General features: G+C 40.7%; 1 protein-coding gene across 1 annotated transcript; it reads right to left on the bottom strand.

Moving 5' to 3' along the window:
* Positions 1–36547: 36547 nt before the first annotated feature.
* KCNV1 (potassium voltage-gated channel modifier subfamily V member 1) lies at positions 36548–48927 on the bottom strand. The gene is made up of 3 exons (XM_063419413.1): positions 48409–48927; positions 46137–46663; positions 36548–37888 (listed from the first exon to the last, which is right to left on the bottom strand). The coding sequence occupies exons 1-3, from the start codon at positions 48888–48890 to the stop codon at positions 37377–37379; spliced, it is 1521 nt and encodes a 506-aa protein (XP_063275483.1). The 5' UTR covers positions 48891–48927; the 3' UTR covers positions 36548–37376.
* Between the last annotated feature and the right edge of the window lie 23162 nt (positions 48928–72089).

The following is a 72089-nucleotide window of genomic DNA, read 5'->3' as shown; positions in this document are numbered from 1 at the left end:
GAAGGGAAGGGAAGGGAAGGGAAGGGAAGGGAAGGAAGGGAAGGGAAGGGAAGGGAAGGGAAGGGAAGGGAAGGGAAGGGAAGGGAAGGGAAGGGAAGGGAAGGGAAGGGAAGGGAAGGGAAGGGAAGGAAGGGAAGGGAAGGGAAGGGAAGGAAGGGAAGGGAAGGGAAGGGAAGGGAAGGGAAGGTGCGGGAAGGGAAGGGAAGGGAAGGGAAGGGAAGGGAAGGTGCGGGAAGGGAAGGGAAGGTGCGGGAAGGTGCGGGAAGGTGCGGGAAGGGAAGGGAAGGGAAGGGAAGGGAAGGGAAGGGAAGGGAAGGGAAGGGAAGGGAAGGTGCGGGAAGGGAAGGGAAGGGAAGGGAAGGGAAGGGAAGGGAAGGGAAGGGAAGGGAAGGGAGGAAGGGAAGGGAAGGGAAGGGAAGGGAAGGGAAGGGAAGGGAAGGGAAGGGAAGGGAAGGGAAGGGAAGGGAAGGGAAGGGAAGGGAAGGGAAGGGAAGGGAAGGGAAGGGGAAGGGAAGGGAAGGAAGGGAAGGGAAGGAAGGTGCGGGAAGGGAAGGGAAGGGAAGGGAAGGGAAGGGAAGGTGCGGGAAGGGAAGGGAAGGTGCGGGAAGGTGCGGGAAGGTGCGGGAAGGTGCGGGAAGGTGCGGGAAGGGAAGGGAAGGGAAGGTGCGGGAAGGGAAGGGAAGGGAAGGGAAGGGAAGGGAAGGGAAGGGAAGGGAAGGGAAGGGAAGGGAAGGGAAGGGAAGGGAAGGGAAGGGAAGGGAAGGAAGGGAAGGGAAGGGAAGGGAAGGGAAGGGAAGGGAAGGGAAGGGAAGGGAAGGAAGGGAAGGGAAGGGAAGGGAAGGGAAGGGAAGGGAAGGGAAGGAAGGGAAGGGAAGGGAAGGTGCGGGAAGGGAAGGGAAGGGAAGGTGCGGGAAGGGAAGGTGCGGGAAGGGAAGGTGCGGGAAGGGAAGGGAAGGTGCGGGAAGGTGCGGAAGGTGCGGGAAGGTGCGGGAAGGTGCGGGAAGGTGCGGGAAGGTGCGGGAAGGGAAGGTGCGGGAAGGGAAGGTGCGGGAAGGTGCGGGAAGGTGCGGGAAGGGAAGGGAAGGGAAGGGAAGGGAAGGGAAGGGAAGGGAAGGGAAGGGAAGGGAAGGGAAGGGAAGGGAAGGTGCGGGAAGGGAAGGTGCGGGAAGGGAAGGGAAGGGAAGGGAAGGGAAGGGAAGGGAAGGGAAGGGAAGGGAAGGGAAGGAAGGGAAGGGAAGGGAAGAGGAAGGGAAGGGAAGGGAAGGGAAGGGAAGGGAAGGGAAGGGAAGGGAAGGGAAGGGAAGGGAAGGGAAGGGAAGGGAAGGGAAGGGAAGGGAAGGGAAGGGAGGGGAGGGGAGGGGAGGGGAGGGGAGGGGAGGGGAGGGGAGGGGAGGGGAGGGGAGGGGAGGGGAGGGGAGGGGAGGGGAGGGGAGGGGAGGGGAGGGGAGAGGAGGGGAGAAGAGAAGAGAAGAGAAGAGAAGAGAAGAGAAGAGAAGAGAAGAGAAGAGAAGAGAAGAGAAGAGAAGAGAAGAGAAGAGAAGAGAAGAGAAGAGAAGAGAAGAGAAGAGAAGAGAAGAGAAGAGAAGAGAAGAGAAGAGAAGAGAAGAGAAGAGAAGAGAGAGAGAGAACCTTGATACCCGATTTTCTTCAGTCAAGATTACAAGCAAAATGAAAGGAAGCCAAATATGGTACAGAAAAAAACCCAAAAAACCCTGCAACTTTTCCCTGCTGTCTTAGAGTCTTTACGTCTTTTAATTGCTTTACTATCATCATAAAAAGTCATCATTACTGGGTTACAACTGCCATGACTTGCATCCATCTCTAGTCCAGTTGTTTATTATTTTTGGAGAAAAGACCCCCCAAAAATAGCACAACTAGATCTATGTTTTGTTTTACATGCTCCTCAGGATGAGAGATGCAGATCTGAGTCTGGTTGGAAGGGAATTTTTTCCTTCACATGTACTTATAAATTACAGGGTATCTTTTCATGTAAAGCCAGGACAACGTTTTTCTAGAATTTTCGAGAGAATGGAAACCCCAAACTCTAGACCATCTTTAGAGGAATCAATCTTGCTCCAAACCTAAATCTTCTCTCAGTTTGAAAGACTGGACTTGCCTAATTTGGTAATCTGGCTTGGGAACAGTGATTCAGAAACCAAATTGAGGCACTTTGACTCATTGATTGCAGAGGATTGCAAAACCAAAATGAAGTGCATGGGCCCAGAGTCTGTGAGGGAGAGGACATGGGCATCTCCTGCAGTTCCCATTGCTGTGGATGAAGACAGGAACTCCTGGCACAGGGGTGCTCTCTAGACTGAGGGGTGTGGGGAAAGGGAAAGCAAAGTCATCATTTGGGAATAGGCATGTGACTGTGCCTTGTCTGTGCTGTGTTGCACACTGTCTGTTTAACCTGTAGTGACCTCTGAAGAGGAACAGACATTAGTGAGTGTCTGGAGAATACCTGGGCCCATGGCACAGCCTTCCTTGCTCTGTCTCTGCTCCAGGACATCTCCCTTCCAGCCCCAGGGCTCTTTCTCAGCCTTTCAAAACACAAAACTGGCAAACACTTCCGCAAACCCTAAATCAATTCTGGTTTCCATAGTTAATAACAAAACAAACAAAACAAAACAAAACAAACAAACAAACAAAACAAAAAAAAAGAAAGAAAGAAAAAAGAAAAAATAAAGAAAAAAAAAAGAAACACAAATACTGTTGTGATGTTGTCTATCTTTTCTCACAAAGTAGGTGTGTCCTTACAAAGTTTGGAAGTTGGACTCCTCTTGGCTTCAAAGGGATCTTCCTGTCCAAGGTGACAACTTCATCATCCAGACAAAGAAGAAATTGGAGTATGTGGAGAAGGGTATTGTGAACATTTAACCTTTTGGAAGTTGTTGGGAAGAGTCCTGCTTCTGGAGCTGGTGATATGTATTTTCCCTTTCAAAGAGGAATAGACTTGTCCAGAATTCCACTTTCTGCTATGCTTTTTTTCTTTCATGCTCTGTTTCATGCAATTGCATTAGTAGTCTATGGGGCAAAGCCATGAAAGGTACTCTTCTGACACTGATTTTTAAGAAGAAATTTGTTTTTTCTATCTTAATTCCTTCAAGGTGTCACTACAGAGTCAAGGTTTTTTGGTAACCAATAAAATATCCTCGTACTTGGCTAAAACCCATCTTTCTGTTCTTTGAAAATGTACAAGGAAATCCTAAATGTAATACAGGAAGCAAATCATTGTCTATGTGGATAGCCAATACATGCATCTCTACTTTTTATAATATCCTTGTTCCTATACTGGCTGATGATTTATTAACTATGAGTTATTAAAAATTGAAAGGCTTTGATATTGCTTTTAGCTGGCAGAAATTATACATCAGCTATTTCAGATCCTCAGCCATGTTACAAAATTGGTCACCACAAGGCCCAGAATTAAATTAAAATGAGGTGTAAATAGTAGCCCAGTGAGTGTTGCCAGGTGACCTTCTGGAATATTTAATACAGCTTGACTTAATGTTTATTACTTTAAACCTGAAACTTGTGTAATTTAACCCAGGCAGCACAGTCTGGAGATAAAAACCTGATGACTTAGAAGAAGTAGCTTGATTTTGCACATAAATTTTGAGTGTGTCAGTTGCTTTTCCCACAAGGGGCTGTGTGAAGCTTGTTGATTCCTCTTGGTCTGCCCAAGTTAGGTGCCCTGAGGTTTACTTTTGATCTGAGTGTTTCTAATAACTCTAGTGTAAGGACTGGCTGGAAACACCACATTTCTCCTTTAAATGTATCAGATTTTCCTGAATTTTAAGGACAGATTTCTCTGATACTCCATCTTTGCTTAGTTTTTCTTACTGATTTTTTGTTCCCTGCCTTCCAGTGAACCCAAATCTCTTGCAGCTTCAAGAGATTTATACCTAGAATTATATGCCCTATAATTCTAGGTACTCCTATGGAAGGAGAGCTGTAGTGAAACCATCTCCAGCAACCTTTGACATTCTTTTTATTACAGTAATGTGCATGAAGTTCTTTCATAAACAAGCCCTTATACTGAAAACAAAAATACCATGTAAATGATTTGTACCTTCTTTGCAACACTTTTATGTGGCCAGAGTGGTGTAAAGATTCTATCAGGTAGCTAAAGTTTAGGTATCTATAAAATATGGATATCTATACAAAAGTATAGATACACATACACAAAATTCTCTGGGGTTTCAAGAGATTTTTGTTAGCTCCCACTCTAACAGCTCCTTCCCTTTTCCCATGCTGCTGCCTGATTTCTGTCAGCACAGCTGCCAGGGCTGGCAGAGGGATCTGGCTGAAAAAGAGGAATTTTGCTTCCCTGCTTGGGATCTGACTGCCTGGGGACAGAAGAGCTCTAGAGCAGGCTGTGTGATGAGCAGAGAGCAGCTGGTTGAAATGCTGACTGCGGGGGAACATCTGAAACCAGACGCTGAGCCCTAATAATCGTTTCAGGATGATGCTTCTTTCCTGTGATTTATACCCTGGAAAGACTCTGCTGATCTTAAACAAAGACTGGCATATATTTAGTGATTTTTTGATCACAGTTTTGCAATTGAAATCTATTTTATGTACCTGAATACTTTTTTTTTTTGTTTGGCCCAGTTTAGCTTTAAGAAAACACTGAAAGATGTCAGCACAGAGAAGAACAAACAATCAAGAAAGAATGGCTAAAGGCTTTTAGCTACTAGATATTTTAACAAAAAGTATGACTTCACTAGAAAAAAGGTCATGTTTCCATTTTGGTAAAAAATGCCTGAAAATGAAAGCCAGGTGGTGTGCTGAGAAAGATATTCATACTGAATTTTTACTTCTTTCATTATGATTGGAAACCCAAATATATCTATAGGTAAGCCAAGTATGGAAAATTGTTATTTTAGTTAGCAAGGGAGGTAATTTATATGGGAAGACACATGAATCACCTACTGGATCCATCTGGTGGACTCACTGTCATTCCCTCAAAGTGTTGAATATATATGCCCTCTTGAATTAATATGAATAACCAGTTTGATCCTAATACACAGAAAAAATATATTAATATTCTAATAGATTTGCTAAGAAGATCAGAAACAGGGTTTGGCTGTTGGGCTGAAGCATCTTTCATATGCAACTATAATTTGAAATCAAACACTGATAAAGCTGAAGTTTTCAGCAGTTTTGAAAATGGGGGCCATATTTTCATAAAGATGCCTGATCTCTGATCTCATGTTCGCTGCCATGTTCAACCCATCATAAAAAGGACTAGCTGCTTATAATGATTAATATCAGGATTCACAAAGTTGCCCATTTCCTTGGGACTGATCTGAGTTCTCTCCTCTTTTATATATTCACATTGGTTTGAAGGCAGTTTCAGACAGACTGGAAAACTGCTGAGGTCAATGGACTTCCTTCACTGCCAGAATTACCCCTCTGTCATCAGTAATAATGTTATCTGTGTAAGTTTCCATTAATGTGGAGGGCTCTGTCAAAGCAGCTTTCAGAGCACACAGGTGCAGCTGCAATGCTGGGGCCAGGTCATCCTTGTAGAAGCACAGGAAAGGGCTGCTGCCAGCACAAATCCATCCTTGCAAAGAGCCCCAGGAGCCTGCAGACAGCCCAGCTCTGCCCTGCTGCTGAGACAGTCTTTGTCTAGAGCAGTGCACTTGGCCGCTGCATCCTCTTCCTCCTCAGCTTGCCAAGGCCTGGCATGCCTGGCTCCACTGCTTTGTCCCTGGTGTCCTCTGCATGGGCTCTGAACCTTCTGCCTGCCCGTCTGCCTTGTCCCCACAGACCCCACCAGGCTGTTCTGTGCTCCCTGTTTCTGCTGGCTTTAAACTCATGTTCCTCTCATGCTCTTCTCATGCTCCTGGTGTACAGGACACAGGGTGGTTATCAGTGTCCTAACCATGACATGGAATGTTTCCTATATTCAGTAAAATATATTTTATCCAACACTCTCCGGTGGCTAAGTGAAGCTACAGAAGCTAAGGGCAAGGTAAAGTTTAGGAGAATGGAAAAGGGCCCCAAGTAATCAGAGCAGTCTGTTGCTGGCTCATTACTTGCTCAAACCACCCGAAGACAGATAAGCTGCAGTTACAGCAGAGAGTTCCCACATGCAGAAGTTGGGTGTTCTTTGCCAATCTATAAGGATCTTAATACAAATCTTCATATCTGGCCTCCCTTGGGTCTGTCTTGCAGAGCAAGCACTACTGACTACTTTGTACCCACATGGGAGCATCTCCAACAGATACCAATCTTTTATCTCTTACCTCACTGGAATGTTTTCACATGAATACTGCAGTGTGAAATACCATTCCTCTGTAATTGAGCACTAAGGAGAAACTGCTGTTCATCTGTCCTTTCCTCAAGCCAGCAGGAGAGCAGTGCTCATTTCAGTGGAACTATGCCAGCTGTCCCTGATGAAACCCTGATGAAGATTATTTTATGTGGCCAGAATAAGCTGAACGTGTAACTGTGGTATTAGAAAGATGTGAAGATGCATACTGATACTTTAGAGGTTGGAGAAGATGATCCCTGAGGATCCTTCAAAGATGGTATTCTATGGTATTTTATAATCGTGGTAAATTTATCACTGTTAATATCCCCATATTAACTATAAGGAAATTAATAACTTTTGTGTTTTTCATGTGAAAGGCCTTCTGTGTTAAGGATGATTTATTTTTTTTCTCTTTAATGCTCCTGGGATTCCTGAACAGCTGTCAGCTGTACCTGAGCAGAAGAACATGTCTATTAATGCATTGCCAAGCAGAAACTGCATTATACACTGCTGCATCTGTTAATTGCATTAGTCAGTATTTACAATTCAAATAATATAAGCATTCAAAATGGTGTTGTTAATATGTGGTAAGATTTCATTTCTTCATTTATCATTTCAAAATAGGCATTTGGTCTCAGTTTGGTTCAATGACTGTGATGTTATGGAACTGGAAAGTACCTACAATTCCAATTTAGTTTTATGATTTACTTAAGAAAATAATACCAGTCAAATACAACACTAAGATTACTCTTCAGCAGTTCTTACAGAACATATGGAATATAGTCGTGTATTAGACTACTCTTTGAATAAACAGCTGCTTTGGTCCAGGTTTACCCTTTTGATCTGTCATTTCTGTTTCAGTGAGGCTGGCTATCACAAATGGACTGAAAACTGGTGAAGCTGTAACATATAATAGACAACAACATTTATGCTGTTATTTCATCACTACAGAGGCCTGTATGTCCATGACAGATACAGTAATGCCACATGACTACTTCATATTTTTTCTTCTCAAAAAACACTGTCCTTCAGTTGACAGGTTGGTGCTTGAAACTTGCTTCAAACTTTGGCCAGTTTGAAGAATGCAATCTTGAAAGTGACCATATTTCTAAAAGATCATGGACAATACATTGAGACATCCTGCTTCCATCCTGCAGCCCCACATGTTTCCTCTAGTGACTGAATTCTTTGGATGATCAGAAATTGGAAGTCTGTCTTGTGAAGTGATCAGACTCTTTATGGTTGGTTTTTGTGCTGTGAAACTTAGTTGTTTTATTTTTAATAAAAGAAGTTATGCTATATGAAGAGTAAAGGATTAATTAAATATTTTTAATTAAATTCTTGAGTTAAAAGATTCTATGCTACTATGAAACTAAGTTGAAGCTTCATATAACCTTAGAACAGTCCAGGTTAGAAAAGAAGTTCAAGGATTTGCTACATTTTGTGGGAAACTAAACCTTGATGAGCTTACCCGGCATTGTGTCCAACTGCAATTTGAAATTGCATCTAAACAACATTTTCATCCAGTCAAGTTTTTAAAACCACGGCAAAAGGTTGGTTCTCACTGTTCTGACAACCTTCTATTCATTTAAATGGGATTACCTCCTGAGAATCATCACTCCATCATGGGGTGTTTAGCAAAAATGTAAACAACTTTGGGAGGTGGTGGAGTCACTGTCTCTGGAAGTGTTCAAGAGGCATCTGCATGTAGCACCTGGGACTGGTTAGGGAGTGATTATGGTGTGATTATGGAGTCGATGGTGGGACTAGATGATTTTAAAGCTATCTTCCAACCTTCATGATTTTGTGATTATTTTAGTTCAACTTTACCATTTGAGGTTCTAATTAAGCATGTTTTCATTGAGGAATTGACAGTTTTCTCAATGTCATTGCACACGAATGTCATTGTGATTTCAGAACAGCTCAAACTATAGAAGTGACTTAGGCTTACTCTTTAAAATTCCCTGTGGACAGGAAAACAACAATTTATCACTTTGGTAGTTATCTTTCTGTGCACTTGAATAAGAAATTTGTACTGCCAATTAATCAGTTTAATAATGTTTGTGAAGGTCTACTCATGAGCAATTGTGCTATAAAACCTCTTAATTATGTTTTATAAATTTTCAGTGTGAGAATTGGATGAAAATCCTTTTGTTATAATTCAGACTTGGGAGAGTGTGGGAGCAGGATCACAGCCTGACCTGTGAACATTGCAGATAAAGCTGTTCCACCAAGGAAGTACTCAAAAGGATTATAAGTAATAAAAGACAATACAGGCTTAGCCCAGAGAGTGGTTAAGAAATGAGGCACTCCCTCCTAAAAAAAAAAGCGAAAAAATTTTGGGAAGCCAGACCTTTCTGACTCTGAGCCTCATTAGTGGTTGCAGACATCAAAGATGCTCCACACCAAACTAAATCTGCACAGCTACATGTGATGGGAGTTTTAACCATTGCACCAATGGGAATTAGACCACGTACCGTGTGATGTTTAATTAAACTTGATATTTCATTTTGTTGTGTAAAATGCTATGTCAGATTTCTTCAGGTTTTTTAAAAAGTAACATTGAAAATGTTAAACTGTGTGAAAATGTCTGTAATAATGTATCCAGAGGTGCTGTAGATTAAGGGTGTTTTCCTCACCCATTGTTAACCAGGAGAAATAGCACTTTTACAGGATTCGTCTAGTGGCTGTTGAGAGCCACCATGGAACATCAGAAATTGGTGAGGCAGAGGTGGAAAGATCTTGCTGTTTCTTTCTCCACTGTGTATGAACTGGAGGCAGACACTAAAAACTATTTTAGAAGCTGTAGAGATCTGAAGGAGGATTGACTGGCTTCCTATAATAGTTTTGCTACTTTCTGCTTCCAATCGTTGAAGTCACTAGAGATAAATTAAGAGATTTTAATTTATTGCAGAACTACACAAAGCTTTCTAAGGCTTGGAGATTTATTTGGTTTCAGAAACTGCATCATTTTCAGATTATGCTATCCCTTTACACAGCCTATGAGTGTAATTTGGAAGATTCTAGAAAGAGGAGAAATATAATTTAAAAAGTTATTTGAAAAACTGCTGTTTAAGTTACTAAATTGTATCACCTGTGTGAGTACTGTTGCTTTGGTTCCCCAAATTTGGACTTGACATTTCTTTCCCTCCAAATAAATTTCATGGGAAGACATAATTTTACAGCCTAAATTTTATCCAAGTGCTTTCAGAAAGGCTTAATGAAGGAGAAGCAGTGGTATATGGACATAAATGGAATTTAATCCATTTTAATGTCTCTCAACTTGTACAATGGACAAAATATTTCAGGCAATCCAAAATTTCTATTATAAATTTCCATAACAGTGGCAGAAATGTAGTGATCACAAAACTTTTCTGCAGTAAAGGGAAGGAGTAGTGGATGCTCACTTCCAGGTGGTCCTGAACTGAATACTTGGATCCCTAGAAACAGCTGGCAGAAATTGAACCTTTCCCTTAGAACTTGGGAAATTAAATTCTTTCTAGATGCGCCAGGTAAGGCAAGAGGTTCACTGTGCTGGGAAAAGTCTAATGTAAATATTATACAGACAGTTGAGAAAGCATATTTAAATATTTTCTGAAAGCTACTTCACCTTCAGTATCTATTAGATTTTTTTTTTTTTAATAAAAATATCTAAATGGACATTTGAGAGTGTAAGGCAAATATTATAAATGCTGTTTCTGTGTTCCATTTTCAGGTAGGAAAAGCTGCTCTGTGAGCTGCAGAGTGAATGTTTAGATCTACTGACTACCTCATGTGTGGTTCACTCTTTGTAGTACTTAATCTGTCGGAGACAGTAGAATGACCATTAGGGAAAGCAGTACGTCTTCTAGACGCTTGGGTAGAACCCCACTCTTTCCCTAAAATGACTGGTATCTGTAAAAGAGATGTAGCCTAATCTATAAGTCATAGGAAAGAATAGATCTTTCATCATTATCATCATCAAAGTGCTTCAAAGAGGTAAACACACTCACCTGCTCCTTAGAGTCCTGCTAAAGTGACAGGCCTGGAAGAAGGGCCTTCCACCACCAGGGAGATGAGAGACCCCAGCCCTGTGCAGGCTGTAGCTGGTGCCCAGAAAATCCCTCAGGAAGAACGAAACTCTCAGCAAACCATCTTGTGAGAACACAGACTATCAGAAAAATGCAGTTCATCATTGCTTGCCTCTTCTTGGCAAGGGTTCTCTTCTTGGTGGGTTTTGATCAAAAATTGAGTGAAACTCCGGTTTTGGTACTCCCCACATGTTTTTAAATCTAGTTAATCTATTTTTGTGGCAACTAGAAACAACTCATTTTTAGAGCTATGGGCTATAAAAGTATGTGAGTCATATTTCTACGGAAATTGCACAGTCCTGTGCAGTTGAATAACTATTATCAAGTCTATTATAAACTGTATGATAAACTATTACAAAATCTAGATGGAATAACTGTCTCCTGAGAATGAAATTTAATTAAGTAGTTGGAGACAATTTGAACTGGCGGAGCTTAAAATGAAATTAAAACTAATTATGAAATGCTCACATAGAGTTTTGGACAAATTGAAAAGAGAAAATTTAATTGACAAAAAGTAAATCAAGGGTATGTCCTGGGAACACATATTGTTAAATAAAAACCAAAGACAATTAGATTCTTCCAAAGTAGAAGAGAATTAACATAACATCAACAATGTCATAATCACTGTAAAAACCCTAAGTGCTTGTGAAGTGTTTCAGTAATTGAAATATCTAAGTTATTTTGAAACTGAAGATATGCTGGAATGGCTTCAGCCAGGTTCTTTAAAAGAATATTGACCTAATGTTATTTTTGCACTGCTTTTTTTGAGTTCTGACTTGCAATGCCTTAAAGAAAGAGGTTTTCACAGAATGTTTTAGAGAGCTTTGAACCTGCACCATTTCAAAGTGGTGCACCTCAGAAATGTGCCAGAGTAGTTGTCACTCCTCACAGCATTGATCTTCTATAAGAATTTTGTGTTCATCTGTCTCCTCAATGTGAAAATATTTTAAAAGTTCATTCTGGGAACAAAGGTGCTTCTCTCTTCAGCTATGCCAAAGCAAAGTGAGTCTGGGCTGCAGTCCCAGATAGCTCAGACATTGTACTGTAAAATGTACTGCAGAGCAATGTGTCTCTGAGGGCAAACTCAAGAGGAAGAGCAGGTTTCTTAGGATTTAGATGAAATTTCACACCTAAAGTAGTACGAGCAAGGAAGATCTAGTCAGAAAAATCACACCCAACATTCACACCATCTTGACATAAACACCAAATGTTTGGTTGTCCAAAAGCTCTTTAGATTAAATCATAGTAATAACTTGTGATTTGATTGTCTAAATATGGTGACTCGTCATTAAGGTGTCCCACAGTATCCTAACTTCCTGCAGTATTTGTTGCAAATGTTCTTGAGTCTCATGTAGCTGCTCCTGTCACATCTGCCAGTCCTGTACAGATATCCTAGAGACATCCTGGATTCACAAGAGCATCTCAAATGGCACCAGACCCTTCTTATCAAGCAAATAATTTACTCCTACAAGTCTGCTGACACAGCAACATTTTCAAACCTAACACCAGGTGTGTGATATGTGTGTTTTGGCATCTCAATTTATTGACAAACCCCATACATTGACTGGCTTAGCTCAGCTGGCTACGTGTAGGTGGCCATTGACATCTGGGGACCCACTGGGTACCTGAGATGCTGATGAAAAGCTGCAGATACACGAAACTCTCTGAGAGGCCACCACGTTTCCCAGGTGACAGCTAGCAGAGAATGGTCTCAAGAGTCCAGGTGCACCAATGGGTCTTGTTGGTCTTCACCAGCCTCTCCTGAAACCTCCACCCTCACCCAGGGGCCCAGAAGCATTATTAAGGGCAGGTGTGAAGTGTTGTTCTCTGCTTCAGCTAAACTGAAGGAGTTCTGTTTTCCAGCCCTGCCATAACTTTGCCCTGCCTGACCTTGCAGCTGAGTCGTGCCCTGGAGAGGTTCACTGGGTGCTGTGTCTGCTCTCTGCAATTACAGCAGCTCCTTGTAGCAGTAGGTCTCAAATGGCCTAAAAGGCTTTTTGAGGGGAAGTAAAAATATGAGTCTCAGGAGAATGTTTCTGTGATGGTTGCTGTAAGAGTGCCTTCTCCCCATCCCTTGGAGTTTTGCCTGTCTGTGTTCAAAGGCACCCAGAGTGCAGATCCATTATCAAGATGCAGACTTTCTGATACAGTTCCATAATGAAAAATCTGTGTTGTGAATTGTTCAAAAGAGTAGGCTGTATCTGGCTGTCTCTGGAGCTCTAGGGAATTTAAATGATAGCATTTTATCCAGACCTCATGTTTGAAAATATCCTGTTTTCTGTCTTCTCAGAAGGGAATACTAAGATGTGGTTAATTCAATTCAAAATCTTCTAAAAACAGTTTGTCACATGATACCTGAAATCCTTTTCTGGTATAGCTCAAGGGGACATTGACACCCCAATACAATTCTGCACCACAGAAACATACCATCAGGAATGATATAGGAGACAGCGAATGGTCCTGTTTGTTACAAGGGAGAGACAAGTATGGGCTATCTTACAGCACTTTTTTTTTTCTTTTCTTTAAGTAGTTCTGCAGCAGAGAAAAAGGAGGAGGATTATTTATAAGACAGGCTGGTGCAGCCCACTGACTCAGACCCTGTGCTATTGGCAGCTGAGAAAAGATGTGCAGCCAGCATTGAATCATCTGGTTGCTGTTCTCTCCATTTGTATCCTGTCCAGCATGTTTTTGAAGCATCTCTTTAGTACAGCTGGCAGCATGACTTCCACTGGGTGCCCTTTCACAACCACGGAGGTTGTAGAGGAGCATGCTTTTAGGCTCCAAAACTCAGAAATTTGTAGTAAAATCGTCACTAAATAGCACTGCTTCAGTTCCTCAGAGTAGGCCTGGCCTTGCTGCTGAGTGTTCTTGCCCATTTTCTGGCATTCTGTGGCCCACTCTGTGCTCTTTTAACATTAGGATGTGATTCCTAAGTGCTCCTTTCTGGTGTCTCCTGGAAAAGACTCGAGGGGGCACCTGCACTTTTTAGCCTGTCCATTTGGTTGTGCTTGGCTCTGTTTTTCCATCTCAGCAAGGTGGTGCTTGGGGTATATCCTGCCACATAAAGGAGCACAGGTTTGGGAGCTGGGAACTAGACATGGGTGAAGAGGGACAAGAGTTTTTCAGGTTTTTTACAGAGGTTCATAATCACTGGGTGATTCAGAGTCATTCCTCCCAGTTGGGCCAGTTGCCTGGTGCCATATGAGACCCTTTTAGCCAGGGGCATTGGCTGGCAGTGAGCTGTGCCTGGCTGCCTCACCAATACTGCCAAGGGCTTCTAGTTTGCAGGGGTGCACCTGGACAAATGACAGGTCCTTCCACTCCTGCCTTCTCTGTTCTCTAGAGTACAGAGCATGCTGTCAGTCCTTTTATTAATTTCATTTCCTTTTTATTTCTGCTGTATAAAAACAGGAGAATAAATGACCACAAGGCACCAACTTGTTTTGAGTCAGTATCAGTCAAAATACTTCCCACTGGTGGTGCTGGTGTTTGTTAGACCAAAGGCTAAAGGCTCATCTGTTCCCATGCAGAGGGCCACGGGGGCAGAGGGCAGTGAGGGAGTCCCAGTGTCCCAGTCAGAGGTGTGAGTGCCAGCCCCAGCTCCCCTGTGCTGTTCCAGACCATCACCTCCCCAGGTCAGGTGAGTCCCAGCATTGTCAGTCTGCAGACATGTGGCTCTCTGTGGTCCTGCACAGACTATTTGGGGGATTCCCTGTCCTGGAGGATGGAACTCATGGGATGCTGGGAGGAGCAACCTGAGGTTGTGCAAGAGGATGTAAAGGGCCAGCTGCCTGTGAACAGCTGGTCAGTACACTTGTCTGGCCATGCCCTTAGCCCTGCCAGCATGCTCTGTCCTGTCATCTCATTTAACTCCAATACTCACTCCTCTCCTGGGTGTGTGCTCTCTGTTCTCTGTGCTTGTGTGTTTTTGGGGTGCAGGCACTGGAGTCCAGACCACGGGCCAGAGAGCGTGGGTGTGTGTGTCAGCACACCTTGGCTGACAGCAAATATCAAACTGCTGAGATACACAGTGCAGTTCCTTTTGCCCATAACAAGGCTTGGAGTGTGAAACAGTGATGAACAAACAAATCAGGAGGAAATGCAGTCACTGCATTAGGTTCCTTGAGTTTGGAGGAGTTTCTGAGGTTCACTCACAGCAGGGATTGGGGATAAGTCACTGTCAGGGAAGCTGAGCAGAGTGGTCGGTCAGGCTTTGTAAACAAAGCTTTCTCACTCATAACATTTCTTTGTTGTTCTGATCTAGTTTAAGTCACTGAATCACAATTGAAAAATAAATTTTAAATATAGACAATGTAAGAGTTGACACCGTCAGGGCAATTTCTGAGTAGAGCAGGTGGTGTTTGTACCCCTCCATTTCTTGGGTGTGCTGCCAAGAAAGCTGATTCAGGTCTCCCTTCAAGGAGAGGTTTGCACACGCTGAATCAATGTGCAGCTTGAATGCCTTCAGAACTTCTCCTGAAGCCCTCCCAAAATCCCTTCTAAGTGGAAGCTGGTGATTTGAACCTGCAGATTTTCCTCCTGCAGATGTCAGATCTATCAGGTCTTGCCTTCTTGAATTCCCCACTGAACACTCAGCTGCCTTCTCACCAGGTCCTCAGCCTCCAGGTTCCAGTATGAGGCTCCTCGGGTATTGGTGGGGGGAAGTGGAGGACACCCTGTGCAGAGGTGGGGTTTTGCTCTTCACAAAGGAGGAGCCTTGCCAGAGAGGACTTTCTTTAGCAAGGGACTGTGTCCTGCTCCTGTCCCTGCCCCTGGGCAAGCTTGCAGGCTGACCTCAGGCAGTGCCTGGGGTACCAGGCTGGGACCATCTGCATTCTACATCTGGAGGTGACCTGGATAACCTGGGTGGGGCAAACATAATCTGTGAGTGAATCTTTTCTGATTTTGTTTTGTTTGGATGTTGTTTTCATGGGCATCAACCTGACCCTTCTGTTTAGAGCTCCAGAGAGTTTTGTATCTGTTTTCTGCCTGTATTTCCCAGAAGTTCTGAAGCCTGTGTTCTTGTGCTTGGCTAACACCAGTGCACGCTGTGTTAGGTGTGTGGGACACCTGACACACTGAAATGTATCTGAAGACTGCAGCTGGCACCCTCTGGCTTCAAACTTCCTTCTTGTTTTTTTATGCAATGGGAGTGCCCTAAATGTGAAACCCACTCAGCTCTCAGTAAGGTGAATTAGAGGCTGCAGGTAAAAGGAATTTAAGATTAGCCCTTTAAAATCAGGTTTTAAGCTGAATGCCGATTTTGCAAAAACTAGTACAATTGACAAAGCAGGTAGAGACATTGTCAGGCTAAAGGCTTCAGACCTGCCAGGGTTTTTTCTTGATTTCTGTGTCTTTTACCTTCTTTGCCTGGCAAAATAATGCTAAAATGAACATTAAGGTATAATTTATGAGACAATGGGTTGCATGCACCAAGGAAAGAAGCTCAAAGATGCACCTGTTTATTTATCTCTGACATTAATGCAAACAAATGCACATAATTCATAATAGAAAGATATTTTCATTCTTATGACACACATTTCATTCTTATGTGAACAGTTCAATACCTAATTCTGATTTCCTTAAATGCTTTTGATCTAGTTGGGGATTCTTTTTTGTTTGGATCTTGAATTATTTCACAATAACCTCAAGATCTGGTTAAATTTACTCTTACTTATTTGAATTAAACTTTAAAAAAAAGATAAGTGAAGTAAAAATCTCCTTTTCAAAATATCTTTGAATATTTGCCTAATAGTAATGATTCTGGGTTTTTTGTAAGACACTACAAAGAAATGCATATTGTAAGAACTCAATAGGATCTATTTTAAGAAAAAAAAACAAAACAGCAATGACCCTCAAAACCAAGAGATTAACATACCTAAGTGATACATTCAGATAAAAAGCCATAAATCCTTTTTTCAGAATTTAGGATACAGGAGTTTGTACTGTCTTTTCCATGAACAGAAGTCATTATTTCAGTATATTCACCTTTGGGATTATTGTTTTCTCTCTTAAATGGTTTCATCAGCAAATTTGATTACAGCTCCCATCTGGCATTTCTTACATAATGCTATGCCTTTGCTTTAGTGCATTCATTAAGGTAATAATAAATCAAAGTAATTTCTGAAAATAAACCTGCATGCAACTACTATGTTCCTAAAACTTTATTACTGTTTGTATCTATGGCACTGAAACTGTCAGGTCTAAGGGCTCTTCACTGCTTAACTTTTTTTTCTTGTTTGTTAAAATGCTCTTGCCACTTGTTATTTCAGGCTTGTTGCTCTGATTGTTTAGGAAGGAAAAGTAACAAGGTCTCCTAAATGGATTGAAAGGCACTGAAAATGCCCTACAATCCTTTCAAAAGCAAAAAAGGGTTTTAAAATCAAGTAAGTGACTGCTTTTGAATCCAGCTGTGAGATCTCCTACAGCCACCACCTAGAGAACCCATTACAGACAAGATAGCTATGTGTCAGTAGTGCAGAATTTCTTCAGTGGTTTTATCCAGTCCTATTCCTACAGTTTCACGAGCAGCTTCGCCCTTCATCTCACCCCAGTTTCCAGTTGGTAGTTTACTATCTTAAATCTGAAAAATCTTAAATCACCCATGTTTGTTTTTCCAGTCTACTAGCTGTTGGATAGATGGCAAAGAGAAATCCAGGAAAAAAAAATTTCCTCCTGGAAAAAAGACCAAGTTTTGTCTAATTTTTTCTGATCTGCCTTTCAAAGTGTGTCTTCACAATCTTTTCTATCCAATATTGCCATACTTTCAGATGTGAGACAACATCTTATTCTCTTCACTCTACTTCAGTTGACTTGTCATTATTTTTTTCCTTTTGCCTTATTTTATTGTTTGTTTTCCTTTCTCCCATTCTAACTTCCCATACTTCTTGCAGTAGCTCATTATTTATACTTTAATCTTCCTTACATTCCTCCTCTATTTCCCTTATCCCCTTTCATTGTAGCCATCACTTTTCCCATGGTCTTTCGCCTCATGTGCCAGATCCCCTAATTTTGGGACACTCCTAATATTGGTTTCTAATTCTTATCAAACACTGAGTTGCTGCTCAGACCTTTCCCTTATAATTGTATTAGGGAACTTCATGTCTCTCCTTGCCCTAGCCTGGCTGGCAATCTTACTTCTTTTAAGGCAAGTCTTTTGAGACAAGAGGAGCTAGAAAGCCAACAGATTTTTATTTTATGGGTAAACTTTGCCTCTAAAATCTATGACATTAGAATAAAACCTGAGAGATATTATGCTAATGCTCCAAAATCTACTTCAGAGACTTTTATTTGAGTCAACTTTTATTTTTGCTCTACAAATTCCTCAGCTGCAGCTTTGTAGTGAGATTTCTGAGACCCATACCTCATTAAAAACCACATTAATAAGAAATCCTCCAGCCTCTTAGTGTTACTATTTCTCCTTTGTACCTCAGAATGGCACACTAATGTCAGAAAAAACTGAAACAGCAATTCCTCCACTAACAACTTTTAGAAATACCTCTTTTCAAAAAATTCACCCCTCTGCCTAGTCAAAGGAATTACCCTTACCCCCCAACAACAAGATATTAAATATATTGGATGCTGTCTAAATGCATATAGGAGAATTTAATTATTGAAAGTTTAATCTTTTATAATGAGATCTGGGCATCAGAACCCATGAAGCTGAGAATATACACAGACATAAGTCATTCATCACTCTGGAGATATCAAATTGAATGTATATTGGACAAAATGGTGTTATCAACAAATTTGCACCGATGAAAGCTTTTGCACATAAGTTATTTACTTCTGAAACAATGTTATCTCACTCATTTGGATGAGTAATTGTAAGCAGTTTCTCTGTGAAATGCTGTTATGGTTGATGTATTTCACAGACAGAAAAGAGTATTATATTTTAATATTTCTTCTTTGTGTGGTACATTCTCATTTCCCTGTAGCTCTCATTAACATTTATATCTATTGTGTTCAGTTTAATACTCTAATCTCCGAAGTTCTATTAAAAATGGTCCACATCACGAGTATGTATTGACATAAAAAAAGAGAGTTCTTGTTAGGTTATGCTGCTCATATTACTAGAACAACTTTGGCTGTCAGAAGGAGACATTTCTTTGGCTATCTGTTGCCTCAGATTATATGGTCAGATGACTTTGTGGCAATATTTATCAGCTTTTAATAATACACTGTTTTATGAATGGAGGAAGAAAACAAACACAAAGTGATGAAAGCTATCACTGAGAGGTTTTTCTTTCAGTCAGCTCTTAATTTAGGATTTTTTCAGAGCAACTAGCTGTAATACTGTGTTTAAAAGAACAACTTGCAATGCATAATTTCAATTGCTTCTTACTAGATTAAATTGAATGTATTTGAAGAAAGTCAAATTTGTTTCAGCAGATCAGGCCCATTCGGTATTTAGAGAAGTGAAATTTGCTTGAAAGTTCCCAGTTCAGCAGAGATGCTCTACAAATCTGTCCACATTCTTATTTAAGAGTGGTCACTGAACTCCCTTGAAGGCAAATTCTTCAACTATCCAGACTGTTTCAATCCTACAAAATGTTGATGACCTCTTATGTGTGGCCTAGGAGAGTTGGAAGCCCTGAGAAAGCTGCAGAGAGTCACTACTCCTCATTGTGCCACCTTGAGTTGTGTAAACCACACTCCAGGCTTGGCAGGGTGCTCATCACCTGTGGAGCTTGGTGCATGGGCTAAGGTCTCTTCATCAGCTATATCCTGGTAAACTTCCTAAAGCCTTTTTAGTTCATCAAAGGACCATCTCTTTTGCCAGTGAGTTGTAAGCCAGAAAGATTGCTGTCCTGAATATAAAATGAAAAACTTTAACAAGGGAGGACCACATGCACAACTATAGCTTCAGCCAGAAACTGCGTTCCTCGTAAAGGACCAGGGGACAGCAGCTTGGGTGATGGGCAGCATCGCTGCAGCACTTTTCAAGACCTTTGATTTATAGAGACAGTTTACCCTGCCAAGGGCTTCTGCTCTGCCACTGCTACCCAAATGACAAAATCAGTATTGTCAGAAGACCAAATTTTACACAACAAACTCCCACACCTTGAAAATGTTAAAGTGACCATTCTAGGCTAGACCCAAGGTCTCATCTCTCAGAGTAACCAAGTGGATGTCTCATGAAGAATATGTTACATAACAAGGCAATTGTACATGCTGTTTTCTTGGTGTACTTCCCCAGTCTGTTTTGCAGTCTATGTTACATGTATATGTATTTTATTTTTAGCAAGCTTTAGTGGTTTTCTCTTTGACTAACTTGTCAAGACTTCTCAAATCTGTCCTGCTAGAAGAAGCTTAAATAGTATTGGCCAGTGACAGGCCATGTAGATGAGAAATTAGATTTTTATTAGGTTCTTTGGCCTCTTCCAGTGTGTGGCTGGACTGATTTACCCTCCATTTTTCCTGCTACTCAGTAAGGAAAGAAAGGACTCCTCAGTCCAGCTGCATCATTTTTAACCAGTTCACAGCAGCATCCATGGTCAGTACATAACAACACTGGTACAGATTCAATTAATATAGAATGAACATAGAAATTGGTACAGAAGCACCAAGTAGAAGTATTATCTGGATATAGAATATCTCATGTTGTATGGGTCTTGATGCATTTATTTGTTCATTTCTATGCTGGTGCTCTGTTACCCTTTCCTCTGTCTGGACTCGGGTTGTGGTGAGGGTGAACAGTACAAGGACAATGTGGATCATGGCTCCATGCAACCCACAACTCCCATGTCAGGTGACAAAGCACAGCAATGGTACAGGTCAGTGCAGTCTGAATATATCAGAATAACTGACATATATCTGGGTGACTACATGCTTGCACATCCACTTCTGCAAAATAATTTCCAACCTACCTCTTAGTCCCAATACTTCCAGGTTCTGACAGTAGTAGTCGAGCAATGATTGTGGACAGAGCATTGGGGTTCTTGTGCCTTACTTCTCAGAGACAAACAGCAGTCAGTGGCTCACTGAGAGCTGGCCCTGATAGTTGTAGGAAGGTGTTGCCCTGAATTTGTTGTGAAATGGTTTTCTGTCCTCTTTTGAGTGACTGCTGTGTGGCAACTGCTGGCATGTAGCCACAACTCCATGAGGGTCCCCAGTGCAGGGACCTTCAGACAGCTCTGGGAATGTGGTGGGACTGTGCTCTGGACAGTGCCAAATCTCTGTGAACAGAAGCAGCTGTCACAAACATTTCGGTATTCTGAACTCAGAACTGAATAGTCACAATATTCGGTATTGTTGAATTAAACATATGAACATGTTTCATAAACCTATGAAACTTTAATCTCCTGTGGACTTCAACAAATTTCCTTCTTGCTTAAGCAAAAAATGATAGAAGTCCATAAATGTAAGGACCATTCAGTCAGAAGGCAGCCCATACTCACCCTTTTTATAAATACTACCAGCTTCCCTCAGTAAAGGATTCTCTCATAGGTCTGTTTGGAGAAGATAACTGTGGATTTGGAGAAGATTCCCACTGTTGATACCCAGCTGCAGGAAAACACAGACTCCAGAAAGTGTTTTTATTTCTGGACCATGAAGATTTAACTCAGTTTTTGTTGGATGTGATAACAAAAGAAACCTGAAAACCAACAGGGAGTTTATTGTGCTTTAGAGCCCTTAAATCCTTCATGTACTGAGCATGTACAATATTGCATAAAGTGTGACAACTTTATATGTGAGGTTTTAAATGACAGTTTTCTTATTACTACTCACAATTTCTAATTTATGAGAATAGCTCCGCATCACTGCTGAACCACTGCTGGTAACTTAGTGCCATTTCCCACTGCTTTCCACTTGCAAAAAGTGGAATAGCAAGATTTTTCCCGAGCCTCTAAGCACACATGTTCTCTAATCTGCACTGTTTGCCACCAATTGCATTTGTCTGCTTGTGATGTGAGAATGAGAGCTGCATTCTCAGTTAAAGAAAACAACAGAAGAGTTCAGCAGTGTAGGCAAGTAAAAAGGAATTTTTCTTTTCCCATAAAACTGTTATAATTTTAAGAATGTCTTGCTGAGAAATATGTTAATTAGATAAATCCTTTCCCCCACTTTGAATAACTTTAAACATAACTTGATGCCATTGCCAAGAAATTCCAACTCACTTTGCACACATGTTTAAAATAACATTATATAGTAAAGCAGAAAGTGAAATCCATCTACTCATCATGTCTGTTGTATGAGTTAATCAATGCCATCTCTAACATGCTATTCACCACAAAATGAGGTTGTAACTGTATCAATTGCCATTCCCTGGCTCATTATTCAGTGTGGTGTGGTTTAGTGTTCCTAAAAAGGCAAATGGTTCCCTTCATGCAGCATGCATCAGTGTTCTACAACATCTCTGGTTTCTTTTTACCGATATATTTAGTTCTGAAAGAATTTTTTACTCTTCATAATTACCATTTTCTGGGATCCTCTCTGGTCACAACATAAGCACATTCATCCCTGAGATACATTTCTGCAGTGTTAAAAACCCAGAGGAAGGACACTACATTTATATTTTTGAATGTATACTGAAAACATTTTTCTCCACAGTGAAATTTATTTTTTAAATTAGTGTTTAAGAAATAATTATTTTGGTATAATTACTAAAACCAAGCAAACAAACCCTTGAAAAAAACTAAATTGGGATATACTTGTGTCGTTAATAAGACACTTGACAGCCATCAGAAAACATCATTTTTATTGCTATAAACAATGACTGGTATTTTAGGAGGCATCTGAGTGTCCTACTGATGAAATGGATGAACAGATACTGAAGCACAAATGTGTTTTCTGAAGTGTGATAAAATGCAAAGTTGCAGAGAAACAGAATAATCAGTCGGTTAGTTACAATACACTGCCCTTCAATTTCCATTATCAAACTAGACAAATATATTATTTCTTTTATATGTTGTATACATATCTCAGGTCTATTTGCAATTAGATATTCTAGAAATTTCAACAAGTGTTTGAGAGAAACATTTCTACTTTTCTTTCAATCTACTTTATATAGTCTTGTTTTTAAAATCAATGTCAAATACTTCATCATCTGCATCATCAGATTTACTATCTGAATTCAGCTTTAGAAGGGAATAAGTAGTACTCAAATCAATATCTGAATCAGATATTCCAGGTACAGACACATGCACATGAGAATATTCAGTGTGTAAGCAACTGCTATGCCACAGACATGTCCTTAACATTACTTATAAGATTTAATTCACTCTAAGTCAATTGAGAGAATCATTAAAGGAAGAAGAAATAAATCCTTAATAGTATGGCATAAATGATGTGAGATATGTACATTTGCAGTACAATCAACTCACTTTCAGTGGTTTTTTATTTTAATAAAAAGAGACTCATTAAAGTTGGTAGAAGTTCTATAGTGAAATTTGCCAGTATAGTTATACAGTGATAAAAGTGAAGTTGGGGACTGTGTTTTTGTGCTTTCAACTTATTTAAAAGGTGAACAAAGATTTGGTTTGACAGCTGTTCTCCTGTCCAAGCTTCAGTATATTGAAAACAATGTGCTTTAATCCTTGAATATTCTGGTCATTGTGAGTGGTTTAAATTCTGAGTAAAAATTTCTACATGCTTAAGAAATATTGCAAATTTTAAAAAAAGTGATGAAAAAATGCAAATTAACAAAGTAACCCCAAATACAATTATATCATAATTACCTCTTAGTTTTTACTGAGCAGGTCCAGAGCATGAAAGCTCAGTCCTCTACTCCCAGCTTTTCTGGTTTTCTACACATACCATGATTGTAAGTTCCAGTGCTCATTGAACCATTTATTAATCTCTCAGTATCAATATTCACCTTGTATCAGAACAAAATGCTACCTTAAAGCAACCTAGGGTTTTTTTTGCTTTTAGTTCATATAGATATGCTAATCAACATAATTTGTCTTCTGTCAGACATTAGCAGGTTGAAAGGAAATATGTACTGTAGGAACTCCAATAGGTACCAATAGGTACTTCAGGTTAGCTTACAGTGGAGTAAGGAATTATGTCTCTAATGTGCCTTTCAAAAGCACAACAGATACTCATGCAGACCACAGTCCTTCTTTTCCATATAAAAGAAGTACTTTGAAAGCAATTCTAAAACACATTGTTGGACAACTGGTTTATAACACAAATAAAAATCCTCAATACAGCAAAGAAAAGCAGGACAGAAGGAATTTTGAAACAACCACCATTGTTTTTGAGTGGTAAGATGCAGCTAACTGGGAGTGAAATTCGTTCTCATTTCTTTGTCTCTCAACACATATACATGATATTTGTCAGATTGTTGGCTCTTACCATGAAGCAGGTAGTCCAGAGACTTTACCAAATGTATTCCATTGTGTGATGCTTCATTAAGCTCCTGAGGCAAGCAAAACCATGTTCTGTATTGAAAGCAATTTTCCTAAGAGTTCCATCATCTAGAACAGGGAACAGGAAGGTTTGGGAGAAAGATCCCAGCAGTGGGGGCTCAGAAAGCAGAACAGTGCTGGATGCTGAGGGATAGGTCTGGGACAGTGCAGCTGTGGACAGATAGTGCAGCATGATGGAGCTTGTGCAGTGAAATCAGTATCCCTCCTAAATTTAAAATACCAAGTTTTCACAACCTTTTTTCTTCTTTTGCATTGAAACATGAGTGAACTGGCTTTAAAGGAATGAAGGACACTAATTATGCTAATAGCTTCATGTTTTCCCTAGGACCTTGATACTCAGGGATGAAATGAAGACTATGAGACCAGCATTCTTGTAAAGCTACAGAGATCCTAACACCCAAGGAGACTGAGGAGCATCACAGAGAGAAGGAGAAGTAATCCATAAGCTTTTTTGCCTTGAGAAGTGTGAAGACACTGGAATCCTCATACAGGAAAAAGATTCTTTGAAGGTGGAACATCAGTGAAGGAGTCAAAGGAGGTAAAAGCTGTGGAAAGAGAGGGAGTCTGTTTCCTAAACTGTCTGGCTTTAAGACAAGATCCTGGCTGGAACAGACTGATCAACTTATCAGCTTCTAAGAAGAAATGTCCCTGGAGAGGAATCATCTCCATAGTATGGCATTTTGTGAAGATTAATGACACACAGTATCTTATATGAATACTTCATACTGAGCATACAAAATAAAATAGCAGTTGTCTGAAATGGTTAAAGTATTCTGTGGAAAAAAACATTGAAAAATAAATCTGATCCATTGGAGCCTATTATAACACCCATATCCTCACAGAACAGAACAGATTTGCACTCTCACTGCCATCTGGAATGGAATTATGCTAGCAGTCTCTAAAAAATACAAATTAACTATTTCCTGCATTTCTATAATGTGATGCTTCCTTTTTCAGTTCATGTCTCCTGTTCGGTTAATCATGACAACTTTAGGGCCATTGTATGAATGTCACATTTGCTTACTGTTCAGATCAGACAGAGTAGCAATTTCTGTGGAAGATACATGAAACGTGAAAGATAATTTAAAGTGAGTCTCTCTCCCATTAAGTCAATGGCCTTTACTAAGACATAACTGTAACAGATGCTGCTTAACCTAGCTAGATTATATAGATTTACAACTAAAATGAACATCAGGTATGCATGACCAGTCTTCTACAGGTGTTTAAAATAACATACTTAAAATGCAAATTAGGAAAAAACCCAGTTTAAATTTAAGAATATCTTTTTTTTTACCGAAGGGAGTCCTCAGTAGGTCATGTATTTGCTCAATTTTTTTATTAAAATTACTGTTCTCTTCCAAAGCAGACCTGTATTTGATGTGTAAATAAAAAACCTGAGGTTTTCTCCTCCTTGACTCTTTGCTATTTTCAAGAAGTTGTGGAGTAGTTTTGCATAAATAAACTTCAGGCTGAAATCTGTTTGTGAAATGCTCACTTCAATGATTCAGTAATTGTGATTCATGTTTTGTAGCTAATCACTCAAAGCACCTGGCATTATTCCCCCTCTGTAAAGCAAGACATGAAATGAGGAATGTATAATTTGCTTTCTGAATTGATGGAAGAAAGAGAACAAAAATTTATGAAAACATCAAGTTTTATCAACTTTTTAAGATTATGTGATGCCTGATATAAGAAACCAGCAAGGTTGAAGAAATAAGGTCATAAATATTTACCCATTGTTCAAAAAAAATCCAGAGACATGTTTTGCTCTGGATAGTCTTAAAATCTGCATTGGTGAATTCTCCTCATTCCTTAAGCCTTGCAGATTTTCATCTGGTTTATACCATGAATATCTCCATTTGGAGGACACGAGCTACATGAAACTAGAGTTAAAAAGACATCCTGTAAGACATCCGAAATAATTATGTTCACATTAATTCCACCAAAAATTATACATTTAATTCTTGGAATTACTTGCGCTGAGGAAGGATTCAGAGAGCTGAAGAAGAATTTTTAATTCAGTGAGCAAACCAAGAAAGGAAATTAATTATTATTTCCAGTTCAATAAATCTTCCCAGAAAGGACCAACATCATCTTCCTAGAAAGGACCATAGCTCTCCTGCTGCTGCTGGAGTAATCTATATTAATAACCTATAGGGCACTCTATTCAATCTATTTGGATAGATTGATTCAAAGCAGTTTTAACTGGCTTCAGAGGGAAGAGTTTCTCTTAAATCTGTGTATTGAATGGGTAGACAATAAACTTGTTGGTGCCAAAAATGGCTGCAAAGGATTTGTCTCTCCATGACTTTGAATTCAAAGATGTAAGTGTCTAAACCAGAGCTAGTCAATCTAAAGGTTTCTTCAGCCAATGGAGAATAACAGACATCTTGACTTTAGACATCCTGTTTTAGATGCAATCACTGCAAATAGCCACTAAGATGAGCTGTGCCAGTGTAAGGTTTTCTACCCTGTGCTTATCCAGGGTTAGAGGTAGGTTAGGTTAGACTCTCACTCCTGGCTGTAATACTGCTCACCCATACTGAGAGTTCTGATGTGAGTTTTAAGGCAGTAGATTAGACCCTCAGCTTCTTCATCAGTACTATATAGCTGCCTCAGGCATATCAACCCCCTGCAGGGGTTAATGCCAAAATAACCCTTTGTTCTAAGTTATTAAGGACAGAGAGGGGATATTAGTCCCAAGTAAGATGTAGTCATACTCTACAAAGATCATCTCTTCAGATTTATATAGTTTTCAGGTTGTATATGAATGAAATATTTCTGTAGACCATTAAATGCTATGGGTTTTGCAGAATTCCCTAGATGTCTTCAGTAGGGAACTCAGAAGACTGATCCCACTCTGTAGATACCCTAATGAAATGTTAGTTTTGTCTTATTTCAGAAGGAGCAGGGCCCATGTGTGTTAATAAATGTGTTGTCATTATGCTGGCAGGTATGCACTGCTCATGCAGAAATAACATGTCGAGTTCCAACCAGATGATCTGGTGGAGCACTGCAGTTTAACCCCTTTCTCACATCTTAAAGATGAATGTACTTACACTCCAGAGCAAAACATCCAAATAGCATTTCAACCAGGGAACCTGCAACGGCAGGAAAGAGATAGAGCCTGGTAAGGCTGTTGTTTCTAATGGCAAAACCAGGTACTGGTGTGCTATCCACGATCACCAGCACTGTGTACAGGCTTGGTTGCTGTGGTGATGGCATCATTTGAATACTGCCATGGGGACTGAATCCTTCCGGCAGCAGAACTGGGTTTCAAGCAGCCTCTAATTGTTTGTTTACTAAATAATACATAGTTCCCTGAGCACACAGCCCACCAAAATAGGAACGGACTTACAGAAAGTCTCCAGCATTGCCTTTCTGTGTAGGGGAGAGAAATTGATTTAAAATTAGAGAAAAAGGAAGGGAGAGGAAGGGAAGGGAGAGGAAGGGAAGGGAGGGAAAGGGGAAAGGAGAAAATAAGGAAAATGAGGGGAGGGGATGGGAGGGGAGGGAAAACATCAGTTCAATCAGGTGGTCACTAGCATCTCTGCAACCCACCCACAGATGCACAGGTGGAAGCTGGAGTTGTCTCTCCACTGCCAGGCCCCAGGGCAGCCCTGAGATGCTGCATGAGAAGGTCCTCTACAAGTTGCAGACCTGCAGCCCCTCTCTTGAGCCATGGTTTGGTGTGACTCTAAAAACATCAAGAAGTGCCAACACACTTATTGAATCAGAAACTGAGGTCCAGCAACAATGGTACCTTCCCCAATATCCTATCACTTTCTCAGATCTGAGTGGTAGCTCTGAAACCTCTCTGCAGCATCTAGAAGGGATATAAACCTTGCTGCTAGGCAGTGTGATCCATGGACTGGGGTCCCTTGCAGCAGTAAAGCACTTCTGGTCCTCCAAAGACATTTTGAGCACCAATGCTGGCCACTGCTAGCCTCCTCCTTGGGAGAAGGCTAAGATGCCTGTCATTTTTACATAGCTTGGATAAGCGTGGGAGATGCATTTTGCATGCTGTGATCCCTGGCCTTAAATAGGTTTCTGGAGTTGGGGAATGGAATCAATAAACAAAGCTAATTGCCACTCTTGTGGTGTCCTTGTCCTTTCTGTCTGGACTACACTACACTCATGTCAGAAACAACCAGCAGGTTCACTAATATAATACTTTGTTTTCTTTTACTACCGTGCCTCATAATGCTGACACTGTGTGGCAGTTACCAACACTTCTCGAGCATCTAAAGCAAATCCACCACTTAGCTTTTGCCCTGGTGTAAAATTTGTCCCAAAGCAAAAAAAATCTTTCTTCAATGTTTTTCAGGAGCCTTTCAGTGGCTGTTCTATGTGCACTGAAGTGGAAATGGAGGAGGTGAACCTGGCAGAGGTTTAATGTGTTTCTGCAGTGCCATGAGTGTTCAGCTGTTTTGTGTTTTAAACAAATGCTTCAGATCTTCTTATTCAAGAAAAGGGAAAAAAGGACTTTTGTAAAGTGTCAAGGATTAACTATTCAGTTTTCAAAAGGAAAGCATACACTCAGCTACAGTGCTATTTCTCCCAGTCAAGGCCAGATCTTGTCCAAATGTATCAAAACTTTTGAGTGTTTGAGTTTACACCCCTAATGTGGCAAACCAGAATCCAACATGAATAAATGTCCAAGGCTTGCCCAAAGTACAGGACAAAGGGAAACTCAACACTGTTAGTAGATTGTGTGAGAGTTGTATGTTGGATAATTTGAAACATTTAGTACTTGAACCTGGATTTAATATTCTGGACTTGTCTTACCTCTTCTGTAGTTTCCAACATTTTTGTCTTCCTTAGCCTAGCCTCAAACTACACTTCAGTCTTTTAAGATTTTATTTTTTTCTTTCAATTATTTTTACCACTACCCAACTACAATGTATTTTCATCTTGCCTGCCTTACTGATGTTCTTAAATGTCTTTGCTAAAATCTTCCCTTTAATGAACAGGTTATATTTTACCTTGCTAATTGGACACCTCTGCATGGGAAGGTGATGAAAGGAAACTGTCTGGAAAAAGAAAGCATGTTACACTGCCTAGAACTGAATTTGCAAATAATGCTTTATCACATAACACATTCAAATTCTAGCATGTTTGTTCCCTGGGCTAGTTCAGTGGCATTGAATAGGTCCTCTCAGCTACAGGCAGCCTAGTGGGGCCTCTTCCATGGTTTTTGGGGCTGGCTAGGAAAAATGAGGAATAGGCAGGCTGGAGATGAAGGTCTATGTGCAGAGCAGCTCCTTCTGCCTGCATGACCTTGTGGCTGCAATTCACTGGTGTTATTTAATGACCACTTGGTTTTATTTCACAGACTGGATTTGGATTGCAGGATGCCATGTCAAAAGCTGAGTCTATCTGCTCTCCATAGAGCATCTTCTGCTCTGAAACAGGCACGTGTGTGACTTTCCTGTTATTAAACCTGCACCGTGTCCTCCTGCTTATTACATGTATTACTGCACCACAGACAAGATCATTCTAATGTAATTCTCTGAAGGAACATGTCTCCCTGGTAAGTGTAGCTCTGATCTGAGATGTGAAAATGTGGGTGAGAAAAGCACATTTGATCCTCAGAAACTGAAAACATAATGTGAATGGAACCCTACCATGAATAAGTAAAACTGTCTCTACCCACCAGCTGGAGACAGGCCTGCAGTTTGTGATGATGTTTGTGATAGGAAATGTAAGCAATGGTCACTGAAATACTGAAATGCCACTGGGAAGTGACATTCTTAATACAGAAGGGTACTCTATAAATTTCACCCATCAATTTTGCATTGAATATTTTATTTACTCTAGTTTTGAATTCTAAGTACATTAAATAATAGATAGTGAAATGCACTAGCTCTGAACCAGACTGAAATCCTGGTTATAGGTGAGCACAAGAGCTTTTCCTTTCCATTTTTTTTCAGTTTTGGCTTGTGTATTGTCACATCTGCTGGACAGCTGATGGGAGCACTTGCAGCATAAGGCAGCCTCTGTGTTGTAGAGCAGGCCAGTGGCATTTTGTTAGCTCAGCCTGCCAGTAATTCCATTGTGAGGCTTGGCAGAAGCAAACTGGATTAATCTCCATATTGAAAGAGACGGTCTGCAAAACAGAGGACATAATTTGGATGTTGGTTTTGGTCCCTTTTGTGGCCAAAGGACATATGCAACTTTCACACAACAAAGCCTCTTATAAGAGAGTGTTGGCTGGGAAGTGGGCCAAATTCATCTTCTTGTAATTCCATGACATAAGGACACTTGCCAAGGGGAGCATGTCACATTATTCCTACAATTAATACTTATGAAGGCTTTTTGGACAAGCTTTTCTTCTTTAAACTCTCAGTTTGAATACGGGGTTTGTTTTTATGCAACACATTTGGGTGGAAGGGTCCTTAGAAGAAGGCTGTGTTTTGACTTAGTGCAATGCTTGCACAATGAGATCAGGCCTCTTGGGTGGGTTTGTGGTACCAGTTCCATGAACTGTCTAAACTCAGGGGACAGGTATTTTCTCAGAATGCATTCTGTCTTTATTTGTTACTGCAGTCTAGTTTCCTAGTGATATAAATAGCTGTGTTAATGACGGGTCAGTTTTGACCAGCTATGAGGACACAGCTTCCAGTAATTTGGAAAACTGTGGTTCTCTTGGTTCCTAGTCAAGGCCATCCTTTTACCTTGGGAAGAAACACCACACTCACTTCTTTTCACTTGGATTTTGTTTCTAGTATAAGAAAACAGAACACAGGTCTGTGGGGTAGGTTTGTCTACATTTTGACAGTGAAAGGCTGTGATTGGCAATTCTTCCACCTGTTTTTTTGCAATTCCTGCCAGGAAGAGAAGGTGTAAAAGCTAAATAAGAGCTGACAGCAGAAATAAAAAATAGTAACAACTGCACATAGATTAAATTTGATCTTATTCTTTTAACTTGGTGTTTACTTCTTACAAAAATATAAGTGTTTTTTATGTTGATCTACAGAAGAACAATGCACATCTGAAGGCATGTGCTTACCCATGGTTCAGGGCAGAGGTGTGTAGATACACAGGGCTGAATGGTAGGATGAGCTATGAATTATTAGTATGTGATCTAATTTGTGGTATGGACCTATGAGGCATGTCAGTTAATGAGCTGAAAAGAATTTCTTCCTCTGCAATAAACCATATGTTCTTCATTTTTTAATGAGAAGATATGAGGACTAAAACACACACAGTCAGTCACAAAAAGACGCTGGTAAATCTCAGCTGAAGAATGTCAACATCTTATTTTAAATTAAAATTAATTTAAATTTAAATTAATTTTCTCTTTCCTGTTCTACCTTCATTCTTTTTCTTCTTGTATATTCAGCATTAATTATGGGTTAATCTGTCTGTTCAGGGTTTCAGTATTAACTTTTATCACTGCAGTATCTAACGCACATCAGAAAAGTTATGGAGTGATTGCATGCAGCCTGGAACTCTGGCAGTTTCCAAAAGCTGTAATGATGTTGCTGGTGTAGGACAAAAAAGCTAAGAGTTTATGGATGTTGCTTCACTGGACAGCAGTTCTTAAACAAAGACATGTTCATCTTGAAATGCTTTTCCATAATTTGACATCTGAATTGCATAATATATTTCATACCTCAGGCTGAGAGCTGCAATTCAGAAATATGTAACACAGGGCCAGCTGTAAAGAGTGAGTTCATTAATTATCTTTTAACTATGTCCAAGGCAGTTGCCTTTTTTTTTTTTCTGTTGAAAAATGTGTTTAAGACAAGTCAATCCACTGTGCTTTTTTTTAATGGCAATTGCAAGAGGCTGTTCTGAACTGCTTTTCAAATTCTACTGAGAAACTTGTTCATGCATTAGGTAGTGAAGAGTCATGCACACTTCAGCCATTTCCCAGGATCTATCTCTGCTGCAGAGAGTTGCAAATAGAATTGCCTTTTTGAGTGAGCCATAGGAAATGAAATGTCTGTCACAGCTTGCAGGACCACACAGTAATACTACGTGACTTACAAGCACTTACAAGCATTTTATTGAAAGCTGTAAAGAATTGAGGATAATTAGAGAAAAGCTTACATCTGCATGCTCTTTCTTTTCTCGACAAGGAAGAGCATTTAATTTGCAGAAGCTGTTACAAAGGCCTAGTGTTTTTCACATCATAATAGGCATTTCACTTAGTTGGATGAACACAACTGTAGAACTTTTATAAGACCCAACCTAACTTCAGGATGTTCAAGTTTCTTTCGTCTGTTGTAAATCCATCTCACCAGCTGTTTCTTGGGGGTCAGAGAAAGACTTACAGTTGACTAGTGTTGGGCCTGTTTTTATGATATTAGGTGGGATCCCTTCCTTATCCTTGCCCCTAGGTAAAGGGGCTCCTAGTGTCTGCAAAGCAGAAACATAATATAAATAAAACATGTAATAGTACCCCAAATACCTTTAAACAGCCTTTGTTGTAGGTTTAGATTTTTTTTTAATGTAGAAATGCTATAATAGGGCAGCAAGCAAAACCCACCTGCAAAAAATTTCCCTCCCATTTTTCTGTGGGAAGGCATGTGTCTGCTCAGGCTTTTTGACATGCAAGTGAGAAGCACGGGCAAAATGGACTGTGCTCCTCCTGCTGACAGTGCCATTCTCTAGCAGAAGTACCAGCCCTACATTGGGTGGGGGTAATTTTTTTTTTCAGAAAATATTTTATTTCATATATTAAAAACAACTAGAAAGTATTTATAACTCAATTGTTCAGCTTAGTGTTTAATTAAAATCCATTTTATAAAGGGATGACTTCTTTTACTGACTGATCATTAGGTCAAGGTCACTATTGGCCAAATTTAAATGCATACAAACTGCTGTGAACAGAAGTTTGTGGCAGCTGTGCTTTTGTCTGGAGGTGTATGTAACTTCTAGTATTTGTGTTTATATAAAAGAAAAAACTAATTATAGGACTCATTAAAAATCTCTCAAAAAAGAAACCCCCTTATTGACAAGAGGCTGTAATTGAATAAGGCATCTCCATCTTAGAGACATAATTAACTCCAGCCCTACTCTTTGGTAAATGACCTTTTCAAGCACCCAGGGCCCTGAAGACCCCTGTCTGCAACCAGAGGTGTGACTGCAGCCCTCACTGCTCCACCCTTTTTGCAGTGAGGCTGTGTGGGGAGGGCACAGACAGCTGTGTGCTGGAGACATCAGCAACAGCTGCTCCAGCACAGTTGGATGGTGAGCATCTCAACAGACTGTGTCCTGCTAGAGCTGTGTTTATGCATGGATACTTCAATGGAGCTTTGAGAGGACAATGCTGTAGCAAATGAGAAAAACATGTCACTCATCAATCATAATGATGAAAATACTTTGCTGTGTCAGAAAAATTACTTTACAAAAGACCTCTTAACTTTTTCCTTTTCTTTTTGTTCCTTTTTGTTCTCGACCATATTTGCCATGTGCAATACCACAAGCTCAGATTTGACCAGCAAAGTCCCTCTCTGAAGGAAAAATTGCTCAATTTACATAGTTAATAACAAGTCAAGTTTGAAGTGGTTTATTAACTTACTAACAACAAATAATTAAAGAGATCATTGAAGTACACATTCAAGATCAAAATCACGGCAAGAAGCAACATGTAAAATTCTAGCAAACATTATTTTCTAAATACCTTTCTAAAACACCCCAGAACTGATAAATCCCTCCCCACCAGCTACCAGTACACCTGCCCCTCCTGGATACAAGGGTTTCTCAATGTGCTGGTCTCTGCAACCTGGCCCTCCACTATTTTTCTGGAGTACCCCAGAAAACCTGTCCCTGTTTTCTTGTGGTGGAGTGCCCAGCACTGGACACATCACCCAGATCTGTCCCATCAGGCTGAGGAGCAGGAATATCTCCCTTGACCTCCTGGCAATGCTCTGCCTAACATGACCCAGGAGGCTGCTGCCTTTCTTCAGAGTAAAAATGACAACACTTTTAGTGATGTCTAAAAAAATTTTGGTGGGTTTGGATTACACTGGCCCAAGGGAAAGCTGTCCCTAAGCATCTATAAATAAATATGATTTTTCAGACTGTTTGTATACATTGTAGTTTGTGCCCCTACAAGAAGGCTGAAGAGGAACATTTTGCAAGAGAATGTAGTGACAGGACTAGGGGCAATGGCTTTAAAATGAAAGAGGTTGGTTTAGATTAAATTTTAGGAAGAAATTCTTCACTGTGGGGGTGATAAGGTGGTCCAATGTTGGAAGATATGGCTTAAACTGTCAAGAAGGACTGTAAACCAATCAAATGACCTTGCAGCCTGGGTGAACAGCAGGCCAGTGATTCTCTAGCATGGACCAAGTTTGCATGCATCTTCTTTATGTACCTTTGCACAGGTGCTGCTTTCAGGATCCCCCAGTAGCAAGGGAACAGGAATAAATCAACTCTGCATTCTAACAGTGACTTTGTGGTTACCTCACCTGCCTGCTTGTGTCAACACACAGACCCAGAGAAGCTGTGGATGTCCCAGCCCTGCAAGTGTTCAAGGCTGGATGGGACTTTGAGGAACCTGGTCATGTGGAAGGTGTCCCTGACAACACCAAGGGGGTTTGAGCTAGATGAACTTTAAGATCCTTTTCTACTCAAACTGTTCTATATGTTTCTATAATTTTCACTATTACTGATTCTTGTACTATGATAATTGCAGGGCTTCTTTCTATGTGCTGCAGCTACAACCCTTGATGACAGTTTGTGAAAATACTTGGTGTTCAGAGCTAAAATACTCAATTTTCAGCCAATGTTAGCCATCATGTCTGACAAGTCTGCTGCAGGATGGCAGAACAGAAGTGAGGACAAAAGGTAGCTTCTTGCCGTTAGTGTGATATTCTAAAGATAGCAAAGTTACATTCTTAATTTGGTGCCTTAGTGGTGACTGAGCTATTTCCCAAATCTATGGTAGCACGTACATAGTGTAACTTGATTTTTTTAGAGTTGTGATGTCCTGTACTGTCTGTTTCTCAGTATGAGTGCTCTGGTCCTTCTGTCTGTAAGAGCTGGAAGAAGAACTGGCCTTCCTCTGTAAAATTTGCTAGTCTCAGCCCATGACGTGATGGATAACCATTCTGTATAAACAAGTGATTGACAATCCCTGCTTGGGAGACTGAATTTAAAATCAAGGGGTCTGAAAACAGAGGCTAAAGCAACTACTTGATAAAGCCTGAGCCATGTTTCCCCCACGGGCATTTCTAGGAAAATATCTCCAGAGATGGTAAAAGAAGTGAATCAACTAACACATCCCAGAATATTTCTCTCATTCTTTTGAGTCCGTCATAAAAAGCAGTAAAGATGCAGTAAAGGAGCCTTTCCCTAAGAGAATCAATCAGCTGTCTAACTGCATTTCCTTTCTCAAACACAGATCAGAGGCTGTACAAGACAGCACAAAGGACATTACAAAACAGCCTTCCCACAATGAAAGCTTCTTCCTAATTCTCTATAATTAGAATGACTTTTGAATGAGAAACAGCCTGTACAATTTGTGCAGCCTGTGAGACTTCCTGCTCCAAAGAGCTATGAAATAATAACCTAGAGTGGGCTGCACCAGACCTTCCCCTGCAGAATTAATTTTGTTTGCTGGACATCACGAGGAGTTTTGTGGTGGATTCACAGAGTATCTAGGGAGATCGGAACACTGTGATAGCACAGTTGCTCTCTGTTTACCACAGACCATGAGGACGACCTACAGATTTTCACACCTAGGCAATTTCTGCTGATGTCCAGTGTTTATCTTCCTTCTGACCCTGGTGACAGCTGGGTGTGCTGCATTGGTCCCAAATCAAAACGCTGACTGACGCCAGCTGACAAATCAGAAGTATCACGCAAAATGCTGCTCAGTTTGCATCAAGGTGCCTTGAAAATCTTGGTTGCTATGTTATGTTTACACCATTTTTTACAGGGAATGACAGAAAAACCATACTCTTGTTGCAAAACAAGTATTATTCAATGTTTATTAAAAATGGTTATTTCACCCGTTCATATATGCTCAAATGCAGTTTAAGCCTTCTACGTACATAAATACATAAAGCTTAATAATCTACAGTTAATAGATGTATCTTTTTAGTGTTTATATTGTCCAGAAGAAATGTGAAATGCGAGAGATTTGTGAATTTTTTAATTTAACCTACTAGCTGAGTTATGTGCATTCTATGGCAATGTCATAGTCTAAATTAGCGAAATTGTATTAAAGAAAAGCATTATTTGCTAAGACTGGTATTGGGTCACTGGAAAGGTGGGTGGTGGGAAATTGGACTGACAATACCTTTGATTATTTTAAGTTTTTATTTTGATGACTACATAAAGTAAGTATTCAGTCCAAGAAGTGCTCATTTTTCCTTTGAAACAAAATATTTTAATGAAGCATTTTCCCAATAATGAATCAGTAAAGATAATTAACTTTTTAAAAGTCTGGTTCACTTGGAATACATATGATTTTAATGTGAGACAGAGAAATCACTAGCTTGTTATCTTTTACAATTTCTGTTTCTCCTGCTATCCCATGGTGACTTGAGCACAAAAATTGCTTAACCACACAAATAAGTCATGGGAATCAAAACACATAAAGAAGGCATAGTTCAAACTAAATTACTTCTTTACTATTGCAAAAGCCGTATTAGCTCCTGCAACTTCTGAAGTAACTACAGAGGATGCTCTTTATTATGGCACTTATTTCATGATTGTTTCGTACCTTGACATAGATCTTGCATCTCCTTGATACCCTCACCTACCTCCTAGTACCCATTATATATCTGGTAGCCCTTTGCTTCTCTGCAAATGAGGAAATTCCAAACCCACTCCCTCCTCCCTCCCTGCAATCCTCATGCTACCCCAGAATTCATGCAATTAGGGAAGAAGATGGGGATAAGAAAGGAGATCAAGATTAAGCTTGTTATGGGAATGTTTGTCGCCCTGGTTTTGAAGACTTTTCTAAGCCTTCTGTAATGTTCTTCATATTGGAGTCAGAATTTTTACTTTCTCACAGTTTGTACTATAAACAATGGCCATGTTTTGCTGTCATTGTTTACATTTAGGTGGGAGGTGAAAGTTGATTGACAGTTGGCTTGACCAATGTGGTTTGAGAGGTGGAACGCCATCCTCCAATACACAGGTCCCATAGGAAATGCATAAAATTGAGTTTTGTAAATAAACTTGGCCCTTTTCCTGCTCTGCACACCTGTATGTCCTCGTGTGGTTCTTTTCATGTCATCTGTGACAAATGTTATCCTACATTTATCCAGTATTTCACTGGCTTAGACTTCCCTTTTCAATCTCCCTTAATGACTTTGACTTTTGTTCTTCAAGTAGAAATACAAAAACTGGATGTTTAATATTCAAAACACTGGCAATTTTCACCAAGACTTTATTATGACACATTATTAGGGATTAGATTAGACAAATGCTTGCATCATTGTTTTACTTTCATGGATCCATTATTTCCCATCTCACCTACCACGCTCCAGTTCTGAAAGCAGGTTTCAGAGTTCCTTGAGAGATCCCATGCTATGAATTCTGCCTTTTGTACACAATAGATATTTCAGCCTGTCCAAGTAAGTAAAACTCCACCTGGAAAAGCAAATACACTGTATGGTAAATAATAAAAAAAAGAGATACTTAATACTAAATTTCTGAAGTAGTCTATGTGCTGCACAAGGTTAAATAACTTCAAAGTCAAAACCAAAAATCATCTGCACCACTGCTCCTTGTACTCGCTCTCTCTCTGCTCCGTAACCGCAGCACGTCCATGACACTGCGCGCGTATACGTCGCGCAAATTGACGTTGATATTTGAATCGCTGGACGAGTTCTTCATGAGCTTCTTTAAGGCTTCACGCTGCCGAAGAGCAGCTTCTTTGATCTTCAGTGTAAAGTAACAGGCAGAAAAACGGTCATTTATTATAGCTATTGGCAAAGCCAAAACCAGTATTCCTGATAGTATACACATAAAGGCTACTACCTTACCAATGGTAGTGTCTGGTCTAATGTCACCATAACCAACTGTTGTCATGGAAGTCGTTGCCCACCACCAAGCACCAGGTACACTCGTGAAAGTTGTGCCTGGCACACCTTGCTCAACAAAGTACTCCACAGTGGAAAATATAGAGATTCCTACAGAGAGGAAAAGAAGCAGAAGGCCAACCTCCTCATAGCACTGAGCAATAGTCATCCCAAGAGACCGCAAGCCTGAAAGACAAAAAATGCTGTCAGCAGGTTGATTCATGTAGCTGTCATCATATCTTTGCAAAACATCTCTTACTTAAAGGCTGAATACTTTATGTTTTCTTTGAATGCTGGTGAACGTGTCTTGAGAATCACAGACTCAGATTGGAAAAGATCTTCAAGATCATTGAGTCCAAACTTTACCTCAACACCAGCTTGTTAACTAAACCATAGCACCAAGTGACACATCCAATTGCTTAATTAACACTTCCAGGACTGTGACTCTACCACCTCCCTGGGCAGCCCATTTCAATGCTTAACCACCCCTTCCATGAAGAAATTCTTCTTGATGTCCACCCTGAACCTCCCTGGCACAGCTTAAGGCTGTTTGCTCTTTTCCTGTTGCTTGATGCCTGGGAAGAGAGGCTGACTCCACCTGGCTACACCCTCCTTTGTTGTAGAGAGAATAAGGTTCTCCCTGAGCCTCCTTTTCTCCAGGCTGAACAACCCATCTCCCTCAGCCACTCCTCATATGATTTACTTTCTCCATCATCCACCAGTTGTTGCCATTCTCTGGACATGCTCCAGCACCTCAATGTCTTTCTTGAAGAACTGGACACAGGATTTGAGGTGTAGCCTCCCAGTGCTGAGTACAGGATGATAAATATTTTCCCTAGTCCATTTGGCCACACTGTCCAGGCCATGATCCCACTGGCCTTCACGGACACTTGGGCACAGCTGGCTCATCACACCCAGATCCTTTTCCACTGGGCAGATTTCCAGCCACTCTTCTCTCAACCTGTTGTGCTGCAACAGGGGTTGTTGTGACACAAGTGCAGAACCCAGAACTTGGCTTTAATGAACCTCATACGGTTGGTCTCAGCCCATCTATCCAGCCTGTCCAGATCCTTTTGCAGAACTCTCTTCTATCCTCCAGCAGATCAACTCTTCTACCCAACTTAGTGTCATCTACTGACTGAAGGTGCAACCCAATTCCCTCATTCACATCATCAGTAAGGATATTAAACATGACTGGACCCAATACTGAGCTTTGGGGACCCTACTAGTCACTGGCCACCAACTGGATGTGGCACCATTCATTATCCCTCCCTGAGACCAGTCCTCCAACCAGTTTTAACCCCAGCAAAGAGTGCATCTGTTCAGGCCATGGGTCTCCAGTTTCCCCAGAACGCTGTGGGTGATAGTGTCAAGGATTTTACTGCAGTCCAGACAGACAACATTCTTACTTTTTCCCTCATGCACTAGGCAGGTGAGGTAGTCATACAAGATCAGGATGATCAAGCCTTGGCTGAACTGCCCTTTCCTAAACCCACAGTGGCTGGGCCTGATCCCCAGGTTGTCCTGTACATGCCATGTGATCTCAGTCAAGATCATCTCTTCCATAATCTTCCCCAGCACCAAGATGAAGGCTGTAGTTCCCTGGATTCTCCTTCTGACCCTTCTTGTAGATGGACATTACATTTGCCAACTTCCAGATTGCTGGGAGCTCCCTGGTTAATGCAGGCTGATCATAAATGATGGCAAGCAGCTCGACAAGCTTTTCTGCCAGCTCCTCATCACCCTAGGATGAATCCCACGAGGGCCCATAGACCTCTGAGTGTCTAAGTGGCACAGCAGGTGACTAACTACATCCTCTTGGATTGCAGGGGGTCTATTCTGTTTCCTATCCTTGTCTACCAGCTCAGGGGGCTGGTTGCCATAAGGATATCCACTTTCTCTGTTAAACAATGAGGCAAGGAAGATATTATGTACCCTAGCCTTCTCATCCTTGGTCATAATGTTCCCCCTCTACATCCATTAAAGTGTAGTAGTTTAAATTTTGGGGGGCTCCAGGGGAGGGTCCCCCGGGAGACCCCCGGGGTCCTCGGGTCGTGGGTGTTCCCGTGCTGGCAGGCAAAGAGACTTCAGACGGCTGCTGAGGTGCTGATGAAGTGAGGGTTTATTCAGAGTCCCACTCCAGGCAGGGAGCACGGTCCTGCGGGAGTGGGGGAAGGGAAGGGGAGAGGGGGAAGGGGGGAGAGGGAAAGGGAGCGTCCGGAGGCCTCCAGGGGAAGAGGGGCAAAAAGGCAGAGCCTTCTGCTTTAGCATTCTTATCACAGAGGTTCAAAGGGGCGCGGTAACATTCTCCAGCCAATGAGGTTACAGATACAGGATACTGCAGGGATGGTACAGACTTGGGATAAACCATACATTTTCCAGGGGTGAGCTAGAGCAAACCATTTCCATAAAATGCAATCCCACATTAAAGGACAGAGATTTTCTTTGGCCCTCCTTTTGTTGGTAATGTTTATAAACCCACTTTTTATTACCTTTCACAGGGGTGGCCAGATTGAATCCTAGCTGAGCTTTTGCTTTTCTGATCTTCTCTCTACATGACCTAATGAAATTCTTGTACTCTTCCTGAGTTCTTCTCCTTCTTCCCAAGGTCATAAACTCTCTTTTATTCTCGGAACTCTAGCAGAAGCTCCCTGCTCATCCAGGCTGCTCTTCTTCCTCCCTGGCTTGTCTTTAGGCACATAGGTACAGCCTGCTCCCAAGCCTTTTAGATTTCTTTCTAAAAGTATGTCCAGCCATTCTGCAGCTTTCTGTTTTTAAAGGCTGTTTCCCAAGGGACGCTCTGACCAGTGTCCTGAAATGGCCAAATCCTGCCCTCTGGACATCCACATGAGATGTTTTGTTGACATCTTTCCTCACTTCACTATGAATTGAAAACTCTCATTTCATGGTCACCATGCTCTGACAGCCTCTGACCACCACATCTTTCACCAGCACTTCAGCTGGTCTAATGAGCTGCTGACCCTGGTAGGCTAAAAAGAGATGCTGCTCTAAACAGAGGCTGGGAAAAGTGATTTACAGAAATAGATCACAGCATCAGACTGATCATCTGACATCATCTCTATTTTCTGAATAAAGAGCATAGGAATTCTCATTACTTATCATCTGAACGATATATGCATATAATTTAGATGAAGTAAACTATCTTGATTTATTAATTGGCTGTAAGAGAAGATCTAGCACCACTCTAAACTACTTAAAAACATGCTAAAAGCACCTGCTTTATATTTGGAGAGTGAATGTGCCAAACCTCTGTTTTCCAGCCACTGTCCTATTAATCTCTTGGACCAAGGAGCCCTTAGTTACCAAATTCATGTTGCTATGTGAGTGCTTAGACCCCAGTTCAGTTCACTCAGTAACTTTGTCTTTAAGGATTGTTTTCAATCCTTTTATAGTTGTCACAGACTCTCTTCGACCCTTCCTCCCCCTCCCCAAGCCCAATTATTATCTTGTATCTGTAGCCATCAAAGCAAATACAGTTTTGCAGTAACAGCTGCACTTGTGCCAAACTCAAGATAGCAAAGCCTCTCAATGCAAGCATGGAATCCTGTTAATTGACTATGTACTGCATCAGTCCTTTTGCCCATGAGCTGCACAGAGATCAGGACCACTCTCTATAACCCCTTATATTCCTGTTACAGCTACTGCTTCAAGGCTAGACTGCCTCACAAAAGACAGCAGGAAAGTAAATCCAAAAATAGTGCAATGGATAAATATTGCACACATAAAGAAAGAAGGAAGATAACAGGGTACCAATTCACCTGAGACACATATGAGACTGAAATTATCTTTTGAATCACTTTGGATTAGTTTTTAATACTGTTCCTTAAAAATGTGAGATGTTTTGTCTAATAAATGAGAAAAACATAATGCTTATGAATTACCCTTCGTGGGTATACTTCTCACTGAACTAGTGTTTGCAAAACAGCTTACTGAGGCTCTGCCTCTGCTTGCAGACTTCATATGCTCATTAGTGGTATAAGCAATTCAATTTTTCCATAGTCTCAAACTACAAGATGTTAACATTTCTTGCTTTTGGCTCTTTCTTTTCCTCTGCAGGTCTAATGGGTTTTAAAGGTTTTGTTTATGTACAGCAAACACTGAAAGTACACAGCAGAGTTTGGAGGCAATGTTGGGGTTTGTTTCCAATGCTATCTACTACCAACTCCAGTAAAGAACTTACCCACATGGAGGTCTTATATTATTATAACTATGAACTGTAGAATGTTTATTACAATGATACAGATTTAGATATAGATACATCTTTAACACAAGGGAAATAAGATATATCAGTGCAATCTTTTCTCTGTCAATGTGACTGCCTTCATATTTTGGAAACACTGATATCAGCAGTGCAAAAGCTCTGTGAGATAATTGCAAGGACTCAGATCAAATTCTCATCTTCCAAGGAAGCTACTATGAGCCCTTGCCCTGTAAAACTTCGTACAGAACAAGGCAGAAGAGTAAGTTCTTCCAGCTGAGCTAGGAAGAGGCTATAATTTAAAATTATCCCTGTAGCACTTATTTTGAGAGCTTAAATGAATACAATAAAAGCCAGGGTTTGTACCTTATGATGAATCTTGAGAGTATTACAGCTAAAATAAAAAGCAACCTTCACATAAAATAGATTAAAATGAGGAAGAACAGAACACTAACTGTTGACTCTTTGTATCACAATGATGACATTCTCATTTTTCCTACGGTTAGTTATTCTAACTGTTCTGGGTCTGATTTTTTTTTTAAATTCTTCTTAGTTCTAGTATACTCATCTAAATTCCAATACAATTCTTCATGCCTTTAGATGAAGTCAGGAGACATTTCTAGGGAAATCTATGAATCAGAGAAGTTACTGGACTCTGCAACTCATTCTAAGGGGAATCAGTTGGTGTAATGACATGTATAAAGTATACTACTATATTACTTTGTACCTTTTAAAAATGTCTCTGAGCCCTGGCAGATGGCCAAACTAGGGCTGTTCCAGCACAGACACTTCAGCAAGTCTTACAGCTTCTCATGAGGACTCCTTGCCAGGAGCTGTGACAGCTTGGTTACTCATGCTTGGAAGGTGCTAAGGTGCTGTAACAGAGTTGGTGTGAGGCTGGCAAGCAGCCCCAGCCCTGGTAGGAGGAAGGGGAAGCATTTCTGCCATGCAGGTCAATTTCTATTTCTCTTGTCCAAAGTGACTTGGCAACACAAACTGATATTCAGGACCTTCAATTTACACAGCGTTTAAATAACCCCAGAATTTTGACACAAGAAGTGCTGAAGTTTCAACTTTTCATGACTCTAGAGGCATGACAGCCTCTAGACCATATGCTATGGTCTTCTCTCAGATATATGCTCATTGTCTTTGCAAGTAAGATGCTCACACCCTGCTTCTCAGGAAGTCCCTCTGTATGCATTTCCCAGAGGAGAGCAGCAAGGCTTCACTGAAAGCATGGCCCCAGGAGGAGGGCAACAGCTGAGGAGCATCTGAGAACCTGACAAATGCAGCTTCAGTTCTCATCTATTCTTGAAGTCATTCAATACATAATTCTACTCTATCGGAGGAATAGTCTTGCCCTCTAATTACACATTTTATGGACAGAAATACTACTGATTTCTCAGTGGCTCCTTGATGAAGTATAGCACTTTGCATAAGTAACTACACACTCACACCAGTCTAGCCTGTGTGTTTTTATCCATCACGTCCCTCCAGTGAGCTGCCTTCAGCTTCCAAGGGGCAGAAATTACTTTTTTCATTTCTTGTTTTCATTCTTGTCCATCAGAAAAGGTTAAGTTGCTATTTCTTGAAAGTGAAGAAAAGCACTGATGAGTTTTGCCTCACTCATTCCTGCCCTTGACAGCAGGGCCAGGCTGGTGTTGAGATCCCAGCTTTGCTATGGCCATGCAAAGTATCACAGAGATGTTCTCCTTTGGCTGTGAACACCCCTACGTGATGAAAGAGAAGCTGCTGCTTGCACACACAAATCTTCTGCTCTTGTATTCATCTTATCACACAAAACAGCTGAGCAGTGCCTGAAGCTTTATCTGGTCTGAGAGTGTTGGAGAGAAGCCTCACTGGAAGGCAGCTGTCAGATCCAAGGCAAGAGAGCAGAAGAGTTTCAGGAGCCACCCCTGGACACTGAGGTTTATCAGGACTGCCTAAGTATGTGCAAGGAGGATGGTCTCCATGCATGATACATATGGGGTTCATCCTGTATTAGAAGCTGAGGTAAAGGATGTATTTAGAAGCACATTAACAAACTTCTTTGGACAGGGGATCAGAATAGTGAGTTTCTACATTTAAATTATACAGATTTAGTTTAGCATTCTGGACCTAAGTAAGCAGCAATTGACCTATCAAAGAGGCAAGATAATGATGGTAACACTGCTCTGAGTCCTTTAAATTGATACACATGTTGCTTCTTGCACCTTGAAACTTGCATTTTGATTTCAGTAAAAAGAAGACAGCACACCTCCAGATCAGGATGTTACATTTTTATGCAATTAATTCACTTTTACCTAACATGGTATTATTAAATTCAATGTCACTCAATATTGTGACATAAACTGTGGTAAATACCGAATAATTAATTTAGGAATAAATAGACCTAAGTGTTTAGACCATCCTTGAAAGTACGTATACCTGAAATTAGCAGTTATACAAATATCTGAAACATCTGATTTCAAGTTGATAGAAAGAATCACAAAACTAAGTGACAGAATGAACACATTCACTCTGTAAGAATAAAATGCAATAAACTGGAAACTTAACTTGAATCAACATACTTTTTGAAGACCATTTTGTTAGGACAAAAGTGCCCTGATGAGATAAAATATTTTCCTTATTTTCAAAACAGTTAGAGAGGATGGCATTCACATTACAACTACCATCAAAAGTGGATAAAAGCCTTGCAAAAAACTTCTAGCAAACCCTGTAAAACTTGTAATGAAGCAGAACTAACACATTGCAGACCGACTCATTATAAGCTTCCACTCAATTGCTTTCTAAGGGACTGTTATGCATCAGTACAGGCATAATCTAGGGTAGAGAGTAAGATTAAGGTACTTCCCAAACCACTATGAATATGAGTAGTATGAAAGTTACTCCCTGCCACTGGCAGACAGGTTTGCTGCCCTGCAGTGGTAACAAAAATAAGACACATTCCACTGCTGTGAGCACACTGTAACTCCTGCTGAATTTGGGCCAGTTCACAGAGAGGGCTCTCCAAAATGATGGAAAGGCATTAAACCATTCCTGCTTCAGGCTGGAAATCCTGAAACCCCAATGCACACTGGGTGCATTTTAAGAACGATCATCACTGTCTTCAGAACAGCCAATATTGCAGGACAGAGATCATGATTTACTATTAGGATTTAATTTTTCAAAGCTACGAGTGCTGGCTGAACATTTCTCCTGTCAAATTCAGCACCATATTCTCCACTGATTTAAGTGGGAACATAATCAAATAATGTTGAAAATGCCCAGACAGCTTTTATTCTTGTATATAGCCAGGCATGCACATGCCTGTAGTAATAAAAGTAATAAAAAACATGCCTGTAGAAGTAGTAATAAAATCAGGGGAAACGCAAGAGGAAATTCAACACTTTCCAATAATTTCCAGCTTCCTCTGATGAACTCCCATTGGAAAATGTTAAATTTTATGCCTTCCTTTCACCAGAGAGAGCAAACAAGATGGTTCACGGAAATGCATTTCGCCTTCCACCCCACCCCTGCTTGCTGTTCATTCATCTGTCAGGAGCCCCTGCACACTGAGGGCCCCACACCAGTTGGTGAAGGCTGGCTGAACCTGGCACTGCTGCTCTGCTCTGCACCTCGGTCCCACTGCCTCAGCAGCACACTGGTGGGCCCCACGCACCACTGGAATACCAGTGGGCTCAGTGGGGCCAGAGAGCCCCTCAGCCCACCACCTGCAAAGGTTTTAAAGTTTCCTTGAAACACTCTCCACTGTGATTGTTTTCAGGATCTATGAACGGACAAAATCATGACATGCTTCTTCATGTATACTTTTAAACTAACAAAACTGTGACAGCTGTCATCAGTGGACCTTGGATAATACAAAAAGTCTGGGCTGATGATCTCTGCTTCTTCCCTAATAAAATCAACTCATATATATGTTTTAAAATTTATCACACTATGAATGACTGGTGGATGATTTACAGCATGTAACACTGAGATCTGTTTTTGTAAATGTTCAATGCAAGCAAGGCTTTATGAAGAACTAAAATGTTTCAGAGAAGGCCCTTGTCACTCAATTATAATGTTCAAAAGTAAGATTTTCATGAGCCATTACTGCTAACAGATTGTGTAAAAAAGGCTTGGCAGAAATGCACACAAAATGCAGGACTGTGCCCAGGCACGAGTGCTCCAGGCAGTGAAACTGAGCGATACCACAGCCATGGCCAGATATACCTGTTGAATGTCTCCCCAGCTTCAGCATCCGCAGGGCTCGGAGAAGTCTCAGCACTTGGACAATGCGCCCCACATTCTCCAGTTCTTGAGAGCTCTCACCACCACACAGGCTCTCCACCAGCAGGGTGATGTAGAAAGGCAAAATAGCAAGGAGGTCTATGATGTTTGCCACACTCCTTAGGAAGCGACACCGATCTCGTGCACACAGGAGCCTCAGGACAAACTCTGCTGTGAACCACGCAATGCACAGGTACTCCAGGGCATCCAGCAGTGGTGGGGCCAGCCAGCTGAGCTCTACTGAAATCAAGGCCATGTTGGCAATTGACACAACAACAAAAACCATGGACAAGGTGCCAAAAGTCCTGGCCACTGCAGAGGAGCCAGGCTTTTCCAAAACTTCCCAAAGTTTCTGTCTGACATTGGGACAGAGGCTACCAGAAAAATCCTCTTCTTCATCTTGGGCATCCAGTTCTTCTGCATCTTTCTTGATGTCTAAGGCTTCACTCAGCTCCTTCCTCCTGAAGTACCTGCCCAGGAACATCCCCCAAGAGATTTTGAATACCAATAGGCAGATGCTTGTCTTATCATTTACCATGCAAGTTGTAAGAATACACATTAAAATGTGCCTTATGTGAACTCAGAAAACCCTAATATCAAGCATATGGCTTTTATTAATTGAGCCCCTGCAGCATGTTTCCACTGATGATATACTTCTATTACTCCACTTCACATCAGTGACACATTCTATATGCAGAGTAATTTTACTGATAGTGATCTATTTATATGGATCATGTTGACCACAGTAGAATCTGCTGCACGACTAACACGAATTTTTAGAAGCTATCCTGGCACAACCAGATCCTCTGTTTTTAAACAGTTCTTAATTTGTTTAAATGTATGGCATTTTTATTACACTGGTCCATATTTGCAGAAGTAAAACTGAAGGCTTAAAAAAAGCCATGCAGTTCATGGGTGAACTTCTGATCAGTACACACTAAGATGACAAGGTATCTTTCTTTCTTTCGATATTTGGGCTCTCACACAAAGTGGACAAGCACTTGTACTGAGTAAAACTTCAGACTAGGTATACAGAGTGTTTTGTCAGAGTAAGACTATATTTAGAGTGGAATTTTGTAAAATGTAAACATGCTCAGGGTACACAAAAAAAGTCTTTTTCTTTCATATGTTTCTTGTTGACTGCTGCAAAGCTCAAGCTTTAGACCAAGGTGTTGTCCAATTTTGCCTTCAATACAGTTAGTCCTGCATATGTCAAAGAGGTTTTTAGCTCCATGTATCACTAAAGTGGTAGGAGTGTTCAGTTACACCTACCAAGAAGGAAGAAAGGGATGAAAACTAGGTTCCAATTTTCTCAGCTGAAGAACTGAGCCATACTAGGGTAGGATAACTCTAACCTTCTTTTGGGATGGTATTACTTCTTTCTTTCTAATAACTTTGACATAACTGCTATAGGTAAATAGCAGTTACACTCTTTAGGAAACTCATTTCTTCAATACTAAAAACCCCAAACCAGTAACACTGAATATGGTGGGGAAAATCAACTGCATATAGAATTAACAGAAACATCCTGGGGGTGGTTCAGTCAAAACCCACCTCGTTCCTAAATTGCCTGTTATAATTTGTCTCCAGCGAGCCATGTTCCCGCTGCTGCTGCCCCCTCCCTGTGAGCTGCTCCATCCACGTGCCATGCTTCCTTTCAAGGCTCCTCCTGGAGCCATGCCACCCACACGCAGCCTGGCAGGTGACCAACCCCCCCTCTGCCTCTCCAGCTTAGATCTGGAAATCCTTCAAAATTAAAGTGCAGGTGGGCAGGATCCAAACCCTTCCAGCATTGTGCCTGATTCCACATCTAAACTCTCTATGATAACCTCAAACTGAACGATTGAAGGGGCATCTCTCTGTCATGACCCTTTTCATCTCTGACATTGTCTTTTTAAACATTTTGAGCTTCCAGGGCCAGTTTGAAGCCACTATAGGACATCCCAGACCCTGTTCCTGTTATTGTCTCACTATCTTGACCTCACCAGAAACCTTTCCTAGAAAAAATGGTAACTGTGACCTCCCCCAACACATATCCTCCCTTTTCTAACACCCATCCACTCCTAGAGCAGCACTCGGGGTTCTACTCACACAACTTTTCCTGCTACCTTACCTATCCCCACTGCTGGATGTCTTACCTGAGTGTCCCTGAATGCAAGTAAATGCTGAACTCATCCAGCCCACAATCCACAAGCCTCATCTTCCCACAACTCACCGGTCTCTGCAGCAGGAATCAATGCTGAGCTCATCCAAACCCCAATACTGGATCTCTTGCAGGAACGAGAGTGCACAAAGCTGCTCCATCACATGCAGCCTCCCTGTCTGGTAGTAATTCAGGATGTAGTGAAATGCCTGTGAGCTCCGGTCAAAGAAATATTCATTCTCCACAAGGTTGGCATCATCACAAAGCTCAAGGAGGCCAGAAGCCACATCCCGGGCAGCAGACACCACTACTGCCAGTTTGCCAAGACGGGTGTCAGGGTAGCAAGACAAAGTTTGCTGGGACATCACAAAGCGGCTGCCTCCCACATTGATAGTAAAGCAGTCCAGAGAGGGAATGACCTTCTGGAGCAGGGGCCCCTGCTCTTCCGCACTGGAGAAAACACTGGACTCCAGCGAACCCAGGGATGTGCTGCTCCCTGGTTCCTCCAAGGATGCTTGGGAAGAAAGAGACATGCAGCATGGAGGCGACTTCATCCTGTAGCTGCCAGCAGCAGCCCACACGCTCCAGGATCAAAATCACAACGCGGCTGCAGAGAAGACTGCCCCGCCTGCGGGGCGGCCGGGCCAGGCTCGGGATGTCGCCTCTGGCTGCCGTCCCAGGGACACCGCGCCGTCCCCGCCGCCCCCGGGCGGTGCCTCCAGCCGGGCGGTCAGGCGGGCGCTGCTCGCCCGGCGGCGGGCGCTGCTCGCCCAGCGCCGCCCGCACCCGCGGGGCTGCCCGAGGAGCCGCGGTACCCGAGCGCCGTCACCTCGTGCTGTCCGCGCCGGCCCCGGCCGCCCGCGACGGCCCCTCCGCTTCGGCGCTCATCTCCAGCCACCGGGTCGGGGCAGGGGAAACGCACCGGGACGGCACAACACGGCACACCGGCTTCAGCGGCGGCTCCGGGCAGCGCCCCGACAGCAGCCCCAGGGGCCGCTCCGCCGGCCAGCCCGTCCCCTCCCGCCCCGCGCCGCTCGCTGCCCGCCGCCCCCGGGCCGCCTCACCTGCCCGCCGCCCGCCCGTGCCGCCCCCGGCCGGCTGCCTGCGCTCGCTCCCCCGGCTCCCAGGCTCTGGGCAGCGCCAGCGCCTCTCCATGGCGGGTCCCTGCTGCGGGGGGCAGGCGGCGGCGGGGGCGCGGGCTGGGCCGGGCGGGGCCCGCCCTCCCCTCCCCGGGCCGCCCCCGCCCCGCCCTGGAGCCGCAGGTGCGGCGGAGCGCGGGGTGTCCCCGCCGGGGTGTCCCCGCCGGGGTGTCCCCGCCGGGGCAGCCTCCGGGACAGCCCGGCGCTTGCAAACTTCGCCGAGGCAGCTGGCAGCGCGGCTCGGGAGCCGGCCCTCGGCAGTGTGTGTAACCCCAAACGTGTCGCTAAGCAGAAAACGTGTCCTCGCTTAGACTGCTCCCACGGCTCAAATCTGGAGTCGCTCGCGTAAAGAAGTCACTGTAAAGGCCCATCGATGGGTGTGAGCGAGCCTGTTTTAACTGAGCTGCACTCAGATTGTTTTCAAGAATACTCTGGAGTATCTTTGATCCCTGTGCTGACTTTGTAGGTCCTCAGTTCAAAAATGCGAAAATTTAGTTCACTCTCCTTATAATATTTCTTTTTCTCCTATGAAACAGTTATTTCTAATTTGTTAGAATCGTCCAACTTGCTTTGGAAGTTCGTGTTTTCTGCTGCCTCTGACTCCTCCGAGGGTGGGCAGCTGCCGATATTGCAGTGGAGGCTCCCAGGAGAGGATATTGCGGAGCATGCAAAATGTGGGATTGTGTGTCATCCCACCAGCATCATGTGATGTCCCACCAGCTTTCCATCCCACATCATTTGTTGCATACAGCTATGTCCAGTTATGCACATTTCTAACATTTACTTCAGAGAAGTCTCATAGAGTTTCATCTTTTGGGTACTGGTAATCCATATTTCAAATGAAGCTGAGCTGAACATTTACCATATTGCAGAATTGCAACACCCACAGCAACCTCTCTACTCAGCACTTGCCTGCATGGAAATCTGTTCAAGAGACTGTTGGCAAAAAAATACACTGATCAGGGAGAATCCAATGGAGAACAGCAAGGGTGGGGTTTGGAAGCCACGGCCCAGGAAGAAAACACAGAGTGGGATAGCTACAGTGGAAGGGAGCGAGCATTGTGATATCTTCAGACATGTAAAAGGGTGCTCACAAAGACAAAGATGATATGAACTTCTCCTTGGATGAAGTGGACAGGTATAGAGGTAATGGAGTTGAACGTCAGGAAGGATATTTAGGGTAGCCATTGGGAAGGCTTTGGTGAAGTGGAAGAGGTACATTTGTGCCTGTTGCAGGTTATCAGTGAGCTGGCTGGAGAAGGATCTGTCAGGAATAGCAGATGTGTGGTGCTGCTTTTCCTGAGGTAGTCTGGAAGGGTTAGATGAACTCATGATACCCCTTCCAGCTCTATAATGCTGTATTTGAAGTATGTAATAAAGAAAAATACTTACTTTCATAAGACATTTCCCTTTTTATTGTGTCAAACAATAAAATTTAAATACAATTTAAATGAATAAACACAAACCTACGAATTATATTTTCCTTTGAAACTATCAGCAACAGCTGTTATGCAGCAGGCTTTCAGGAATTGCTCATTTTTAATCCAGGATTACCACTCAGGAGTGCAGTCCCTTCAGTGGATAGCACTTAAGCCAGCACTTAATTAAAAACATAATTAAAAAAATAATTAAAACCATCAGTAGGACAAATTTAATAGCATCAATGAGAAGTACCTCAGAACAGCAAGGTGCCTTACTGACTGTAACAGAGCCCGAAGTCTTCAGTCATTAAACCACTCATTCAACCTCTTTTCAGTGGTCATTCTTTCCATCACCCAGAAAGAATTTCAGGAGTATTTTCTCCATTAGAAGGGAGATCTGAAAACACTCCCCTCCCATCATGATGATTCAAGGGATTACTTCAGTTTCACTGGTATTTCTAAGAACCTGGCTACCAGTTTTGACTTTACCTAGTCAAAGTGAATATACGATGCCCAGCCTCATTAAAACTGTAGATCATTTGTTCTTAAAATATTCCCATACATCATTTTCAACACATGTATGAGACCTTGAGAGACCAGGTCCATTTTTCAGTTTTTACTTATGTTCTTTATGGAATAATGACTGTATACAGGTAGATTTATTTCACTTCAAACTTAATTTTTTTTGTCTGATAATCAACTGTTCAGACCAGAGTGTTTTCTTCAAAAAACTAGAGGAAAGCCATATGTTAAGGATATGTTTTCCCTTAGTCTTGTGCATTCTTCTACACACTTCTCACTGCAGGAAAGTGACATCACCAATAAAATTCTGTAGTGTCCACAACTTCCATCCTGTGAACTCACAGAATCACAATTAGGCAGGAGATATGTGTATGATACAGCATCTTACTTATGAGTGTTGTTTCTCTGCTACTTGTAAATTCAGATTTTTATAAAAAAAGGACTTTTAGAAAACTGTTCTGAAAATTATTTTCAAATGTAAGAATAACATAAAGCTGGAGCATTTCAAAGAAATGAGAAAAATGTTTTGTGAGTAGAAAGGCTCAAAAATAGAGGATTTATTTTTTTACTGCTAGAGACAGAAGAAACAGGCAGTACTGGTACATATTTCATTTTCGGGGGAACTCTTAAAGGATCTACTATTCATCATTCCTGCTCATTTGTACATGAGAAACTAAAGTAACAACTTCCATAATTTTATCATTCCCTTGGCAAACCCTCTCAAGCAACCATATTCATATACCCCTGGAGTAGTAGTAAAAGCTGCCATAAGAGGACAGGAAGTAATTTGGTCTTAATCACTCTGCCAGTGAAATGCTGCAGCTGAAGTGAACCACAGACATTTCCAAGGTGGTTTGGCTCATGGAATTAGTAGTGTTGGACAGAACTGTGTCTGCCTGGTTCAGATCTGTGGTTCAGACCAAAGGGACTATACTGCTTTGTTTGCTCAGAATATCTAAACCAACTGAATGCTAATGACATCTGTCTGAACTACTGTCTTTACCAATGCTCCTGCTAATATTTCCCTGATGTGATATCATTGACTGAAAAGACAGATTTCATTATTTCAAGACATAGTATCAAAAAAAAAAAAAAAAAAAAGAATGCTGAAATATGAAAATATGAGTTGAAACCCAGTATGTTTGTTGTGGGAGTTGAAAAATTTACTTCAGCAAAAGAGCCAGCTGTTACAAAAATCTCTTTTTTATAATATGTTTTCCTGATTTTCTCTACTTGTGTTAAAAGCTATGATTTTATGGCAATTGTGTAGTCATTTTTTTCAACTGGTATATTGTGATATACACAAAAAACCCAGGATGTGCAGGTCCCAACATTTGTCATTATATTTTCAAATTGTCTCGATTCTCTTCTTACAGAAATAGTGCTTCACAATAAACTGATTATTAATCATTGTAATTTCTGACATATTATATTTCCAATTTTTTAATATATTTTGATCTCATATATTAGTGTGTTTTGGAACTTATAATCTAAATGGCTCCCCTGGACCTTATGTAGTAGAACAGAGGGAAAGCATTAGGAAAAAGTATGATAGGTAGGATATTTCTAGGCAAACTCTCTTCAGGAACACCTTCATAGTTTTCAGTGGCACAGGAATTTGATAAGCAAGAGGCTTCACAGAGCCTAACATGTTTAATAACTTCTCATGAAGATTCTCTCATGCTGTAGATTCTTGTTTGAATTAATTTGTGTTTCAGTGTTGATAATGCTTTGTTCAAGGTCCTCCACAATTTAACTGTGCACAGAGTGAAAGATGCCACTGAATTGTGTTTAACTGTTCTCTGTTCTGGTGTTGTGATTGCTGAATAATGGTGTCTTGCTCATGTTGCCAGCACCATTCATGATTTTGCTGACATCTGCCATACAGTATTCTCTGGGGAAGTGGTTAGTTACAATAATATAAATTTAGTTGTTATATGGATCCAAGCTTTGTTAGTAATAAATCATAACCAGGGTTAAAATTAATGAATGTTAGCAGTATCACTGTTTGTCTGACAAATTTTGTACAAGACGCAAGTTTTGAGTCCTGGATTCAATTGCATTTAGCATGAGACATAATCTGTATCATAAACTTGATCTCTTCATGAAGATCAAGAGTCACTCCTGCAAAACACAGTGGTACTGGCTACATCCTCTGTTGAATATTTCCCTTTGGTTAGGGTGAAGCAGTGCTCCTCAGGACCAGTTGTGGTTGTTTTACAACCTGCCTGAAGCCTGTCTGTCTTTCATATAGTCTGAGAGCTGCTGTAATGTCACTCTTGCAGTAACAGGTGAGAAAAGATTAAACCTAGAAATTCTCTAGACAACTCTCTGCTGTTTCCTTTGGCAAGTGAAATAAGAGCGTGTTAACACAGCTTTATTCCCCCCAGGGATATTCTGCTTTTCTTGTGGAAATGGTCCAGCTGAAACCAGCCAGATCTCACTTCCTTTGAGCTTGCTGCACGGAACAGACAGATCAGAAGAAGACACACAGTTTGGTTCACTTTGTGTGAAAACAGTTTAAGAGAGTATGGAATCACGGCTATGTTGAGAAAGCTGTTTTCAGTATCTCTGAACACTACCCACTTTCAGACCCTATTTATTTTCTTGCCTTTTACAATGTGGTAGGAAGTAAAAAAAGCATAGCTGGGGAGGTAGTTCTGTAGAGCAACTTACACATATGAGCAGTTCTTTTTTCGAAGTAAGGGCCAGTTTTACATTCAACTGCATAGGAAAGAAAGCTGCTGATATCTTCTGATGAAACTGTAATGGAAATGCACATTAATACATAAAACTGAGTTTGAAAAATACTATGTCTAATACTAGGCTGGATATTACTTTCACTCTTACTAGATTGATGAAGGAGATTTATAAGAACTTTCAAATTTTAATTTTAGCTGCATTATTCCAAATCCCCAAAGTCCTCTGAGATGAATAAAAGATATTCAATTAGAAGTGACTGTTGACCTACCTAATGCATTTTTTAGGAGCTATTACTCCATGCTCTTATCACTGAACAGGCATATCCCAGCAATGCCAAGGAAGATTACATATATGTATCAAGAGGAAAAATTTTCCCTTTAAAAATGCCTTTACTCTGAAAAAAAGCTCCAATGATTTACTATGCAAAATAATGCCTTATTCAAAATAAATTTTAAAATAGATCAAGAAGAGTGAAGTCGTTCAACAGAGGATAAAATTTTAATCAATCAATCTGAGATATAAATTGATATTATAAGAAAAAGAATAAACATCAAATGCATGCAACAATCTATGTACTGTTCTTGATACTGTCCCTGCCTAGAATGACTTGTTTTATTCAGCAGCTAAAGTCACTGCTCCATCAGCCAACTAGCAAAGCTTTCAGTCTTCAGTAAACTTGAAATAACTTAACCTTACATCTGAAATCTTTTAATTTGACAAATGTCAGTTCCTTTCTCCTAGCAGCTGAGGTAAACTATGCATCTCTTAAATCAATTTTGTATTCATTCTTTCCTGTGGTCTGTTCCAATGATTACATTTTAATGTTTGTGTTTCTTCATTAGTTTCTCCTGTGCTAATTTACTGCATAGACTTGCTTTCCTTCAACACCACTCACACCTTATTACCTGAGTTATTTTTATCCTGAGTTGCTGCTTAACTCAGCACACTCAGCTGGGCTCCCATCATCAGTGCAGGAACCTGGCTGGGTCGCCTTCTGGGAATTTCAACCAACATCAATTCTCACTGCTCCTCTCCATAGACACTTGCTACTTTCCCATGTATAGCTTGGCATTGTTAATGTTAACAAAACATCCACATGTCCATTTTTAAGTGCAATTCTTTTGAGGATTCTCAAAAGTGCAGGCTTTTGGAGGAATTTCTGTTATTAGTTACTTTCTCATTATCACTTTAGCAGAGATGGAAGACAATGATCTGATTTAAATTTAAAATTTAAACTTCTCTCAGGCAATAAAGTCTCTACCCTTTGAAGAAACTGGCTTCTAAATCTGTGAATATTCATTGTGTTATGTGCCACATCATGATCTTCCAATAGCACACTGGATAACAACTTTATTTTTATTTTTGCCACTTATAAAAGTACAGAAAATATAACAGCCAACAACAAGGGTATCTTCTTTAAGAGTGATATGATCAATTCCAGCCTATTAAAAATATTACTTAATGTGTCAGGATTCTCTGCCCTGGAATGTGGTCAAGCTACTTGGGCAATGCCCTATTTGAAAGGCTCTCAGATTGAGAGGGGCAGTCATGTGCTGATTTTGGTGTTGAATTAGGCTAAAACCAGCCTGCTCACCAATCCCAAAATTAACATCCTGACAGTGACATAACCAGAGACACGTGGCTGGCAGTCAACTGCTTTATACTCTGTGGGTCCAGTGCCCTCTTGCATGATTAGATAACATATTCATCTTTGGAGTGTGTGGAGATTCCTCCCTCGGGTGGGGGTTGTCTCCCAAGGATACTCGAAGCTGAGTGAAAGAGATCTGCCCAGGAGCACAAGTATGGTGAATTACATCAATCTCTACTTAATAATTGTTTCTTTTTGCTAGCTTTAATATAGGTGCTTTAATATAATTGCTCTGATATAGTGCACTATTATATCCAGTATCATACAAAGCTATTAGTTTTAGCTTTTAGACTGTATAGCAAGTAACTCTGATTAAGATTTTTTGCCTCGTCATATGGCATGTTAATAAACAATTAATTTTATCAAAATAAATCTGGTTTGCTATCATTAATTCTATGGGACAAAGTCACTTAAAGTGTTGATAAAGTCTGGGGCTAAGATTGAGAAGGACTTTAGAAAGCCAGGGGTCATTTCTGCACCTCAGCAAAAGGGCTTCTCTAATAAACTTTGAATCTCCCACTCCTACCTGTGACACTTATAAATTAGTAACAATCTATAAGCAATTAGGTTTAGGTAAAACTAAGCATTATTTAAGAATTTGTGCAACAAAATCAAGTTATCAACCTCAGGCAACTTTAAAATATTGTCATTCATAAAATTTTTCATTGTAATAACATATATCTGTACTAATGGAAAAACAGTCCATCTGTCTATCTAATTAACAATTTAATTTGCACCACTGAACAGGCAGAATAGCTGAACATCTGAAAACAAGCAGAAAAACCAGTACAGGCATGTCTTCATACAGAGAGAAACATCATCATGGAAATAACTTGAGATAATTTCATTCAGTGCAAAAGAGAACGTGTTCAGGCAACTTCAATTCGGCTGAGTTTGACTGATGATTCTTTGCTCCACAATCCTTCAGTTTACATTTTATGTACTGAATAATTTCCTTCAGCTAATAATACAAAACTTTATACTTGGCCTAGTGTGTAAGATTGTTCACCATCTTTTTATTCATCCAAGTTATCTTAAGAGCCTTTAAATTTACAAAATTATTTTTGGTAAATTTGCTAATCTCACATATATCCTTTAGCTAGATTCATTTATTTTGGAAGAGGAATTGTTGTTCTTAAATGCTGATTATGTGCAAATTGACTGCCTGTGTGACTGACTGCATAATTGACCAACCCTGTATGCCTATGAGAAGCAGAGATTTCTTTGCCCTGCCAGTCTCCTTTAGCCTCTTCAGTCAAAGAAGAGAAATAGAAGATTCAAAGAAGAAATTAATTATTTGTTATACATCTGCTTTAGGATAGGATGAATCATACCTCACAAAGGTCCATTTGTCTTCCCTGATCGAAAGGGAAGGCTAGACAACAGTTCAGAAAATGTATTAACTGTAGGTGTCTGTGGTTTGCCAGATGAATCTGACACTACAGTTTTTTTACTATTTTTTGTGGGGAAAAAAATAGTGCTCTACTACTTATATAAGTACAGTTATTAGTTCTTACCAACACAAGCATTTATTATATTTTATTATTTATAATTATCTATTTTTTAACAAGTATCACAAACTTGTTTAGATAACTATGAAAACGCTTTCTATTTTTGAAAAAATGTAATTTGTTCTGCATGTCACAAATAATTTGAGAAATGCAGTATTTGGTTAGTCCTCACAACATTAATGTGAAATAGGTAAGTACCATTATGATTAATTACAAGTAATTGCTGCTATGTGCAATTAAGCTGTATTTCCCCAGAACACTTCATGCTTCCAGGTGACTGAACATTTGGAGGGGTCTGAACATTTGGGTCCTACAGGACTACATGAAAAAGTGCTGAACTTTGTGGGGGACATATTCCTTACTGCTTCTGGGTGCATGGAAAGGAAAGTGTGTACCTTGACTTAGCTCATGCACTGGCGTTTATTTGTGCTGTTCAAGGGTGCTGTGTCCTCTGGAGAGCTTTTGGAACACAATTTGGAGAAAACTTTCATGGATAAGAACAGTCCTTATTTCTCAATTTCAGCCTGTCACATTTGCATAAATAGTATCTCATTAATTAGTCAGACTAAATTTCCCAGGCTTTTCAACTACTCCAACAATGTGATCTGAACACTCACTGGAACAGGTCTTATGACATGCACACCTGACTGTGGGTGTAGGAACTAATGATATTTTGTAACTATCATGGTTTAACCCCAGCCAGCAGCCAAGCCCCACTGAGCCACTGGCTCACTCCCCCACCATCAGGATCAGGGAGAGAATTGGAACAGTAAGAGCTGGAAAACCCAGGGATTGAGATACTGACAGTTTAATGAGGAAAGCAAAAGCCACTCACACAAGCAAAGCAAGAAAGGAATTCATTCACTGCTTCCCTGGGGCAGGCAGGTGTTCAGCCATCCCCAGGAGAGCAGAACTCCATCACGGTAATGGTGAATTGAGAAGACAAACCCCATCACTCCAAACATTCCCCCCTTACTCCTTCTTCTTCCAGCTTTATACACTGAGCATGTCAAATGGTCTGGAATATCCCTTTGGTCAGTCTGGGTCACCTGGAGTCTTTTCCCAGCCTCCATGCACTCACAACTTCCTCACCAGTTTGTCAGTACAAAAAGCAGAAAAGGCCTTAGCTCTGTGTAAGCCCTGCTCAGCAATAATGAAAACATCTCTATATTATCACCCTGTGTTCAACACAAATCCCAAACACAGCCCCTCACCAGCAACAGTGAAGAAAGTTAACTCCACCCCAGCCAAAGCCAGCACAATAGGTTTTTTTTTTTTTTAAGGAGAAGACTGGATTCTAAATAATCCAGTCACTTCTTATTACATCTGCACAGTAATAAGTAATCATGGTAATTTCTGTTGCATAGCTAAAACTCACCTTCTTTATTATAAGCTTTACTGTGAGGATAAATCATCTGACAGGCAATTCCCACACAGCATTAATAACTTTTTCTTAATTTCATTGTGTGTGTTTAAGAAGAGAAACAATGAACTATAAGCGAACATGTGAAAGTAATCACCTCAAGCATGCCTAAAACTAGATATCATAAAACTAGATATGTTAGTTGATTTCCCTCGCTTATGATATTCCAATTACAGTTGTTTAGTGTATATATCTTTGTTATTCATTTATTAAAACTCCAACAGGCAGTGTTTTTATAGATGTCAGTAGGTGTATATTTATGGGTACGAGCCTGTCAAAAAAATCTGTTTAATATCTCTGAGTTTTGTAAGCCTTTCATTGTTGTCAGACAGATTTTCCTAGGGGTGATGATGGGTGTGCTGATCGATTTAATTCCTTTTTTCAGGCTGCATGAGACTTTGTGTAGTGTGGATCAAGCATGCAGTGTTCACAAATAAGGAAGAATTCATAATCTATCAGACTGCAGGAAGTCTCCTTAGGTAGTGCTAATAATGAATTCACAGACAGACTAATACACAGTTCTAAGTAGCTAAATACTCAGGGTTTTTGTGCCACAAAAATTTTCTGAAGGAATTTTGTAACACTGACTAATTCTTCTCTACTTTAGAGAGGAAATCCTCTTTACTTCTCTTGGTCTTTTGCTTCTGTGTCTTGAAGGTTTGTATTTAGAGTACAGCCTTGTTCACAGTTCGCCTGGGAGCAAATACAATTCAGTTCTCCTCTAGACACTACTGAACATCAAATCATTATTAATAATGTATATTATAGCTGTAATAACCTTAATTGTCAATAAAGCCACAAATGACCTTGAGTAAGTATAAAATATTACAGTCATATTGACAAACGAAAAGTAATTAGAATCCAGAAGAATGAGGATATTCTATTGTAATATCCAAATCTCCTCTTCTGTAGCCTTCTGTTTGTGTTGTACCAAGACTTGGCCTAAATGGATTGGTAGAAAGCCTGAAAGGCTCATGGCCATGTTTTCCCCTTCTCTTTCCCATACAACTGTTTTGTTTCTGTAATTGCTTTCCTTTCGACTCTAGTTTGATTTCCATTTGCCTTAATCATGCTGCTGTGCTTGATAGTTCTCAGCTTCTGATTCAGTGGAATAATTCCTGACAAAAGCACTGTCATCTAAGAATGCTGTAAAACTTGTCATCATGAAGAAAATGTGTAACTTTAACATGCAAATAAACTGAGTTATTTCAGGAGGAACACATAAAGTAAAGAAGACATGTATGCTTTTCTTTAATTGAACATCTACAATCCTAATAAAAGAGATTGTGTGTTTGATAAATACTCGGGATTTGTTTCTGCAAAATAATCCATTTTGATTTGTCCTTGAAAGCATAGTTAAATTCATGTGCCTTTGTTAATGTTTTATTTGATCATTTATAATAGGAATAATTTTTGCTTAATGAGTAAACATGTTTTTAAAGTAAATGGCAGAAATATTGAGCAAAGGTTACTAAGCTATGAATTTTCTGTGAATTCACAGATACTATGAAGTTTTATTCTCCGTACCGTATCATTGCTTGCCACAAAACGTTTTCAGTGATCTTGACTAAATTTTGTTTGCTTTAAATTCTACTTGTAAAACGAAAACATTGTTCTAATCTAATTCATCAATTTTAACTAGATATCTCTGGTTTTTGGAAAAAGTATTGTCTCCCAGGTTTAATTTTTATTTTTATTTGAATTCCCCTCTGCATGTGTCCTAGGATGACTTCATGATCCTTGTATCCCCAGTCATCCATCCTGTTTATGCTGGATATTAAGTTCTGCACCTTTAAGGCTGGTTCTGAGAACAAAGGGGGAAGAAGAAGCAGTGCACAGTTTGTTTTCAGAAACTGCACTCACTCCTCTGCATTCTGCTCCTGGACTGTGCTGTCTGCAGCACGGACAGTGGGAGAGAGCTCTCCTTTGCTTTTAGTTAGTTTTTAGCTAGCTGAGGCAGAGAAGTTCCCTGGACTGTGGCTTTTCTTTTTCTTGGAACTGTCTAAACCTGCTCTGAACTGAAAACCCAGAAAAGCACTGGGAGCTCACACCTGTGGCCCACAGGGCCGGGACGTGGCATTTTCCAATACAGGAGAGACTGAAGAGACTGAGCTGGCTGAGCTAAGGAAAGGACTTTCTGAATTTGCCATCTCTTCAGCACAGCGAGAGGTTTCATTGTTTAATAGTATTCATTTCTTATGCTTGTGAATACTTTGTGTGTTAAATAAACAGTTTTTTCACTTTTCTCCAAGGAAATCTTTTCCCAAACCAGCTGGGGAAAGGGCTGCTTTCTAGAGGGACCTCATTTGGAAGTTTGCTCCCAAATTTGCCCTGACTCAGGACAGCATGAAAAATTTAAAACTAGCCAGTGGCTGCACCTTATGTCAGTTTTTTGTCCCCTTCCCAGTGTCAACTTTCATCTTCTTTCCTAGCCTTGTCTTGCCTTGCCTTGCCTTGCCTTACCTTCCTGTCACAGAATCACAGAATTGCTAAGGTTGGAAGAGATCTCTGGAGATCATCCATTCCCACTCCCATACCAAGGCAGGGTCACCTAGAGCAGGTTACACAGAACATGTTCATGTGGGTTTGGAATGTCTCCACAGAGGGAGACTCCACAACCTCCCTGGACAGCCTGTTCCAGTGCTCTGCTGCTCTCAGAGTAAAGAAGTTCTTATTCGTGTTGAGCTGAAACTTCTTGTGTTTATTTTATGGCCATTACTCCTCATTCTGTCACTGGGCCCCACAGAAGAGACTGGTGCCACCCTCTGGACACCTGCCTTTGAGACATTTATATGTATTAGTGAGATCCCCTCAGTCTTCTCCAGACTAAACAAACACCACACTTCCTAAATTTTTATCCTGAGATCATCAGGTTTAATAACTGTATTGCTGCTATTTTAATGACTTCCAGAGTAATTCCAGTGACTCAGAGTTCAATCCGTTCATCAAAACCGACTGCTTTGAACTGCTTCAGCAACACAACATGATTGCCAGCCCCTTTACGCTTCTCTCTGTGTGAGGGAAATCTCTGCTTCTTATTTGCTTCACAACAATTCCCTTTTCATGGCTCCAGCTAAGTTCTGTGGCTAAGTCCTAGCTGCCAGGCTGGAGTGGTTAGACTGGATGTCATTAATTAAATCTAAGACAATTCATTTTTTGAAAATGTTGCTTATAGCAAATTTTGTCTCTAGCTGTGGTTAATTATAATTTATATTACTTTTAAAAAGTGTGCCTCCCTTCCTGCTTTCTAAATCAGCTTTCAAGTTATTGAGATAAATATTTATGGTCTGGATAGACAGGAGTAGGATCATTCTAAAATTATTCTTCCCTATTGTTTTCCAGCAGTTTACATATTCAGCTCAGCTGCATCTTTCTATAATGTTGCTTGCCTGTGTGCATCTCAAACTACTCAACATGTAAAGACATGCTTCTGCTTGGCCTCCACTTGTTTCCTTGGGGAAGCACGGATATTTTACCTGCTTGGCCTCACATCTGCTAGTTCTAAGGAGGTATGTCAGGTATCCTTAGAAATATCAAATGGCACTTGCACTTAAAAAAGTGAGTTAAGCCAAAAATATCTTTGTTAAAATAATTTAAACACTTTATAATGAATAAGTAAAATTTCATATATAAAAAGTCAAGCCTCAAAAAAAATCTCATTGAAAGATAATTATCAATTTTACCCTACCCAAAACATTTCCTTGCATTAAAAGTAGTGTTTTGACTGAAGCAATTTCTTTCCAGCTCTTTTCAGTCTTTTTTTTTTTCTTTTTTCCTTTTTTTTTTTTTTATGTTATCACCTTCATCTGGTGAATGATTAATGAATTGTTAAACTACAGTACAACAGAAGACTTAAAAGAAAATACTATTTTTTTTCTTGGCCTATATCTTTTGCTTGTCATAAACCTAAAGATCTTACCTAAAGATCTCAGTGATTCCTGATTGCACTGAAGAAGTATGTAGAATATACTAGTGGAAATAAAATCCCAAAGGCTTGCTCTCATATGTTACAAGATTAGTAATTTCAGCATTGTGGCATGATTCAGAATACCAGCACCACAATAGTACAAGCTTAGGAGCACAGAAGAGGGAAAGAACAATCCTGTACTTTGCAAAGTTTTCAAAGAGAAAAATGTGCTAACATATTAAATACATCACCTAACTAGGTAGATATGCTGTAATCAGCACTGAAATATAATTGGGAGACAAAGTTGTATGAGCAAGTTTAAAGGCACTGGGACAGATTTTTGGTTGTAATAAATTGGAACAAGATGGAATAAAGTAGAATAAACTTCTTCATCTTGAGGTATTACTTTTATGCATTTGGGAAGCTGACTTGCTAATACCTGAAGGAAAGGTCTTGCTGATAGCAAATACTTGTTTCTGCTGTTCCACCCAAACAGTTTATATGCCCTTTGATAGATTTAAAACAGCATGGGCTTGAATTTAATTTAGCTTAAGTTTAAATTGTACAATTGATTTCTTTTTACTTTGATTCAATCTTGTATGGCAACAGAATAGCTTAGAACATCAAACTCCTGAAACAACATGAATTAGCTTTCAAGGGACCCAGCTTTACAGACTGAAGCAGTTGGGTTGCTTGCCTTCTTGGGTTTTCTATGTAGTCCTTAACTTCCTACTTCTGAGAGGAGTTTTGATACAAAAACCAAATTTTAAAAGCATTAGAAAGAGATCTGACCCTCACTAAAAGAATTTGAAGAACAGGTGTCAGTGGCATTGGTGATATTTGTCTTTCCCCTGGGAGATCCAATGAGGAACTGCTTGTGCACCACTTGTGCAATGGTGCATGCACAGCTAATGGCATGTACAGTCCACATCCTGCAAAAAGGGAGAGTTTTGCCTGTGTGGATTTTTCTACAGGCAGCATATTCTTATGGGATGCTGAATAGCCCAGAAGTGAAGCAACAGACAAGAATTTCACATTCTCACACCCTCACAGCTGGCTTGAACAGCATCTCCGTAGATTTCTTACAGTAGATGGGGGCAGGGATAACACATTAACAATAGCGAGAGCCTGGAAAAATTAATATAACTGAACCCATCGAAAAGTGCACAGAAATTTACCTACTGTTATGTGGAGGCCACCACTATTTGGTAATTTAATTTAGCAAATCTTGATTAGAAAAGATTTGGGATGACAGAATCACAGTGATTGAAGTTGGAAGACACCTCTGGAAGTCATGTGGTCCAACCCGCCTGCTCAGCTTCTGTTTGTTGCACTTCATTCCATGTTCTGGATGCCAGCAGAAACAGCATAATGAACACACAGATGCTGCTGAAGAGACCTAGATCTATTTTGGAGACATCTAGCAATGGTGAAAGAATGTCACACATTTTATTTAAATGAGAGTCCCTACCTTCCCCTCAGTGTTGTGCACTGGCCCCCTATTTTGGTATCCTGAGACACAAAGCCTGTGCTGCTGCACAGGGTCCAGATCGAGGCTGGGCTGGATCTGGCCTTCTCTTTTGTAATGAGATGCCTGTGATAAAACTGTAAGATATTATACAAAAAAGAAACAAAATTGGCTTTTCAGTTACATCTCAAATATGTTCTAATATGAGCAGATTAAAATATTTGTATAAGATACCTGCAGTGTTTAAAATTTTGATTTTTTTTAGAAATAATCTATATTTTTCAGTGAAGACCAAAAATAATGTTTGTATATGAAATTTTCCTGTGGGATGAAATGCTCTGTAACTCTATTGTGGATAATTAACCATGTATTACAAATCCCTACTTCAAGTAGTATGGTTCTTTTTAAAATCTGACATTATTTTTCTGTTTTCTATCTTGGATCCACAATTTCCATTATATTAATCAATAATCTCATTTTTAAATTGTAATACAAAGTAAAATATATCTTGTAGATATCAAACATGAAACATGTGATTTGGGGCCTTTTCCAGAGATGGTTACAGATGATACTTCTACATAGAACTGTTATGTCTGTAGATATTGGTGTTTCAGAATATCCAGACTGCTTCTGCTCCTCTTTTTTGAAGTGTTTGAGTACTTCCAGCCATTTGGTAAATCTTTCAGTAAAAAGCTTTTGCTTTCAAGAAACAGTCAGAGTTGATTTTTCTTTGTCATTACAGCTTTCATACATTGCACTGCACGTGAAAAGAGAGGAAATTTCAGTCTTGTCTGAATGTCTTCGTATTAGCTAGGCAGTTTTGGAAGAAACAGTTATGTATGCTTCAGCTTATTACTTCTGGGAATGTAGAACTGCAAAGATGGCTAAACAGAACAAAGAGGATCCTTGCAAGTGTAATTGGCAAATTTTGTAAGCTCAAATCAAGGATTAAAACATTGCAAGACTCAAATGGTTGATCAGAAATGAAGAAGAATAATTAGGAAATTATATTTAATTCTAATGTGCAAATTTGCTTGTCACTCGCTCTTCAGTGCCATTATCTAGGAGTAAAATCTGATTCAGCTTGAAGAGGAAATGATTGTACATGTTTTGATGTGACAGTGCCATCTGCTGTTACATTATGCAATTTGCAAAGAACTTTTTGAGTACTTTAGACACTTATTCCCACTATCAAAAGACACACAGGAAAGTTTAGAAGCTGTGGTGCTGAGCTGGTAGCTTTGCACTGAGCTGGTATCTTTAGGTAGTATTTGGTACTATATTAAAATTATTCTTTTTTATATTTAGCTAATTTGATAGAATGGCGTAACTTCATTGGGAGTGACCCACACATACTCATTCCTCTGAGAGATTACTGATGAACACTTAAATCTCTTCGTGGCCTGTAGAAGAAGGAGTCCATAGTGAGAGTTAATGGAAGCTACACCTGCTCCGGTGATTCAGGATCTCAGCCTGGTGCATATTCTGAGTGCCCACAACATATAGCACTTGTGCAAATGTAGGAGATTCGAGGACGGTCACGAGGTATCTCTGGAGTCTGGGCAGCTCTTCAAACATGTGGTTTATTGCATGGGGTCGTGAGTACAAGAGCTCTGCTTAAAGCTGCCAGCCACAGCTAGAAGCGTGCCTGAGAGAGAGAGGTAGAGAGAGAGAGGGAGAGAGGAGGAGGAAGATGAAGAAGATGAAGATGATGACGATGATCCCTAAGTTCTTGTTACATTACATCTCTTTTTGTCTTGAATATGCTAATTTATAATCATCCAACCAGTAAAAGACACAAATCCTATAGAATCTACATACAGCCTATTAGAAGTACTACATTACTATATCATGTTACATTTTAAACCCTAAAAGCTACTTTCTAGACCCCTTTTCTCTTCCCTGCCACGCCGGCAGGGTCTCCCCAACCTCTGGACCCTTGGCATCCCTTTATTTGCTAAGGGTATTGTTCAATCAAGAGAGATTCTCCTTCAGCCGGCTAAACCATTGTTTCCAGTTGTTCAGTAACTAACAGCTTGGCATCTTACATCTCAAAGTTTGCCTTCATTTCTACTTCGATTATAGGTTTCACATTCTTAAAAACTTTTGCCAAGCAATCATATTTATAAGGATTTCCTATTTTATCCTTCCTAACATGCAAAGTCTGCAGAAGCCTTGACTGCAACTCATGTGGAGCTCAGGACCCCTCATACCTTGCCTTGGTTCATGCAGCAGCTCTGGATGGACCAAGAGCAGATCTGTTGGTACTCAGCATGCCAGGATAAAACTTAGGCATATGTAGAACATATGCATCTCTATAAAACAAAATTCTTTGAAAAGAAACCTAGAGATAGCTTTTTTGGATTAAACCACCTGCAGCAGCAGTTGAACATCTCATTCTCCATCCTTCAATGTCCTTTTAAACCTTCTCTAACTATGTTCTACCCATTATGAATAGAAGAGTGGAGACGCACCAAAGCAGCATAATATATTCATGCTGTGCATGCATCTTGGATTTATAACGAGCTGTTATCTATCTATCTATCTATCTATCTATCTATCTATCTATCTATCTATCTATCTATCTATCTATCTATTATGCTGAGACTGGGTTTTTGGAAGAAAACACCAGGATCTTTGTTTCGAGTAGTGATAGGTAATTCTGAATCTAGTAATAAAAATATAAAGGTAAGATTGATTTTCACTTTGTGCATGAGTTTATTTTATCTAGACTGATTATCATTTGTTATTGCTCACTTTCACAAGTTTCTTTTGCTATATCCCCAACCCCACTCACTAGACTGTTGTAGTTAGAGCCCTGCAGTCAGAGGCACTAGAAAACCAAATCACTTAAGCATTTTCATTTTCCAGATCATTGTTGAGCATGTTGAAGTACAAAGCTTCATACAGACTTCTAGAGGATCTTGTTGTTTTCCTCCTTCCACTGAGGAAAAAAAAATCATTCTTACTTTTGCTTTACTTTTGTTTTATACTTTTAAAGGCGATCATTACCCCTGTGGGGACTTCCCTCTTCACAACAGCTTACTGCCTGTAACTGGATTTGGTGGACAACCCTGGTGAGTGCTTTCTGAAGATCCTGGAGGATTAGACCAGTTGGATTTTCTACCATTTATTTGTGAGGTATGGCCTCTTTTTACAAAGCTATGTTGATTCTTCCACAAGATATTTTTATCCAAGTATCAACTTCTTAATTCTATGGTTTATTCTACTTTCTAATAATTTCTTGGTACAATTTCAGATTTAATTCACTGGGGTTACCAGAGTAATTTTAAATTTTTTTTGTCGTGTTTACTACCTTCTGTGGTTGATACTCAGACAGTTTTAACTGCATGGTTACATGTGGCATGAATTGATTTTCTTTAGAACTTGTGGGGAATGATACTGCTTGTCTTTGGCTGCCTTCTCAACCTAGCTGCTATATTTACAGTGGACAAAAGTACAGTCTCAGAACTGTCTGTGCAGTTATGTCTCATAATTATATATGAGCAATTCCACATATCCTACCTCCTAGGTTTGCAACTTTTTAGACCTATCTCAGCATGTCAGAGCAATGCATCTGATGTTGTCTTGGTCAGGCAGTGGTAGTGTAGTGATATACTGTATTGACAGATATTTTGTGTTATGAGCCAATATGACAAATTCATTTGTCTACTTTGACTCTATTCTTTTATAAACTATTTCTCTGTTACTAGAACAACAGCATCTGTCTGTCCTCTTTACATCTTGGAATGGCAAAATCTCTGCAATAATAACATAAATAGATTTTTGGAATCAGTGGATGTTAGTGTTAAGTATTTCTGAATATGCTATTAGTCCTTATCTGAATTTTCAGACACCTATCTAGATTAATTTCAAATTACAATGTTAGAAAATAATTTTCTTTTGTTATCTAATAAAATTTTTGTAGTCATAACCAAATCTACTGTTATTAAAATCATACTTATGGACAGTAGCATATTTTCTTAATGCATGACCAAGCTCTATCAATAATTAAGGGATTGACAATACACATTGAGGAAACTTCAGAGAGCTTTGTGTGTTGTTTCTCTGAGATTTTTTCCTCAGCTGTGAGCTTCTCCATGCACAAATTGGCTGATTTCCTTCCTTTTCAGTGTGTGCTTTCAAACTAATTTGGTTATCTTACCATTTAATGTCTACTTTCCTCTATTTCTAGGACTTTGTTGACAAAATTTCTTGCCAACAGTCTTTTGTTTATCAGTATGAAAAGTCTTCAAATTTCCTCATGCTTATTACTGGCATGCCTATGTCACTGACAGTGCTAAACAATCTCAGACTAAGGGAGTTTATGCATACCTACCTTAGCCTTAGTCTTCACAGATTTTGTACTACTGAGGTTTTATTAGCAGCACTTTAATTCTCCTTAAGAGATATATATGGCTTTGGGTAAAATTCATACACAAGAGCACACAGAGCACCTGAGATTTCAGTTTTAAGTAGCTCCATTTATATGCATTCTGTTTACAGCACGCAGCAGGAGTTTCTAGATCATAACATGTAATAGGGTCTTGATAGGATTTACTGTTTTCTTTCTAGGTTTCCAGATGTTAGGTGCTAAGGACAATGATGAAAATGGAAATTAATTGTTTAGTCATTTATTCCTTTTGCTCATGTGGACCGTTTGGAGCATGTCTGGAGGAGGGCCACGAAGATGGTCAAAGGGCTGGAGCAACTCTCCTATGAAGACAGGATGAGGGAGCCGGATGAAGAACAGGTGCCAGGGATGCCTTGAAGCAGTCTTTCAGTGCCTGAAGTGGGGCTATAAGAAAGCTGGAAATCTTTTCCCAAGGGCCTGTAGTGACAGGACAAGGGCAATGGCTTTAAACTGAAAGAGGGTCCATTTAGATGAGCTATTAAATTCTTGAGGGTGGTGAGGCACTGGAACAGGTTATTCAGGGAAGCTGTGGATGTTCCATCCCTGGAAGGATTCAAGGCTAGGCTGGATGGGACTTTGAGCAACCTGGTCTAGTGAAAGGCATCCCAGCTCATGGGCAGGTGTTTGGAACAGGATGGTTTTTATGGTCCCCTTTAACACTCATAATTTCAAGATTCTGTCATCTCCACTCAGGCCTGTTTTTGGGCGGTTTCAAATAGTGGTTGGAAAAGCTGCATTTGTGTAGATCTCTTCCTGATTCATGTGTGTAGGCCTAACAGAAGCTGCAATTTCCATGTGATTAGATTGAAAATTCTTGTGATATTCCTTTGTATGGGCACAATGAAGCTGACCTTTTTCAAAACTGGTGAAAAACTCATAATTCAAGTACATTCAGTTTTAAGGATTTTTAAAAATTCCATCTTTGCTAAAAACACATATGCATTATAAAAAGACCCCCCCAAGACAATAATTCTGAATGATCTTAGTCAAATCATGGAAGAGTGAGTAACTTAAAAATCATGTTAGTTAAAACATGCCAGATATTTAATGCATGGCATGCATGATACATTAAAATAAAACCAACAAACCAAGACAATTAATTCAAATAGGTTTCCAGACGACTACAATGGTCTGATGGAAGTACAGATTCACATCATGCACCCTTTCTGCAGCTCTTTGTCAAAACCACATTCCACTGAGAATGTGAAATGTGGTCAGAGCTTATAAGACAAATTATATCTTTCAGTAATTTAAGTAACTGATTCTTCACAGACAAGCACTGTTCTAGTCAATCTTCCCATTGATTTAAAAGTATTAATGAGGTTAAAACTCATGAGGTGACCTAATAAAATGAAACTTAAGCAAGATGTAATTTTCTCTGTGTCCAGGTGGAAATCTTGATATATGTCAGTGTAATATATTTACAATAAACATTTTAAAGTGGTGGACTGTTGGAGTCCAGGGCATCCCTCTGGTCACCCTAGAGTGTCTGGGACCCCGGTAGAGGGGTCTGGGACCTGAGCAGGAGGTTTGGAACCTGTACAGGGGTGTTTGGAATCTGTACAGGGGGGATGGAAACCTTGGCACAGAGTCCAAGAGGAATTACAAGTCTCAAGAATGTGAAATGAATAGTAGTTTATCACAGAGTGAAAAAGTAGAATTTGGGGTTTTTTAGAATGGAGGCTGAAGAGCCAAGATGGAGGAATCAGGGCTTGGACCTGTTCTTCTTCCTTCTTGTTCTTGCCCTCCACCTTCTGCAGTGTTGGGTCACAAGGGGTTGGTTTAGAGTAGAGGTGACATGGTTAGCATAGGTGATAGGTATTGGCAATTAGTTGGAAATAGAGAATACATTATGGACCATGGTTGGGTCAGAGGAATGGTACAAAAGGGCTGAGACCGCCTGGCCAGGGGAGAGTCCCCACGAGTTCTCTGCCACAGCAGGAGCCTTGGCAGAGCACAGAAAGAGCTGTGAGATAAGAAAGAATAAACAACCTTGGAAAACCTGAGATGGCGACTCCTGACTCTTCTTCGGCTTCTGGAGTGAGGTGTTTCGGAGGGCAAAAGACACTTTACCACCAAATCTTGGGGATAAGAACCCGAGGGTGGACTGCCAGTGTTCTTAAAGAGATCTTCAGTTACCATCAAGGAAATTGCAGTAATCCCATTAGTGGAGCCACAGCCCAGAGGAGATGATAAAAGAAGCCAGTGAATGTTCTAGTTCATCTAGTGAATGTTTAGTCTCAGGGGAATTCTCCTGTCCTGTGCAGATACACACACATATCACTCACATCTGGCTGCAGAGATCAGTACAGAAAGCAGTGCTGTTCCTGGCACAAGCACCAACAGCACTCACACAGACATCACCACCACTGTCAGGAAGTCCTTATCCTTCTCTTGAGACCAAAGCAGGGGTTTCCAGGCAGACATCATCCCTGCTGAACTGCACCCTCTTTCTCCACCATAATACACACATCCATGGGTCTCTCAAACACCAAAGCAGTCTGTCCCCATCATGTCTGGCCAGAGCCCCTGCCCAGGGCCTGGGCCCTGTTTGTCCATCCTCCAGCCCTGACCTGGCTGGTCTAGGTTGAAGTTCAGTAGCAGTTGTCCCTCAACTCATCACAGGACAGAGAGAAAAGGTGCTACCACAGTTTGCTTACGTGTAAGCCACTGCTTTTATCCCTCCTCCTCTCCAGTTTCCCATGCTTCCTCCTCAAGTGAGCTTACAGGCACAACCTCTCTGTGTCCATATAATGTGATGAGGATGGCTTCCTGCTGATCAGGATAATTGGCACATTTTGAATGATTACTATGTAGGAAGCTGGTCACTTAGCAAAAGGGGATTTAAAAAGCTACAGAGTAGTATGGATTATATTTCCATCTTCCCCTACAGAAAACAAAAATCATATTGCTGCTTTTGGAATTTGAATGAATGTGACTGACAAAACTGGACATGTACTGTCATGATAGCACAGAGCATTCAATTCCAGGCATCAGTACAGGCTGGGGGATTAAGTAATTGAGAGCAGCCCTGCCAAGAAGGACTTGGGGCTGCTGGCAGATCAAAAGCTGGACAAGAGATAGCAATATGTGCTTGCAGCTAAGAAAGCCTAATGTGCCCTGGGTTGCATCAAAAGAAGTGTGACCAGCTGGTCAGCTCTACGTCTGGGCCAGCTCTATGTCTGGACCAGCTCTACGTCTCTCTTGTGAGACTCTACCTGGGGTACTGTGTCCAGCTCTGGTGTCCTCAGCAAAGGAATGACATGGGCCTGTTGGAGTAATTCTAGAGGGCCATGAAGATGTCCAAGGGCTGGAGCACCTCTCCTGTGAGGAAATGCTGGGAGCTGGCATTGTTCAGCCTGGAGGAGTCTCCAGGGAGACCCTAAAGGAGCCTTTCAGTAATTGAAGGGGGCTTATAAGAAAGCTGTGAGACAAAGTTTTTAGCAGACTCTGTGGTGATAGGACAAGGGCTAATGGCTTTGAGCTACAAGGGGGTGGATTTAGATATAAAGAAGAAATTTTTTACATGCAGTGTAGTGAAATACAGAAGCAGGTTGCCCAGAGGGGTTGTGGATGCCCCATCTGTGGAAATATTCA

This window comes from Prinia subflava, chromosome 1 (assembly GCF_021018805.1).
Source record: "Prinia subflava isolate CZ2003 ecotype Zambia chromosome 1, Cam_Psub_1.2, whole genome shotgun sequence".
In the NCBI taxonomy this organism is placed as follows: Eukaryota; Metazoa; Chordata; class Aves; order Passeriformes; family Cisticolidae; genus Prinia; species Prinia subflava.
Note: the sequence above shows the minus strand (reverse complement) of the source record. Positions and strands in the feature narration are given on the sequence as shown.

Bases quoted from the DNA above. Each gene is read 5' to 3' on its own strand.
- KCNV1 (XM_063419413.1), bottom strand. From the start codon at position 48,890: ATGAAGTCGCCTCCATGCTGCATGTCTCTTTCTTCCCAAGCATCCTTG. The intron at 46,664-48,408 runs GTGAGTTGTGGG...GTTCCTGGGCAG, and splicing joins GATTCCTGCTGCAGAGACCG to GTACTTCAGGAGGAAGGAGC. The intron at 37,889-46,136 runs GTATATCTGGCC...TTTGTCTTTCAG, and splicing joins GCTGGGGAGACATTCAACAG to GCTTGCGGTCTCTTGGGATG.